We start from the raw sequence: 72,089 nt of genomic DNA on the forward strand, positions 1-72,089 counted from the left end.
GTGGGAGATGAACACTTTGCGGGACAATTTTCTTCTCATGGGAAGATATATTTTTCCCATGGGAATATTAGTTTTTTCTTTTCTTTTTTTTTCAGAATTTGTAAAAGTACTATGAAATATCGAAATGGACTGACAATCATGCACTAGTAACCAATGACTGGAACAATATAACAGGCATTTCAATAAATTAAAAGTATTTCTATCATACTTTTACACTCAAAAGTCTTTTTATATCGTTGAATGATTGATAGAAATTCTACCGTTCAGCGAATGATTTTACAATTTGAATCTTTCACCTTTGTTTTCGGTCAATATCATCGTGCATTTCATGTAATAGTGTTCGCTGAACTGTCACGTATCAGAAACATGCCTTTTGAATTTCAGAATTAAAATTATAATTTTGTTTTAATCTATAATTATACATGGGGAATGACGAATCGTGTTTTTGATTGTTTTCTAATTATAACCTTTTAATTTCGTGAATTTACATCATAATTATTATGAATGTAATTATTCTTTTTCGTCTACGTAACTCGATATGCGTGTTTTTCGCCACTACAAAGATGAGCACGAACTTTTTTTGTTCAAATTTCCTAATCATGCTTATGCAATGTTGTAACTCGTCTACACAAAAATCTGTTATTTCAATTCATTTTTGGTGTTTTCTAGATCTTTTATAACCTCTCAGGTAATTTTCAAAGAAAATCCAGAGTTTTCGGCATTTACAAGGACGCGTACGGATGAGGATTAAATATAATCTTTTTGTGATATATTCACTTGTACTTTACCCGTAGGCTGTCTTCGTGTACTGCAATTTATGGTTTACATGTTTAAAGGAATACGAATACTTTATTTCTCATAAAACTTCAATTATTAGTTGTCAAGAACATACATACACATAACTATAAGGTAAAATTAGTACATGCATGTGTACACGATACAATTAAATTAGCTTAATTGGAGGACTGACTTTCACATTTATAACTTTTACATAGTTTTTCTAATATTACAATATTTGATGAGTTTAACTGTTGATCAGCTTTAAAGATATAAGGGTTTGACTAACAGTAGTTCCTTAAACATTTCCTTCTTTTTCTATAGTTTATATGTTCTACAATTCATAATGTAATGGTACTCATCATCAATGTTGTTTGTGTCACAGAGACGACATATTCTGTCTTCTCTGTGTAAATCCTGAAACCTTCTGGACTCAATCGGCAACTACCACATCTATATCCGCGTAATATATGAATTTAGAAATGTAAAAAGGAGTTTTCTAATTGATAATTCTTTTTGAAAATATGACAGCATTATGTTTTATGCGATTCTGCATAAAAGCAAAGAATTCTTCTTGAAACTGGTCTTTGGGTTTCTGTTTAATACATTTTGACACCCATTTATCACAAACTGTGCACAAGGACGGAAAACAAATATACGTCCTTGCTGTGCACTATAATTCGAAATAGTTGTAAATTGCAATTTTTTTTAATTTCTATTTTTTCCTCACTAGATAGGTGAAAGAATGTATAACATTTATTGTAAATTGCGAAAATGCATTACGAGCATAAATTTATAATTTTAAGTTAGAATTTAGTCTCTCAACTTTTTTCAAAATCTCTGTAATATTACTCATGTATTATTTATGTTTATGTCAAAGGTGTTTGATTGGATAATAGGTAAAGGTAGGCGTGGTTTTTGGTAACTTTCCTCCAATCAACTGCCCCATTCGAGAAATCTGTGTGCGCCGATGCGTGTAAACTGGGTATTGTAACGGTACGTGTCTTACATCAGAACCTATCGTGCGTGACCAATGTTTATTGTATAATTTCTTGTCACGTGGTCAAATTATCTGAAATACAAGTTCTAAAGGTGCACTACAGCAGAATTACAGTTTCAGTTGTTATAATTCAGACACAAATTAATATGGTTATTTTGAAATCTGCTGCATGGTTTATTCCATTGGCAATCATTTTCACGAAAAGTTGTAAATCTTGAATATTCTGTAATATCTTTATGAAGCGTGATTGAGAAGTAGATTCACACAGATACTGCAATCATTGTCATCTTTAAAATTTACTTTGCATGCACTAAATTTCTAATCCATTTGTTTAGAACAATAAAATATGTTTAAACTACTAAATATCTAAATGAGATTACATAGGAATAACTTGTGGTGTTTTCATGTATACTAGTATGTAATAATAATAAAAAGAAACCAACAGCACTATTTGACGAAGACGAAGACGAAATAAAGGATTGAATTTTAACGTTCAGTGACATATATTACAATGATGTCGAAACAGAACTTGAACTTGACAATAGGTTTTCATAGAACCGTCGCTTTTCCAAAGTACGCTTAGTTGCGATTTCACAACTTCGGGTTCGCATTATAGTTATACATGTACAAAATAACTTACAATAAACAAATTTTGATGATTTCTTCAACTGTTCGAGTACTCTCTAGTTGTAATATAAATCTGTGATTTTTCTATATTCGTACTTTCGACGAAGCAAAGCAGTTCGATCTAGATCTGGACATGTATCATCATTAAATATTTACAATATTCAATAGTTGTACATTTTTTTTGGTACATGTAGAACATGTAGAAAAATCCGTCTTTTCGAATAAAATCTTAATTTACGTACCATTGTAAAATTGAGAATGGAAAATGAGGAATGTGTCAAAGAGACAACAACCCGACCAAAGAAAACAACCAACACTGAGCAGAAGGTCACCAACAGGTCTTCAATGTAGCGAGAAATTCCCGCACCCGGAGGCGTCCTTCAGTTGGCCCCTTAACAAATATATACTATATATATATATATATAGTCCAGTGATAATGAACGCCATACTAATTTCCAAATTGTACACAAGAAACCAAAATTAAAATAATACAAGACTAACAAAGGCCAGAGACTCTTGACTTGGAACAGGCGCAAACATGTTTATGATCTCAACCTCCCCCTATACCTCTAGCCAATGTATAAAAGTAAACGTATAACAATACGCACATTAAGATTCAGTTCAAGAGAAGTCTGAGTCTGAAGTCAGAAGATGCATATACGGACCCTGGATTTAAATCAGATATGATCTGGCGGTTTTTGTCTTTTTTTCAAAATACATATTTTTAATTGTGACTATCTTTAGTTTCGAATCTTTCTTTCATTCTAATTAATTTAGTTTAAATGAAAATAAGGAAATTGGAATTAAAACACTGTTGAAGAGAAACTACATATTCGGGTTAAATTCACCTTAGTTTGTTAATTCAAGTTTGACATCTAACATCTTAATCCGTAATCCACATTTACCCGACAACCTTAAATTGTTTATTGAATTTTATCAATCAAATATCCTCACACAGGAAACTAGACAAAATAAGTTATTTGTAATGGTATTTATCAAAACTAAAATGATTGAAAATATCTTTGTAGAATATGAATTTGCCTAATAAGCGAATAATTATAATACATATATTTCAACATCTTCAATAGAGAGATTACTGATAAGATGCCCAAATTATATGTACATGTATACATATTGCGATTAGTGCTATATAGTATGTCAATGATATCGAATGCCCGCTGAGTGTTAAACATGTTTGACACTGCTGGTTTAAATTTTCTGACTCAAGTATAAATATTTTTAGATTCAATATTTTATCATTATTATTATTTTTTAAAGTCTCACCACATACAAACATAAAATGAGAATCACAGAACTAAACAAAACATTTAAACATTTGCATTGTATGCATCAATCTTTAGAAGATAAATGAGAGACGTATAAGACACAATATATAAATATAAACAAATTTTTACTCATTTACATTCAAAATTTACAGTGTCCGTATATAACAAATGAAATGAAACATCTTTTTATTTAAGAACAAGTGAAATAAAATGCCGTTTCTTTTCAATAAAATATTGTTGATGTTTTTGGCATCTATTGCAGCAACATTGTCGTTATTGAATAAATATATAAATTTTTCGCTATTTGATATTTATAAATTGAAATGTTAAGCCTAATGTATTATTATATGTCTATAATGGGCATTTTAAAAGGACAGGAATATAAAAAAGAAGATGTGGTATGATTTCCAATTAGACAACAGTCCACAAGAGACCAAAATGACAGAGACATTAACAAATATAGATCACCGTACGGCCTTCAACAATGAGTAATGCCCATGCCGCATGTTCAGCTATAAAAGGCCCTGATATGACAATGTAAAACAATTCAAACAAGAAAACGAACCGCCTTATTTATATAACAAAAAAAAATGAATGAAAAATAAATATGTAAAACATAAACAAACGACAACTACTGAATTGCAGGCTCCTGACTTGGGACAGGCGCATACATAAATAATGTGGCGAGGTTAAAATTGTTAGCGGGCTCCCTATCCTCACCCTAGTATCGATCAGTGGTATAACAGTACATGTACAACATAATAAAAAAAAAGAGGGTTTGGATGGGGTTCAATGATTAGAGAATAATGCCCTTGAAAAATGAAGATTAGAGAATAATGGGCATAAAAAATAAAGATTAGAGAAATGCGTGGTCTAAACATATAATGAACATTGAATGATCAATAAAAGAAAACGCTAAAAGATACCTGAATTTTATTGAATGATTAATAAAAGAAAATGCTAAACATTATCTGGTAACAGAATTTTCTCTTCTTAAAATTTAAAGAAAATTATCAAAGTTATCATTGTAAAAATATGATAAAAGTGAAAACAAACTTGGTAAACCTTTTTTGGTTTCGTGGTAACAGACTATAGGATTCAGTCAATATGAACTGGTTTCCGATACTTCTACTCGGGCTTTAAATTCAGTGGCGGATCCAGAGGGGGCGTAGAGGGCGTACACCTCCCCTTTTGCTTGGACTTTTTTTTAAAATGATTAATCAGACTAGACTTCGTGAATTAATAGGGAGATGCAGCATCTAAAATGTCCAACCCTTACACCTTACCAGCAACTACAAAATATGCATGCCCCACGCCAGGAACCGTTTAAAAAGTGCATATTTCACTTATTTTATGTTTTAAGTCCTAAAAAGGGGCAAAAAAAAAATTTCGCCTCGCTCCCCTCGTTACAAAACTACAGCCCCTCTTTCAAAAAGCCTGAATCCGCCCCTGTTTATATCTGACTATGCGGTTGGCTTTAGCTCATTGTTGCATGCCGTACAGTGACCTATAGTTGTTAATTTCTGTGTCATTTGGTCTCTTCGAAGAGTTGTCTCATTGGCATCTTCTTATGTGTAGTCAAAATCACTGGAAAGAACTGATGAAAACTTGGACTTGTTACTTCATAGAACTAGCACTTAAATCATGCAGAACAATACACACCAACACGTCATTGATGAGTAACAAATGAAAGCCTTGCTGTTGTTTGGAAATCACCGTTCTCATTCATTTAAAAGAATGATTTTTACTTTTTTTTTTTAAAGATTAAAGAAAACTGGGGGAAAATTAGAGAATAATGCGTAAAAAAATACTTTTAAAGAATAGACTTATTTTTTGAAGATTAGAAAAAAAGGGGTGAAAATTAAATGTTTACAGAAAAACAGCCCCCCCCCCCAACTCAGACCCTCCTATAAGAATCATTTTAAATAGGATGGACAAACAGATGGAGGGGTAGAGTGTAATATTTGTAACTGGGCGTTAAGCAATCATGAATCATTTAATCTATTCTTTATATTTTCATCTCTTTATTCTGTAATTTAAAGTGCTTCTTTATTTCTGTAAACTTTCTTTCATAGCCTCATATATGTACATGTACATGGTATTTGATACAGGAACAATATACCGTCGTATATTACAAAAATTGAGAATGAAAATGAGGAATGTGTAAAAGAGACAAAAACCCGACTATAGAGCAGACAAAAGAGGAAGGCCGAAATTACGGGTCTTTAATGTAGCGAGAAACTTATGCCATTATGCGTATACATACATGCATTATTGTATGCACATGCTTGTTCCAGAGACATATAATACAATTATATGTCTCTGGATAAACATAATTATTTAGAATTAAAAAGTGTATAGTTATCAATAAGTTCATTTTCAAAATCATTTATTTAAAGTGAAAAATCGCGAATTATCCCTTTAAGGCTTGTTGAAGATCTTCATCAAATAACGAATGAATATAAGAAGATGTGGTATGCTTGTCAATAATTTAATTCACCGTACATGTGGAATACCGTATGATAGTTTTTTTGGTCTAAAAAAAATACATCTACTACATGTCTTTGATTTAACAAATGATAAAAGATCTGGCATAAAAACGTGATTCTGAATATAATCTAAAAATTGAAGAGAAAGCCAGATTAAGACGTTATACAATTTAAAGAATCCAAATCTTAAAGTTTTATTACTTAGAGGTATACTGTCCCCTTCTTTTAACCTACAAGAAAACTTCACGAGAGCCGATGATTAAATATCCACCTTGTTTTTCCGTATATATACTGAGCCAAAAAGGTTTAGCAACACTTTTTTTTTTATAATTTTTTTTTGTTGTTTTTGGAAAAAAATATTTAAACATCATTGATATAATCCTTAGTTTTACCTGTAACAGTCGTACTTTTTTCCTGCTGATTGATTTCGCGCCATTTCAGCTTTGCACGTGTCAATGATGTTTTACCTTCTGTACCTGTAATTTTAAAACGATATTAAAAAATTCTTTTTCACTAACGTTCAGAAACACACCATTGGTAAGAAAAACACAAACACCGTTGAAAAATTTGCTTGGGGCGTCAACCAGGCCACCCCGAAAATGACAGTCAGAAAGGTCTTGAAACGGTTGATGCCGGAATGAGGGTTGTTGACATCATGGCTCGATTTAATGTGCACTAGGCAACAGTTCAGAGACTAACAAACAGATATCGACAAATTACAACTGCATAGGATAGGTCGATATCTCGTAGACAAGAAAAAACTATCGTCAAGGGAGGAGCGCTTCCTTCGCTTTACGTCAACACGTGACAAGTTTTTTTCGGCTAAAAAAGTACTGCATTGACTAAGGGAAGTTGCTGGTGTTCCTGTCAATCCTTCATTGGTGCAATAAGGGCATGGCTGAGTAATTGATTTTGAGAAACACTATACTCATTTAAGCATTTTGACCCTCCCGCGCTCTATACAAAGAAAATCCTAATTAATGTGAGTGATAAAAGTTCATGTTGCTTCTGACATATCATAATTCCATTTTTGTGTTATTAAAATTATATGTTTAAATTTTATGATTTTGTAATAAAACAAAATTTCACAATTTTGTTGCTAAACTTTTTTGGCTCAGTATATATATTAAAATAACTTAAGAAGCAATTCAAAGGATATTCAATTTGTTTCAATATTGCCGAAAACTGAGGCTACTATAAATTTTATACATGTAGTCGTCTCAGCCAAAAACAATACATAATATTGATAATATAAGCAAGTGTGACAAACCAAATTGAATCACAAATTTGTTGTTTGGGATTATTCATGGTTCACTAGTATTCCTTTCACGAATTTGGCTATACTTTTGGACCTTTTGGATTATAGCTCTTCGTCTTTTATATTAAATTTGCTTTTGATTTCATATATTTTGGCCTCGAGCATCACTGAAGAGACATGTATTTTCGAAATGCGCATCTAGTACAAGAAAATTGGTACCGTTAATTGTATTCTATATTAACCAGTGACACGTGTCCTAATTTTTAAGAAAAGGGATAGAAAAAGTATGAATCAAAAATATCCGGTTTTTCAAAACTATATTTTCAAAATGCATTGCATAATTTAAACCGATTTAAAGTGTTTCATTTTATTGTATGTTTGTGCGTATACGAAAAAATGATAGAAAGTTAAACTTCAATGTTCATGACTTACAAGTATTATAATATTTCTTGTAAAATTGATAAATGAGCGGTTTTCACAAATACTGAACATTAGAATATATCGTAAACGTCAATTAATGAACAAGCAACCCAACGAGAAAAATATAATTTCAGAGGCATCTACATGTACAAAATGTACATGTATAACTAGTTTTGAGTTAGAGAAATCATTCAACATGTTCATTGCCATATGATTCTATTCAGATTTGTGAGTTTTTTCGATTTACGAATAAGTCTATAAGATACAAAAAATTAATTGAAGCAACAACAAAAAAAGAGACATGAAATAACGAATTAACATAAGTTTACAAATACATACCTAGGTGCATTTACCAAAACAACATTTGAACTTATTAATACATTTTTTCATATTATTGTAATTTTATGTTTATGTACCCGATATGGAGTTCTTCTGAAATTAAAAATCACTTGAATGGGTATTTTTGGTGTATATACATGTATCACACTTGCTATCTACATGTACAATATACGGAAATGACACGGCTGGGTATTTTAAAGTTACTGAAGGTAGATTACTGGCAGGTGTATATCCCCGGGCGAAGAATTTACTGATTTGTCAAAACGGTTAGGTGTAACTTGTCATATTGTAAAGTTTTGAATCGCGCTCATCTCTTTTTTTATTATATGAATTGCGCCAATAAATGAAACTTGACACATTCCCCATTTCCATTCTCAATTTTATTAATTGTGTCATAATTATCTCGAAACTATTAACCTATTTACACGTACATGTAACATTAGAATACCTACTTCAACTGTTGAATAACTTTATGATTACTAAAATTCAAAATTATGTACTTCTCCTTCCGTATGCTATGTTTTTTTGTGTCAATTCTATCTTTCCATCAGGTCCATAGTGCACTTTTTTGTCAGTCTAAGTGCACTAAGGAGGCCCTTTCAGTTTGCGATTTCTGTACCTACATGAAAATACCTAAAAGGACCTCCTCAGTGCACTAAGAAGAAACATTTGAAAAGAAGTCTATAATATTTGCGCAATTAAATGATTGTTTTATTGGCGCTAATGAATGTTGCAGTTTTTATGATAAAGTTATGCAAAAAAAGAATTCGCGTAATTAACTTGTGGTGCAAATTAATTCTTTTTTAGCCAAACTGGATATCGGCCTTCAAAACATTGTGTATACACAAACAAAGCAAGATTTATCTTTTGCGCAGTCTAGCCGGAGAATACAAGTTTTTGCAATTTGTGAAGGATTTAAATTTTAGAATGTAATGAACAAGTAAGAAGATCGTTAAATCGGAAAATGAGCTATGCACGATGAAAGTTTGGTGCGTCGATAAAAATTTCATGGATTCACTTGATAATTGTAAAGTTTCAAGTCTTTAAAAATAACACCCATTTGTAGAACTGATTATTTCGATCCTTCAAATATGCATGTGTAGAATAATAATAAAAAAAAATATATTATTAAGTCTCTTTCATATAGATACTGTAGATTTGTATTGAACATCGATTGCAAACATAACGTTCAGTGAGAAATATTTCATGTATTCGTACAGAAAACAAATCAACTTCTTTCAGAATACAATTGATTGGTTATTGAAGTAAATGATTTGCGACAGAATCAGTGACACTTGGCCAGAAGCTTACCTCTAAAATAAAGAAATATAAAAAAAGGTAGAGTTATTTTTATTTCTGTATTTTACTCATAAAGGACTTAAGCACTTTTTACAGTCAATGCCGAAAATATGAAATACATCGATTTAAATTATGTACACAATAAATAATTTTTGTGTACATAGTTTTCCGTGTCTACATTTGAATACGAGTACAATATAGAAAACCATCATGTTATATATTTAACTATTTTTTTTTCAACAGATTCACAAGTTTTGCATTTTTAAACCGCGTGTGCATATATATTTTAATGTTTTTATTTTAATTCCTTACATATGAACATGATACGTGTATTATTCATTCGTTTCAACGTTTTAAATTGTGAAGCATGTGACTTTAATAAGACTATACGCATTTAAAGTTTGAAACAAAAAACGATAGATACATCGAGGTCGTTTTGCTTGGGTGATTTACCTGTAAAAAGCTCGGGTCTCATCCATGTTTAAAACGAATTAATGCATGTTTGAAATAGTTTAACGGGGGCGTGGCCTATTAGTTTAACGCAACTAACCATCAACTTGATTTCAATTGATTCACCGCATGGAAATCTATTTGACTGGCGTTAAAATGAATTGATATGAATTGATATGAATTAAATATAATTTTTAATTTTTGTCAATCTTTATCAAATAACGATCAATCTCATTTAAATAGCGTTAACACGTTTTTGTCCGTTCAAGTTAAATTCGGGTTACTAGTGCATGCTACTGAAATATCGTGACACCAAATCAACTGCACTGTATCTGGTGCGTTAGACCACACGACCACCTGGGCTTCACAATAATAAAGCTTTCGGTGGCCGGGTGTTACCTTTCCACGTCAGTTTTAATCTAGCGTCGTAATACAGTAAATGATATATAAAGCATGAAGATGTTATTGTTACAGATCAGCTCAATTATCTATTATAAAGGATCCTACAAATTAATGAAAGATACAGTCACAGAAAATAATTATATTCATAAGTACGTCAGAGCCAGTGACAACTCTACAACAGATTTATCCATCGGATCACCAGCAATGATGGTGATGCATGGCTGTGTACATTATGTATATACATCTCGTCTAAACATCAATCCTACAATGTTAGATCTGTAAATTTGTTTTATATATACCCAAGTCTAAATTGAAAACTACGTTCAAACCTATGATTGCGTTGGATAAAAACCGCAGTTTTTATACGTGTGCATGTAAAACAAATGTTGTTGTAGAAGGGTCTAAATGCTGCACAAACAACATTTTCCAAAAGATTAAACAAGTGAAAAAGTGTATTTTAACAAAATACGGGTCTAAATACAGCACAAACATCATTTTCCAAAAGACTAAAAAAGTGAAAAAGTATATTTTAACAAAACGCATTTGACTAACAGGTCGAACAACTAATGTTCTTAAACCCTACTGACTGCCATTGGCGATTGCCAAATAAATTGATCACAAGATGTAACAAAATGGATCTTAAGGTGGTACCTAACACTACAGGGAGATAACTCTGTAAAATTGTCTAAACGTTTTAATTTTGTTGTGTTGTTAAGGGAATATTAAGCTTCTCAATGATCAAAATTAGTTTTTGTCAAACTGCTATATAACCAGTGTAATTTTTCTGATAAATTGATTGGTTCAAATATTTTGAAATTTTTTATTTTTGTCAAAGAGTCAACGGAAATACTTTGTCAAAATTTTATGAAAATTAAACGAGCCAAATTAATTTTAGTGAAAGTGTTGGGTACCACTTTAATATGAATTTTAAACTACACAGAAAAACAATAAACTTGCAGCAAAGATGTTATACCACAAACATGAGGTGCAAATTTTTTTTGTGTACACCAGATCTGGATTTCGACATTAAATGTCTCTTCAGTATTCGGTATTTTGAAGCCATATAATTTATCTCAATTTAAGATACTCTTGAATTATAAATATATATATATACATGTATATATATATATATTACGGATTACAAATGTGTCGAAGTTTCTGATTGGATAACAACACAGAGATGTCAGTATATATTCAGGAAACTGCCGGGGTATATACGACGTTTTTATCCCCAATTGGAACCTCAAAAACGTCATCATAACACCGGTTACTCTGTGACGTAGTCATAAGCTATCAGACTGTCAGAGGTTCACAGAGGGAAAATAATGACGTGCTTCAGTCAATAATACATTGTTGATACCAAATTACGCAATTAACACTTTTAATACTTTAATTTGATGTTAAAAGTGTTATTATAAATTATTACATACACGATAAAATTATGTTCACAGCAAATTAGAAAATCCTTCACGTATGCCGAACATATCAGGTTGGGTTTTTCAATATATATGTGTTGTCAACAAATACCTGCACTGGAAAATAACATTAAGTCAGGGGTAATCCGTAATATATGTGTAATTCAGGTCTCAGAAAGGGTATATACTGTGACATTCCCGGCTTAGGGCTTATATCCCCTTCGCCTTCGGCTCAGGGGATATAAACTCTAAGCCGGGAATGTCACAGTATATACCCTGTCTGAGACCTGAATAACATATAATATATCGGATAGTTGACCTTTCCATGCATAGAAACAAGTGCCTGAAGTCTGTAAGCATCCTACATGTCTGTTACTTTTTTAAAGGTTATGCTTTGAATAGTTTTATAATCATGTGTAAAAATTAAAGTGTAATTTTAAAAATGTTACGCCCCATTTGTGGGCATTATGTTTTCTGGTCTGTGCGTCCTTTTGTCTGTTCGTATGTTTGTCTGTTCATCCGATCGTCCTTGTGTCCCGCGTCATGTTAAAGTTTTCGGTCAAGGTAGTTTAATCTGACATCAGACTCGGACTTGTTTTGAACTAAGTTTTACTGAGGGTATTGTTGTGTGTTTGATTTTTTTCTACCTTGGCTAGAGGTAAAGGGAGAGGGGGTTTGAGATCTCAAAAAAACATGTTTTAGCCCGACGATTTTTGCGCCTGTCCCAATTCAGGATTCTCTGGCCTTTGTTAGTCTTGAGATTTTGGCATCCATGGACTAAAGACACATACAGATTAATTTGAGATAGTAGCATGTACCAGTTTTGTAATGCTATAGAATGATATTGTTATAAATCTGGACGTCTGAAATAGATAATAAAAATAAGATGAATTTCGAAAATTCAACCCTAACGATCATCTACATATGTCTAGAGGGAGGGGGTACTTCAATACTTAATTGATAGGGGGTTCCGCTGTTTTGTGACCTCACCCTATTTAACTTTTTAAAATATACACATTTTTATATATTGCGTAGGAAAAAAAGTTACCTTTTCCCATATTGATTTGGTTTCATGTGGTTTTATGTAAACGAGGAATACTTTACATCAATTCTCTGTATGCATCAACCAACAGCTGGCCACATAAAAAAATAATGTGATAGAAAAACTACCTCTAACATCAAATTTAGTTGTATTATTCATAAAAATCAGTTTAAAATCTTAATCATCCCAGTCAATTTTTTTGTCATTTTTTACAAATTCAAATATGACGTCATTTTGCGTTGAGGTCTAAATTTATTCGGATGTGCTGCATTTCCTCGGGTTATGTAGTGTATTTCGGTTGTTTCCTGTAATTAGTTAATACTTTAGTTTTATCATATGTAAAGTCATTTTATAAAACTTACTGTTTGCAAAAGTATAAATTATTCTAAACATTAGGGATGTTCTGGTACCTAACAAAAAACCCTGGCTGTTTTAGGCACAACTTTTTTGAACTTTTGGTCCTCGATGCTGTTCAACTTTGTACTTGTTTCGGCATTCAAACTTTTGTATCTTGGCGTCACTAGTAAGTCTTGTGTGGACAAAATGCACTTCTGGCGTATTAAATTTTTTAATTTGTTGCCTTTTGTTAGCTATTATTCGTGTGTTTCTTTGTCAATTATATTCTCCCATTTATTTATATTGTAGTCCTGTAATGTTGTGTTGTCATTTTAATGTTACATTTCACATGGCCATAAAAGAGGGAGGTTTGGCATGCCACAAAACCAGAATAAACCACAATTTTTTCCTTTAAAAATGTCCTGTACCAAGTCAGGAATATGGCCATTGTTATATTATAGTTCGTTTCTGTGTGTGTTACATTTTAACGTTGTGTTTCCGTTGTGTCGTTTGTTTTCTCTTATTTGTGAGTGTGAATTCACATTACTATAAGACGTGTCACGGTACTTATCTATCCCAAATTCATGTATTTGGTTTTGATGTTATATTTGTTATTCTCATAGGATTTTGTCTAATGCTTGGTCCGTTTCTGTGTGTGTTACATTGTAGTGTTGTGTCGTTGTTCTCCTCTTATATTAAATGCGTTTCCCTCATTTTTAGTATGTCATCCCAGTTGTGTTTCTTGTCCATGGATTTATGAGTTTTGAACAGCGGTATACTACTGTTGCCTTTATTTATGATTATACTATGTATCCGTGTTTTATGTGTAAGTAATTCAACGCGTTAAGAAGACTTATGTTATGTATATGAACAAACTTTTTAACATTTGAATAACATATAATATAATCCTGGTACCTTTGATAACTATTGTATAGTGTTGTAAATACCAATACCATCATAATTGTTTAAATAGACAGAGAGGACATGTCTAATTCTGAAATATATATTCTTAAACAAACTAAGAAATTACTTAATAACTTTTTCTTCATGTCTTTTTTTATCTGCAGTATACATCAAAGGTTGCAAAATGCCCATAAAAACAACGCTTTTTGAAAATAGATATCCGGCTATGTTTATAGACTAGAAAATAATGGAGGAGAAATAAAAACAAAATTGTCTGAAAAAAAGAATACACAAATGATAACACACTCATAACACACAGATGTTGATACTCCATTAATTATGAGTGTTTGCTCCTGAATGACTTTTAAAATTAATTAGGTTTTATACATCTGAAAACCGATGAATTTTGTTAATATTGAATGTTCATTAGAATGAAGCTGGAAGAGGTCATGTTATGTTCATCGATAACACATATTAGGTATAAAAGCTTCATTAGCCAGATTTGACAATATAGCGATATTTAAGGTCTTTCCTTTTTCTATAAGGAAAGACCTTACTGTATTTCTTCTGATTATTATTTTTATTATTATTATTCTTTCCGCCAAACTTTAACGAAATTTCCCAAAAAAAGTACGCGACATGTTGAAATGATGTTAGGTATCTAGTTTAGAATATGAAGTTCACGCATCCTTCCGAAATTACTGAAAGATTGCAAAACATAGTTATTTATACTTTTTATATAACTACCTATGTGACTGAAACCCGATATGTGTACCTTGTATAAAGGTGCATACAATAATTTTCAATATTTTTCTTCAAAAAAATGCTTTTTGAAAAGCATAAATAAGCATGTCTTGTGAATAATTTCATGAGTTAATGACTTTGTTGTTTTTGGCAAAACCTTCCAGAATTTTGGATCGTCAATTTGTTTAACGTAACCGTAGCATTGCCTACAACAATCATAACCCGACAATTTTTTTACTATTTCAGTCAGTATGTATTAATGTCATATCTAACGCTGCTATATATAGATAATGGGGGAAAACAGATAACGTTAAGTTCTCAGGTAAATAGATATCACACCATATTCACATGATACAGTAATGACAGTGACGTCCATTTATCAAACGAAACGAAAGTTAAAAATTATCATAAACTCAGCAAAGAATAGTAGTTCGTGAATCAAATCGAAGATTTATGTGAACAGATATCAAAACCACGAAGGAGGTATGTAGAATGTTCTGTTTTCTTTAAATTATGAATGTAAAACACAGTTCTAACTGTACTATATGATCCTATTTACATTTGTATTAGGCTTGTAAGAAGGCGACCTTTTTTTTAAATGGGCGTGGCCAATAGAGTTCATGGCATTGAATATTTAATTTCAGCTGTTGCATCGCATAATTTACTTTACCTAAAAACAATTATTTTCAGCATTTTGTATGGCAGAATATCCATTTTCAACTCGTCGCGTCATTATTTTAAGTGCAAACTGGTTTTGAGTGGTTTCTCGTCGGATTGGACTCTTTTTCACGGCTTTTCGATATACAAAATGAATCAATTCAAATACAAGCAAAAATCAAATCATCCATATAATAATTTTGGGGCCCTTTATAGCTTGTTGTTCGGTGTTAGTCAAGGCTCCGTGTTGAAGGCCGAACATTGACCTATAATGAGTTTGACTGTCCCTTTGGTATCTTTCGTCCCTCTTCTATAATGGCTTACTTATATAAATTGTTATATGGATGGAGATTTGTTTCATTGGCACTTATACCACATCTTCCTATATCTATTAACTTCACTTATAACGTTTTTTTGGAGATGCAGATCTTAAATAACTATATACCATTGTTTGTAATAATTCAAATGAAGTAAATGTCAAGAGAAATGTTTTTCCATCTGTGAAAGCTTTACTACAAAAATTTTACATACGATATAGAAAGAAGATCAAGTTTTAAAATTACAACTGACAATAGGGAATTTGTTTGACAGCTCTCTTTATTCGTGTTATTTAGTTCAAACTTTCTTGTGATAAAATTGTCTGTGTGTTCCCACGATCGAAACAATTGAAATACAGATTTTGAAACAAACCCACACTTTTACACGAGTCAGAACAAGGGATATGAAAACCGCGCTGATTTTAAATATCAATACCGATACAAGATTTATGTGTGAACTTTTTCTCAAAATGCAATTGCATTGAAAAATATCCCAGCGTTGTATGGTTTTGCTTTGTGGTTTGAATGATACAACATGAAGCGAGAGGTTAACATCAATTACAAATTGTAATACGTGCATTGACTTTACATAGATATTTATACATTTATTTGTATTTAGTAGTTAAAAACAAATCTTAACAAAAGAAAAAAATATGTATGAGCAGAAGAAGGACAGATTTTAAGGCCACATGTTAAGGCTCAAGGCCAACATTTATATATACATTAAGTTATATGATTAGAATATGTTTGATAGTTTAATAATTTAGTTTGTCTCTCCACAAATATAATAAGCATGTATTCTGTGCCGAGTGTTACAGGGACAAGTAGGTGTGGCTTAAAAAAACACTACTAATCTGAACACATCGTTATCTCTCTCCCTCTCGCTATACATACTAGCTTAATTAAGCGTACATCAATCCAAATCGGATGTAGATGATAAGAAACTTAGGTATTGTTGCGGATAATTTGGCAGCTTTCATTACAAGCAGTGCTTTCATCAGATCCGTTACTAAACAACGGTTGGTTGATTATATAGGGAATCATTGAAGCATGACTGGAGCGGCCCCCCTCCCTTAGGTCAGTCAGCGCCCCCCCCCCCCCTTTTAGGAAAAGTTCTAGTTCCGCCACTGTCTTGTGTTCAATTCATTTGGCAATCGTCAATGGCAGTCAGCAGGGTTTTAGAAAATAAGTTGTTCGACCTATTAGTCAAATACGTTTTGTTAAAATATACTTTTTTTACTTTGTTTGTGCTTTATTTAGACCGCTCTTCAACGAAATTTGTTTTACATGCACACGTATAAAAATGTGGTTTTTATCCAACACAATTGAACGTTGTTTTCAATTCCGACATGTTTATAGATATATATAAATAGTTGACACAAGAAGATACATTTCTGTTTCCTATATAAAGCTTTAAAGAAAAAAATTAAAGAAGCAAAGGCTACAGGCGGACACAAGTGAACACATTGTAATTTATGTATGAAATTAACAGAAACTGGGGGCTACAGGCTGACACAGCTGGACAAAACTTATTGTTATATAAAATTTTAAGAAAATGAGGGAGATAGGTGAATACACAAGGACACGTTATTTCTATATTAAATCATAGAAACTGGTGTGTATAGACTAACACAGGTATACACATTGCTTTTTCTATAATATTCAAAACTTTAAGAAGCAGGGGTCTACAGAAGAGGGACCAAAGAACGACTTGATGGACCCATTCACCAATAACTAAATACCCTCCAATTTAGGCAGCATATGTAGGGTTAATAATAGGCAAAACAATGGGGAAAAAATGCTTGACATATAATATTTCAAGAGGTGAAAATTAATATTTTACTTTATTCTGACCCAAGGATAATATACATAACTTCTCCAAGTAAAAGTATAACTCCACTCACAGCAATATCTCAATTAATCTAAGTATTATTTGTGTTGGTGAAGGAAGCTTTGATAACGAAGCAACCATTTAACTATAATTTCAGAGATGTTTTTAGCTTACATGATGTGTTCATACTTGTTCAATTGTTCGGGGGTCCACCTCTACAGGAAAATCCGGTTTGCTGACAATCTGACAGCCTCTTGTTTTGTGTTATCATCCAGAAAACATTTCTACAAAACTCAGTCAAAGATTAACGCAACAATTTGTATGACCAATTGATTTTTTTTCAACACAATGTGATATAAGTGAAGGTTCTTTTAAGGGTGGCAACATTTTAGTATGTTTGATATATGTTTTCTGCGATTATCTAGATTGTTCATTAATAATTTCAGTTACTTTTCGATTATTGCAGTGGGTTTGTTTGGTAAATATTGTATCTTCTTATAACTCTTATTAAAACTCTGTCTTGTTTTTGTGGTTCTTCGGTGTTTTTGTAGCTTTTTTTTTGTATCTTATCACAACTGTAATGACAAAACTAGCTTGTTTGTGAAGTTCTTTAAATCATATAAGTAAACTTTCTGCTCCGACTCCTTAAATGACAATAAACCTTATATAATCAACACAATTTGATATAGCTGTTCTTTTCTAGGATGGCAACATTATTGGCACATGGATTATCTGATTTGTTACAAAGAATTGCACCACGTGCTGTAAGACGAAGGTTTGACTATGAATTCCATCCAGGACAGCTACAACTATTTCTGAGTAAAAACAGACGTAAGATAGATGAACTCACTTTCAGGAAAAGAGTCATCACACTGACACAGTATGATTTATTATATCCAAGAGGCAAGCTTATATTATTTTATTAGTGATTTAAGCTTCAATATATCCAACAATACCAAAAGAAAAGCATATAATATGGCTTTGACAATTTACAATACTGTTCAGCTAAGAGACAGAGAACAATGACAAACAATCTAGATGATATACATTTCAATATAAAGATACCCCTCTCATAAATCTTATGAGTGCATCTAGTATTCACCTATATACCACTACTAGCACAACCGCTCGCTGTACATATTACTGCACTACTTTGTGTATAAAGTTTACAATAAGAAACATCCTTGAGGTTTTACTGCCTTTTCATTAAAACTAAGTTAGAAAATATGGTAACTTGAAACTCTCATTATGAGCGTAAGACTTATACTTAGAGTTTTTCGTTTGGTGTCTGTAAGAAGTAAATAAGGTGTTTGAAATTGAGCAAGTTAATTTTATTTTAGTGTTTTAGAAAAAATACATATTTCTCCTAACTATTTTGTATGTTTTGTCAGTGGTATTTTGCAAGGCTGAATTTTAGTCGTTTCTCAAATATCTTCACACCGGTGCCACATCTGCTTAACCTCCCGGTTCAGCTTAGACCACTGCAATTTGTCATTGTCTTTTGCTCTGTCTTTAGTTTTCTGGTTGTTTTTTTTTTTCAACTGCTGTTTGTCTATTGTTCTCATCCATTTTTTTAATCTGTTTTTATCTCCCGCATTGCGAGGGACATAGAATTACATGGCGCGTCCGTTCGTCTATGCGTCAGTCCTGTTTCTTTCTTGATATATAGTGATTAAAACAATCGAACTCCGAAACAGCGGTTACGTCCTCTTTACTACGCTACGTTGACTTTAGCAAAGCAACGTCACCACTGTTTCGGAGTTTGTAAAACAATAGCCAGTTAATAAGTTTTCATTCTTTTTATCTTTGTTTTAGGTTCTTCAGAAGTATCATCAGCCAAGTTTGATGTATCATTGATGGTATGTTTACTCAAACATTTTACAGATCTTGACATCCAAGATAATCTACCACTGGAAACGATTCATACTACAGCTGCAGATATTTCAAGGATTCAATTTTACACAAAATACATTGTTCATTTGGACGTTAGCAAAGTAACAGTTAACAAAATTTCAGAAATATTCAACTGTGTGGGTGAGGTAATTATCTTATAAAAGATTACATATATTATCAAAATAGTGATCATTTACTTTATGCCGTAGTTGAGGGGCATTAAGATTTACCATTGTCCGTCTGTACGTTTATAATTGGTTTTCCTTACTTTAGTTTATTTCAATCCAATGTTATGAACTTTATACACAATGCTTACAAACAATAATCACAGATCAAGTTTGAATCTCGATGGCGTCACTTTGACCATTCTGAAGTTATACCAAATTATAAATGAAAAAAATGATCAATAGACACCTTCCAATTTGTTTGGGTTTTTTGTAGTGGTATAGCTTCGTCGTCTTCGTCCGGAGTCATTTCGTTTCTTAACAATAACTTTAAGTGTATTAATCTCTATGGCATTGTACAGCAGGGCTATTTTGTTAATATGTACTACCTTTGATAAGTATTTAGTGTTACGATAACTTTTCTGAATTAGTAATATGAACAACATGTTTTCATTTTGTAAATGAATAAAGTATATTACTGTTCTCTGACAAAATTATTATCATATTTATATTTAATTGTGTACATCATGTCCAATATATCCAAGGTAAGTGTTGTTTTTTGACAATGTTCAACATCCCCCTTTTTATTAATATTGTAATGATATTGTGTCATAGATAAATTATATTGTTCACTTTTTTTTGTTCATATGTCTTTGTGATCGAGTTAAGCTTTTTTAATAGATATTTCATTGTATGTCTTTATGTTATGTTACACTCTTATTTCTGATTAGGGGAAATAATGGTGTCTATTAGAACGTATAAACCCGCTGCATTTGTTTAAACCTGTCCTAAGGTTGTTTTTTTCTGAATTAATTGTTTTACACTAGTCAATGTGTGGCCCTTGATAGCTTGCTGTTTGGTATGAGCCAATGATCAGTTTTGAAAAACGTTCTTTAATCTATAATTGTTTACTCTGTACACCTTATGACCTTGATAGAAGGTTGTTGGGGGACTTTGGGGTTGATGGCCAAAAATCTATAGATGTTTTTGGCGAAAAAGAACCAAAAGTTAAAAAAAATCTGGTTTCCGGACAATGTATATAAGTGTACGAAATTGTATAAAAGTAAAATCACAAAAATACTGAACTCAGAGGAAAACCAAGTCGAAAAGTCCCTAATCATATGGCAAATTCAAATGACAAAACACAAAAAAAACGAATGGACAAGAACTGTCATATTCCTTAGCTTGGTACAATTGCAGGTTCCGTACCAGTATGAAAGACTGGAATGAATTTGGGAATTATGACAGTTTCCGCTAAAAATTAGCAGCCAAAAAGGATCAAAACAAAACCTTATTGTACTTTTATTGTACTGCTTGTTTTATATTTATTTCAGTGGGGTTTAAATAATCTTAAAGTATTGCAGTTATTTAATATGCTAAATATTATTGCGTATCTAGAATTAATTTGATCTTTACATATCTATCAAAAAAATAATCCTGACTAATATTCTATATAACAATCAAAGTCATACATTAAACCAATAAACAATAACAAAAAGTCACCTCCATTAAAAAAATTAATTCAATTGGGTATTGCACTTTAAATAGGCAAAAATATACATCACCAAAGTTGTAAAATTATTAGCATTATCATGCAAACATATGAATCCGATTAACAATACTTTAAACATAAACGTGACCTTTTGATGTTACTTTTCAGAATAGCTATAATCAAAAATTCATCTATCTTACAAATCTTTTAAATCTTTAAATAAAATCCCAACCACTTTCAACTACTATCCCATAAACTACATCACCAATAAAACTGGAAATGGAATCGGGGAATGTGTCAAGGAGACAACAAAATCAAAATAAAGCTGACGGCCAACAAAGGATCTTCAACACAGCGAGAAAACCCCGCGATCAGAGACGGGCTTCAGCTGGCTATGTATCAAGATGCTTACTATTTCAGCGAAAAAGGATGTCACACTAATCTCGATAACAATGAATCATTTAAAAATTCAGAAAAAAGTATTGACGATTAAAAATACACAACAATACGCACTGTAAAACTCAGCTAAGAGACGTCTGCTGCATGTCCAATTTTTTCCTTAATTATCCTTTTCCCATCTTTAAATTTTACATTTTACAAAGTAACACAATGTTTAAAACTCAATCATTACTTGCTGACAAATAAACTTGAACTACCAAACACATTTATATGTACCCAATTGTAGCAATATCCAAACACCCGAACAAATATTTGTCAACTAATATAAGGTTTACTTCCACTTGAAGCTTAGACTAAGGCCGTGTTCACATTGACCTAAACTAGGTGTTTAGTTGTGTTTGTGTAACTAACACATAAACTAAACATAATTACATTTCCATTGATAAAACTCAATGTTGACATGTAGTTTAAATCATGTTTTGTCTACATGCAGTCGATAGTCGATGTAGGCCTTGTGTAGGTTAAGTGTACACAAAACAAGGCATTCAGAACTTTAATTTTCCCATGTATATTTAAAAAAGAAACGATTTTTATATAAAATGAATACTTATAATACTTATTAATAGATTCTTTACAGAAATATTTTTCCAAACTTGATATTTCTAATTGTTATAAAAACACTTTTACGTAGCCTTATTAACTCCTTATCAAGACTCATGATCCATCATCATTGCCGAACACATAATTCCTTTGACAATGTCTTCCCGAATCGACTGGACGTACACACTGATAGAAATATTTGCCGCTGGTCATTACTGAAACAACTATTCACGTATAAATGCATTACTAAAAAAGGATGAGGTTAATTGTTTGTTTGTGTAATATCTCAGATCCGTTAAAATACAATTAGAAAAGAAGGAAAAAAAATTACTCCCTCCCTTTGCTAAATACTCCTTGGAGAAAAATACCATTTGACACAAACAGAAAAGATAGAAATGTAGTGATCCTTTGACTTTCTTAACTGAGCAACCACTTTACCTTAAAAAAGGGGGAGGGGTTGGGTTCTGGGTCAGAATTTTTTCTCGCGAGAAAGTTTATATTTAGTTTTTTTTCGATGGTGCCAATTCCATATTGAACACTATAATGTATGGGGAAACTTTGGTTTTAGAATACTTGTTCATTCTAATCATCTGTATGACCCGATTGTTTTTAATCAAATTATGGAAAAATCCATCCCCCCTCTTTTTTTTTTTTTAAATAAAATGGTTGTTCCCTCACTGCTAAAATAAGATGTTCGAAAATTTGAATTCGATTCTACGTAATGAACATTTGAATGACACATAGTTTACAAGTGTGAACAAATCTTATGTACAGGTAACTAAACAAGGTTTATAGATATGAACAAATTTAAGGTGAAACTAGGGTCCATTACATTAAACAAAATGTAAACATGTTTACTGTACACGGCGTTTGGTGTGAACACGGCCTAAATTCCTTGAAGTAGCATTTAAAAACTTTGCTAATATGGTTCATTAATGAAGACATAAGTGAAATTTTTGCTGTATTTTGATATGCTAAACCTCACAATGTAATTTGATTTTGGGTATAAGACAATAATAGGTAAAAGTTCTATTTCATATTTTTAATTTTCGGATCAGAAACCTACGTTGTGCGCTCCAAATTCATATATCATCAATCTTGCATGTAGTGTCTATACTTGCTCCAAATGTTCATGGTTTGAAGTCTGTGGTTGCATAATGCGGTGCCCCAGTGAGCATTTTATGATATTTTTTCTACTATTTGAAATAGCTACCAAAGTACTGAAATAAGTCGTTTAACAAAATTTTACATAATAAGTATGTATATTGATGAGTTATCCAACTGCCTTCAAGATTAGATTGATGATTCTCTTAAATGAACTTGTGATACCGTCTAGGATCTCATAAAACATGTCTGCGTTTGGTTTGTATGACATTCAATTATTCTGGAAAATGTTAACTGGATTATTATCAAATATAAAGATATCATTATGATGATGCATTTCCAAAATATCTCTAAATCTAAAGACGCTGGTTTTGAAGAACATGATATTTTTTCTTATAATTTTTTATTCCTCAAATTTTGATGTACTGAGCAGATAGTTATTAGAATAGAGATATAAATAAACATAATTTTGACTGGTTTTCTTTGAAGTACTATTCCTTTTCATTTTATAGAAACGCAGTAAAGTTGGTACCTAACACTACAGGGAGTTAACTGTGTAAAATCTTCTAAACGTTTTAATTACGTTGTTTTTCAAGGGAATATTAAGCTTCTCAATAATCAAAATAAGTGTTTGTCAAACTGCTATATAACCAGTGTATTTTTTCTGATAAAACGGTTGGTTCAATATTTTTGAAATTTTTATATTTTTGTCAAAGGGTCAAAGTAAATACTTTGTCAAAATTTTATGAAAATTAAACGAGCCAAATTAATTTTAGTAAAAGTGTTGGGTACCACCTTGAAATGTCAATCAACGTTAATAGAAATTAATTTGGCAGGGTCTCATAATATTTTGTTGTGTTCAAATTTTACTTTGAATTTACAAGTTTCCTTAATCTACAGAATAAATGGGATATTATATTTTTGCTGTCTTCATCGTTTTAGAAATACTGTTTTATTATATTTCATTTCAAACGAATGTACTACTATCTTTTTGTGTTTGCTTTGCTTTAGGTAGCAGTAGTATGTTATTAAGTATAAACTACACTTTCGTTTTGTCTGACAGGCTATACCTAGACTAGCACCAGACTTACAGTCAGAGATGATTGCAGTGATGATTGCATTTAGATTAATTGAAGAAAAAGTTGCTATACAGATTGATTGTAACATGGTTAAAACCAATCAGCATCTGAGTAATGTCGGTCATAAACTGGAGACATTAGTTAATCATAGTTCAAGAGGTATATTCAATCGATTGTGGAATAGATCATTTTGTAACCTCGAATTGTGATTTAAGGAAATCAAATATGTTACAAATGGTATTCACATTGCTTAATAACTTATATTGAATCTTTTTAGTTAATAAATTCAACAGTAGTATACCGCTGTTTGAAAGTCACAAATCGATTGAGAGGAAAAGAAATCCGGGTAAAATGTACGGTAAAACAAGAAGTTGTTATATACAAATCATTGTCTTGCCTTCATGAACTATAATCATTTATAGACATTAAATGCTCAACAGCCGGAGATGGCATATTACTGTTCCGGACCATATGATTATTTGGACCATACGCGTATGGTCATGACCATATGGGTAGATTCTCATATGGTCCGACCATACGCGTATGGTCGGGGAAATTAACGCTCTGTTACACTCTGTTACAGTTTACTTTTTTAACTTATAAACTTTTCATATGGTATGACAGTTCATTAAAAAGACGCTATCATATAGATGATTTTATTAATATATTATAATAAAAATTAGGTACATAAGAATTAGAAGTTTTACATATTAGTTAATTTTCTTTTATTTTACTATGCGAAAACTATGATAAACATATTTTATACCGATGGTCATAACCGATGGTCATTACCAATTTGTTTGTTATGAGTGACTTGAAAAAAATTATTGAACTGTTACACAAGATTTGAGGTCACTGGAAAATAACATAGTTTATTTAATTTGTCTTGTGAATATAGTGTATTGCAGTCATGTTACGATATTTGAGATCTATAACTTTTAGAAACACCGTACACAAATCGGAATGGCCCAATACCACGATGTCAATGTACGCAGCTACAACAAAAGTTAGTTTTTCACTCGCAAACAAAAAGTGTAAATGAAAAGGATTGTTCACAACCAAGACTTGCAAATGCCAAAAAGCTACGATACCGTGTGGATGAAATGTCACCCAAGCCTACATACAAGAATTTAATTAGAGATGAAAACTAACTATAGCATTAATGTTTAATTTTTACGTAGTATTTGAACTATAAAAACAATTCACTGTCATGTAAGTACACCATCATTGTTTTTTTAGATAAAGTTGAAAAAAAGAACTATTCAAACTTTTAAATGTTATTTAAAAAACAATATCTATATGGTAAAATACTCATATGGTCCGGCTCGTAAATAACCAAACGAGTATTATACTCATATGGTCCGACCATACGCGTATGCTCGGACCATTTCAGAATACACATATGTTCATGACCATACGCGTATGGTCCAAATACTCATATGGTCCGGAACATTACCATAAGAGACAAACACACGCCATAAACAACTAATCACAAAGTGAAAAAAGGAAATTTGAAAAAAAGGAAACCTTATTGACACAAAAAATGTAAATTCTAGTCAAATGGAATTTATGATTATGCAATGCACATATCATAGTTGTCGAGGGTAACTTCTTAACATAATGAATAAGAAACATGATGACAGAAAATACACCTTAATACAAAATCGAACCATAGTGGCCTACTTTAAAATGATTGGGACTAGAAAGAACAAGACCGTAATGATAACCGTAAAAGTTATGTAGAGTCAATTTCAGTAATTTTTTCTTCATGCCTCTATTAGAGTAATGTTCAAGTAAAGTGCACACCCCTTATTATAAACTCTGTATTGGTTAAATCTGACTAAAAGAAAATGTCAGTAGACAAAATAGCGTTTTAAGGGTTTTTTTCACAATAATTAAACAAAAACTAATAATTTTATGGTTATTTTTAAAGTATGAGCAAAGGTGCAAAAAAAAAAAAGAAAATGCACGATCTTATTTGTTTAATAAAAAGATTAATCTATCTCAAAAACGTAAATATTCAACACGTGACAAGTTTCATCATTTTTCCATCTACTATACAGTAGGGTCCTTTATCGATTTATTTCTTAATGTTAATTTTGATTGCAATAAAATAATGAGAGGTGAACCAACCGTGTACAGTTAACTCAAAATTTGATATGCTTCCGACCGGCAGATAACGTTTTGCCAAATTGATGACATTTGATTCGATAACTCATGTAAAGAGCTTCCGTAGGCCTGTTGGAAGACAACATTGTTGCCGGATTAATATTTTAAAGATACGTAAAGATAGTCATCAAAGGTACCAGGATTATAATTTAGTACGCCAGACACGCGTTTCGTCTACATAAGACTCATCAGTGACGCTCATATCAAAATATTTATAAAGCCAAACAAGTACTAAGTTGAAGAGTCTTATCTACAATTCAGAAACAAATTTGAAATATAAAGTTATTCTTTTTTGTTTAAAGTATTTATATAAGCGGAATTAGGAAATAATAAGTAAGTGGTTTTGCCCAGTTTTGTCAATATAAGCTCAAAATATCACTGATGTTTTATTTACTTACCAGTCCATAAATCAAGTCAATTTGAACTGTATTCACGTAAGCTTTAACGAAATCAAACCAGATATAGAAAAATCCAATTGCACGTGTTCTCTATCTACTAGTATTAATATTGATGTTTATGGAGATATCGGGCTAAATGACCGGCAATAGTCTTTTTCTTTGATTATAACAGATTTAGTGAAGCACGTATTATATATTATTCTGAGCTTACTACGTAGACAGATTATTTATTATCAATGCGTTAATTTCAATAGAATAGCTTCTTTCGCGATCTTGGCTGCTAAATCAACCATTTGTTTTCCCTTCTTTATTTTATTTTTGGATATTTAATTGTAAAAGTATGATTTAACATTAACGATATCAATTTTACTGCATCAAATGCGCATTACGACAATCAATGTTTCTTATATAATGCTTGAAGCCAATATATTTAAAGATCCTGAATATAATAGAACCATTCAAGAACCGATAAAACCAGACAGAACCAAAGCTATAAATCTGCAATGAATCTCAAATTATCCTTTTAGAAAATCCTGATTTTCTTCCGTATGCTGGCACCTCTGAAGATTTTCACAAACTACTGTCTACTGGAACATATGAATCGTTTGAAAATAAAGTTTTCCTTTGTGGAAGTTGTGCATGTGGAAAATCTACATTAGCAAGTGTTCTTATTGGTTGCCCTATACCGCTTACATGGAAATCAACAGATGGATTAGTTATACACTTTGGACGCAACGGTATCAACTTAGAAACGTATGCGATGGTTCCCTTAAATGAAGGTAATGCAGTTTGAAAAGGATAAGAGGGAATTGAATTAGATTTTAAAGCATTAAAATAAATACCAAAACAAACGAAGTAAAGTAAACACAATACCCCTTATCGAAATTAGCCCGCCATCACTGGATATCACAAAGGTTCCTGAAAAATTTTGACGTCACAATAAAAAAATGTCTCACGCCACAAATGAAAAGTGATTGTTGTTTGTCAGTAGTTCAAATTCTAAGGTCAAGTGTCACAGATTTCCAATTCTTTGATACCATACCTTTTGATTACATTGTTTTTGTAAGGGAAGCACACAAAACGGAAAGAGGGAAAGATTAACCAATCAATATATATATATATGTAACATGCATTTTCTAAATTTATGCATTTTGTAAAATACCTGAATATTTTGGGAATTTTGTAAAAGGCCTCCAAGATTAAGTCATTTTACACAATGTCTCATTTTTTTCTAGGCATTTTACAAAATGCCTGGAAAAATTGAAAGGCATTTTATAAATGCCTGAAATAACATATTGAATAAAATATAAAGACTTAATTAAAAACTCGGAACATCGGAACTGTTTTATTAATGACCAATAACTGAATAACTAAAAGTGTTTTTAAATTAAAGCATAAATGTAACTGAATTATTCGTATTCACACACAAGCTCAGAACACGAAAATTTTTTTTTCAAAATGTGTGGATGACAGAAATTTTACATAATATTTATCCTGATTTTTTTGCAAATACATTGTTTGGGTTGACATCTGGTTCAAGCACTTCATATTTGTAGAAACCTGGACAAATTTACCTCTTTCATTGCCTTTACTGATAAAACACTTAACGTTCGACAACACTTGGTTTCTCGCAATGAGCATACATGCCACACAATAATATCTTCTTCTTCATATATATTAAAAAAACAATCAAAGAACATTATCATGATTAGTTTGAGTTTTATCTTTTGACACAAAGCTTGAACAGACTGAAGCAGATCTGCACATGACGGATGATGCATTTTTAGCAGGAGACCCTTGCCCTGTCAACGAACTGTTATTGGTCTTTTTTGTCTATTTTTCACGATTTTAACCAGTCATCTATTGTCTCATTCATTCCTCCGATTAAAAGACGAAGGAATTCATTTAAGGCAGTAGAGATTAAAGATACATTTTACACAACCAAACATGACCTTGTAGGCGAAACCCATGCTGTAGAGGGAATGTGTTTGGATTTTTATGTATAAAATTAATTTATATTTTTTCTGAATGGGAGCATTAAATATTTTGCCACATGTTAGTAAAGTGCAACACTCTCTGCACGTTAAGTTTCTGTCCCAATTTAAAATACCTTAATTTCAATTGCAAGCGGCAGTCAAAGTTCGTGTTTTTAACAAGGTAAATCCACTGCAGACATAACCCATACGTACTATAATCAAATTGATCACGTTCAAAAATTGCATCACATTTTTGCGACTGCAAGTATTCAATTAAAAACAAACTTCTTTTTCACCACTTCATATGTTACATTTTTTTAAATCTAGGTTTCAACAGCCCAGTAGTCAGTAGTTAGGTGTTGACATGAATATAAACTTTATGGTCATTTTTTGAAATTTCCTGTTGTCAAAACTTTTTTTTTTTTCAACTAAGGATTTTCTCATCTCAGGAATAGATTACCTTAGTCAAATTTGGCCCAACTTTTTGGAATTCTGGGTCCTGAATGCTCTTCAACTTTGTACTTGCTTGGCTTTACAACTAATATGATCTGAGCGTCACTGATGAGTATTATGTAGACGAAACGCGCGTATCTATGATGAGTTTATTTACATGGAATTTAGTTACTTTCCGACAGGTTTTTATTTTCATTATCATGTGTGCAATATTCTTTATAAAGCACAAAGGTGTCAGTATTCACCTCAGAAACTTACAAAACCTTTGAATAGACTTATTAAGAAGGGATATAATTACGATACTGTTGTCAAGTCATTAAAGATTGCATATTTTGGCGTTAATATTGATAAGGTCTTTGCATCGGAACTAAACACATTTATTCTAAAAACAGTTGTTGTCATGACGCGGGTTATGTTCTTCTCATATATGTTATGATGGTATGATACTAAACCCCTAACGGGAAGGATTGTGCCTGATGTTCATATGATGAAATCATAATCTTTCAGTCAGTTTAATTGAAGTCTGGAGCTGGCATGCTAGTAGTCCGTTGTTATTTATGTATTATTGTCATTTCGTTTATTTTCTTTGGTTACATCTTCTGACATCAAACTCGGACTTCTCTTGAACTGAATTTTAATGTGCGTATTGTTATGCGTTTACTTTTCTACATTGGTTAGAGGTATAGGGGGAGGGGGAGATCTCACAAACATGTTTAACCCCGCCGCATTTTTGCGCCTGTCCCAAGTCAGGAGCCTCTGGCCTTTGTTAGTCTTGTATTATTTTAATTTTAGTTTCTTGTGTACAATTTGGAAATTAGTATGGCGTTCATTTTCACTGGACTAGTATATATTTGTTTAGGGGCCAGCTGAAGGACGCCTCCGGGTGCGGGAATTTCTCGCTACATTGAAGACCTGTTGGTGACCCTCTGCTGTTGTTTTTTTATTTGGTCGGGTTGTTGTCTCTTTGACACACTCCCCATTTCCATTCTCAATTTGATACATTGCAAATAAAAGCTTTTTAAAATAGTGTATCTCATTTTGTTTTAGTTTTGATACTTTTTGGTAAATTTTATTCGTAAGTCGTGTATCGTTTTTTGTGTTGTCTAGTATATGATTCTGTATGTAAATATAAAGACTTGAAATAAGATGACAACCTAAGCCCTTATCTTTTTTAATATCTATATAAATGACATTTCTGAAATTTGTGATACTTTGGATTGAAATAAATTAGAAAAAGTATTGGCATATTAATATAGGTAAATGCATAGAGGCTTCTGGTATATTCAATACATCCCATATGGAACCATAAAAAGGCACAAAAGTTATATTCATTATGTTTCAATATTTGAATGATATCGAAAATATACCTATAAATATTCATAAAAAAAACTGAATGCATCTTTTATGAAACCTATCTTAATGTGTAACTCAGAAATTTGGTATATGGACAGTTATGAAAAAATATTAAGATCACAGAGTAAAGCAGTAAATAATAATAGCTTTATTGAAAAGGTAAATTAAACATTTTGCAAACTTATTCTAGGATTTAGTAACGAAAATAACCAGTAATCATTGCATCAAGGGAAGTATCAAATAGATGTGTAGTAGATTAAGCACTAAAAATATGGCAAGGAAATAAAGCACAAAAATATATCCGTTGTTACATAATGCATTCTTGGTATACTTTTGTACAAACTATAATTCATGAAAACAATTTAAAACTATTTGATATTGAAAATATTGATTTAAAAAAGAAAAATTAAAAAGAATACTTACATGAAAGATATACTGTAAGAAAATAATAAAAAGGTGATCTTTAGAAAAAATAATTATTTGTCTATAGTAAATTTAAAAAGAAACATGAATCTGAGCCTTATTTTCTTAAGGAAAATAACTTTGATACAAAGAAAGAAATTCCTAAATTAAGGGTAAATTACCATATTGTGGAAATTGAAAGGGGCAGATACAAAAATATAAAAAGAGAAGAACGTGTATGCTGTCTACATAAAATACATAACGAAGAACATTTTTTTTATTTATATGTACAAAAAATGAAGATTTGAGACTTAAATTTTTACAGAAAGTATAAAAGATACCTACATGTATTCTAATATAGCTAATAAAGTAAATTTTGTTTAAATTAGTTTGACGTTTTTCCTGTCCGTCAATTATGCAGTTTGTTGCTCTTTTTGTTAAAAAGTCATGGTCACTGAGGAGGGAAGATTCAACAACTGCATGATAGATACATATGTATATACTGTTTTATTCTTTCATTGTATTGTATGATGTATATTGTAAACTTATCTTGTTGATTTATGTATGTCTTCAACCCCATTTTGGGTATAGTAATAAAATTAACGGTACCATTTTGGATATAGCTGTGCATTATTCAATTATCATTAACATAAACATATAATACTACAAAATATTCATTGGGGGTAGTAATCCATGTTTGAACTTCTGTTATAGCTCCTTTAGTCTACAAAATATTCCTCAGGTACAACAGTGTAATGTTTAAATAATAAAAACATGTTTCATAAAAAAAATTGCTCGTTATTTCTACATTTTATATTCTCTGAATCTTAAACTGAATCAATAATTATATCAACATGTCTTCTTGTAGAAAATAGAAAACAAAATGTGTTGACCAAGGTATTAATCGGTAAGCCAAGTCATGAGACAAGTACAGGTCAAATTTTACATACCCACCATGACCTTCCAATTGAGCCATCATCTAAGGGGATAACCGTTTCCCAAGATCTACGGAGTATAAATGCAACCACAGTCGAAATGAATGAAGCTACATCAATTAATCTTCCTAAGATGAAACAAATTGAATCCTATGCTGTACGTGACGACATTTTGAAGGAAATAGAGAGTGGTCAATACAAAATAAAGATTGCACCTTCAGATTTAGTTGACTTTGGAGGGCAACGATCGTATGATATGACCCATCAGTTATTCATTCAGCACGGTGGGACATTTGTCGTGATGTTTGATGGTAGTAGAGATTTTCATGAACTACTGAAGGAATATCCTACTGGAAATATATCCAACGAATGTAAGAATAACTGTGTGAATATGCAACTAATTTCATTCTGAAAGAATGTAGAATTATTCAAAACATAACCTTTATTAAAATCATCATTACACAGTTCACCTCTGCAACATGTGCCTTTACACCAGACATACACCAATCATCAGAATTTGTTCACATTTATTTCTACACTCTCTACACTGAAGTAAGGAAACACTAGTTTGTCAATGTCCAAATCTCATACGTCGATGTCAAAGTATCATTTTTCCTAGCATGAGTAAAAATATATTTTCTTTATATAAACTATTAAATGGTAGGTGCTAAGCGGATAAATCTTAAACACCATTTTTTGTTCTTTTCTTTTATGGTAGCAAATTAAACTCAATACTGCATTCTTGCGATTTCACATATCTTGAATCTGTTACCCCAACTAACAGATCGCAGCACGGATCATTTTTTTAATGTGAAGAAGTCTTACAAATAAGAACAATCTGACAATATCAGAGTTTTGATATCCTAATTCAAAATATCCTAAATATTTTATGGTTGTGATTTTATTTCTTCATTTTATTTTAACGTTTTTTGTTTCTCATTATTCGTGACCAACACGCACTTTTGGATTTAATCCTGCAGTCACCATCCTAATTATACCAATACAGGTTAACAGATTTAATGAAATGATAAAAGTAAACGTTTGTGATCTCCTTGTATCCAGCTTCTAATGAAAGAGACCATTTAATTAATGTTAACGTCACAGTTCAGTTTTGGGTCCCCATCGCGGTCGGGATGGTATGCAGTTTTTTGGATTATATCTCTGAAACTAAAGCATTAAGAGCAAATGAGTAGAAATTATAAAGTTATACAGAATGAATAATGTTAAACTAGAATTTTCTATAGATGCAATATACAGAATATTTACCTATGTTGTTGTGTATATTTAAGACGAGTATAATGCCTCGATTGTATTTTTTTATTTTTAGAAAGCCCATTATACGTTGTTTTCTCTACATATTAGTTGATAATGAAACCGAATAATGCTTTCCATGTAATATTTTTACAAAATCTGACAGTTATACCATTTATGAACCGTGCAAAAAGTTGCATGACGCACTTTTTAAAAAACAGCATAATATGAACTACATTTCACATAATAATGACACATACAATTATCTTTAAGTTATTATACCCTCTTTCTAGCTTTAACAGACTTATATCACGATTAATTAAGTATTGGATACATTGTACATGTATTAGATATATTTGTAAGAATGTATTCTAGTGTGACATATAAAAGACCAGTAATAACTCGTTAAGTGTGCTTTTATTATAAAATCCTACTTTGACTTTCGAAACGATGTTTGTGTGTATAAAAAAGAAGAGACGTTAACAACTATAGGTCACCGTACGGTCTTCCAGTTGTAGTTGATTTTTGATATATTATTGAATTGAAAGTTTTACAGTCACTTTTGTCAATGTACAGCCTTCAACAATGAACAAAAGGCATTTGCACAGTAAACTGTAAAATTTAAAAAAAAATACATACGTTTTTCTATGTTTTGTTTGTTTATATCGTACATTGTGTGTGAATTTTCTCAAAATCTTTTTCTTTAAATTATCTCTTAAGTGTAGCTAATCCTCGTAAGTATATAAAACATTTTGAACATTTATCCTTGACGTTACTTTTTGTTGTGTTGACGGACACACAATTCGATATTCTATAAAACATGATTATGTGTACTGTCCAAAGTTATTTAGGTTATTCGTTATTATTTCGAGCTGTACTATTATATTATTTATTTATGTATTTCTTTGCCTTTGGGTGTTGTTGCATTTCTTTGTACTGTGTTCCCATCATGTACTATTGTCATTTTAGCGCTTTATTCAACATTGTCATAAAGCACGGAGATTTGGTTAGCCGAAAAACCAGGTTCAACCCACCATTATTTTCGTAAAATGTTATGTACCAAGTCAGGAGTTTAGCAGTTGTTATCTAATAGTTCGTGTTTATGTACATTACATTGCCGTTTGTTTTTGTTGTGCTTGTTCTGTTGTTTCGTTGATTTCCTCTTATAGTTGATGTGTTTCCCTCGGTTTTAGTTTTTTACCCGGATTTACTTTCTCTCAATCAATTAATGACTTATAAACAGCGGTGTACTACTGTTGTCTTTATTTAGAAAGGTAACTTATTTGAAAGAAGAGGGACGAAAGATACCAAAGGGACAGTCAAACTCATAAATCTAAAACAAACTGACAACGCCATGGCTAAAAATAAAGAAGACAAACAGAAAAACAATAGTACACACGACACAACATAGAAAACTAAAGAATAAACAACACGAACCCCACCAAAAACTAGGGGTGATCTCAGGTGCTCCGGAAGGGTAAGCAGATCCTGCTCCACATGTGGCACCCGTCGTGTTGCTTAAGTGATTACAAATCCGGTAAATAGTCTAATTCGGTAGGTCATATTCATGAAAGGGAAGGGGATTGTAGTTACGACGTAAGGAACATATCCGATATCATTTGTGAAACGGTTATTCCATAACGGTCAACCAACTCGTGATGGCGTCCGTAAAATTTACGAAGGGATGATTTCAACTTCACCATTTGGAACTCTTGGTTTAATAGCTTCCTTGTGAGCAGCAAACCTCTATCAAGAAAATCATGATAGGAAATGCAAGCACGGGAATATCGTATCATTTGGGAGATATATACCCCGTATGCAGGTGCTGCTGGAATGTTGCTACTTAGAAATGGAAAGTTCACAATTGGAAAGCTGAAATCATCTCTTTTGTCGTAAAGTTTTGTTTTCAACCGACCCTCATTGTCAATTTCTAGATGTAAGTCAAGATATGAAGCCGACTGAACTGTATCTGTAGTATCCTTTATCTCTAGTTCGATTGGATGGATGCGTTCCACATAGTCACCAAATTTTGAATTGTTTAGTGAAAGAACATCATCTTTATAGCGGAAAGTAGAGTTAAAGGATATTGCTAACTTCTTATCTTTCTTCCTAAGAAGTTCCTGCATGAAGTCAGCCTCATAATAATAAAGAAACAAGTCGGCGAGTAGAGGGGCACAGTTTGTTCCCATTGGAATGCCGACAGTCTGTTGAAAAACACGTCCTCCGAACGTAACAAATATGTTGTCAATCAAGAAATCAAGCATCTTGATAATATCAGTTTCAGAGAATTTTTTGTTTGAATCAGAGTGATTCTTTACAAAGAAGAATTTATCCCTCCCTAAGACAAGATACTTGTATCTACGTTGGCCATTCTTTTTTATGAAGCAAAGTAATATCAACTCTTTCAATTTGTCTTTTAGTTTGGAATGTGGAATACTTGTGTACAGGGTAGAAAAGTCAAATGTTTTAATACTGTTACAAGATGAAAGAGAGTTAGATTGTATGTACTCTAAAAGATCTTTTGAATTTTTAAGTATCCACATCTGATTCACGCCACCTCTGGAATAGGCAGTTTCACAATAACTTTGAAGCCCGTCTTTGATTGCTGATAAAATAGATGTTAATAATTTAGAAAGAGGTTTCGTGGAGCACTTGGAAGACCCAGCAATATACCGTTGTTTGTAAGGACACTTATGTAGTTTAGGTATCCAATACAGTGATGGAAGATCCAGTTCTTCATCTTTGGTTGAAATTCCAAAGGAACATAGAACAGACCTATGATTATCCAGGATTTCCTCTTTGGTAAGTGTCGTGAGGGTATATGTTGAGTTACCAAGTGAAGGTATGATATGTATTTCATTATTCATATATTTGTTCTAGCTATTGTGAAGCATTGGGTGAATTCAATACTGACCTACTGTGTTGATGATAGTGATGTTATGCCAATGATTGTGTTTGCTGCAACACATAAAGACATTCTGTCAGAGGTAAGCATTTATTTCTTTACATATAGCATCAAATGACATTTATCGAAGAAACCTTTTGCAATTTGTTAAGGTACTCTCCTATTCGAATTTTTCTTTGAAGTTGGTATTTTTTTATATTTTCTTTTTGCAACACCATTCTTGAAGCAGTATACTGTCAGGGTACCATTGAAAATAAATTTTGTGTATGTGCTTATCTTTAAACATAAAAACATACATAACTTTTTAGTATGATAAATTTCCTGTTTGCAAAAGAATGAATTTTTCTAAATACTAAGGTTTTGCATTTCCACGGCATAGATTACCTTAGCCGTTTTTGGCACATTTTTTTTAAATGAATTCTGGGTCCTCAATGCTCTTCCACTTTGTACTTGTTTGGCTTTATAACTATTTTGGTCTGAGCGTCATTGATGATTTTTGTGTAGACGAAACACACATCTGCCGAATTAAATTATAAGTCTGGTACCAATAATAACTATATTCATTTATTATGATCAATCTAACATTGTATTGAGTTAGTTGTTTTGGTGCCCAGGTTTCAAGTTGGTTTAAAAAGGGGTCTCAAATCAAGCCTCGTTGACTTCAACAAAAATTGAATGTATAGGGTTCTGTGATGTGCTGAATCAAACCATTTATGTGGCAAAACTAAAAGCAATCGTTGGTCCTCAATGGTCTCTAACTTCGTATTTAATTTGGACTTTTTAACTTGAAGTGCTGCGAATCTGTCTTTTCATGATGAAAAAGGGACAGAAAATATTACTTAACAAAAATATGTTAAAAGAAACTGAGTTTGTTAATTTTGATGTAGATTAAATCCAGTTTCCACTTCGTTACTTAGGAACCAGTCATTTGCCAACTTATTTGAATCACAACATTCAGATTCTAAATTTCAGGATTAAGATTTCAGTGTTATATAAACATTCAGTTTGTAAAATGACGCAATTAATAAGCACGAGAATTATAACTTTTTTACTTTTTTTCCATAAAGTTTTACTCATAGTGTCCATTGAAAAAACATTTGATTCAATTCTTGATGTACCTTGATATGCTGGAAATGTCAACATCAGGTTCAAAAACTGATAATATGGGATTCTTTGTTAATCTAACTGTTCAGAGTTCGAATTCTGCAGTCGTATCAAGCTGCTCTTGATGAGCATTTTGTTAATTAAAGGTTTTTTATTTTTAATATTTTTAATATATCTTGGTTTCAATTAACTACCAGGACATGCAAAAGAAGATGAAAGTAGAATATGTAAAGAAAGTCACTGAAATGTTTGGTACTCATGAAATGAATAAACACATTGTTTTCGATACGGTTTTCTTCATTAATGGTACAGACAAAGACGATCAAGAAATTCAGCATTTGAAAAACCAACTTGTCACTATTGCAAAGAACCAGCCATCGTGGGGACTACGGCGGCCGATGATTTGGGTTCCCCTTGAGCTTCTGATTGCTAATATGATACAGGACAACATCAATATAATACCAACAACATATTTATCTCAGGCAAATAAGGCGAATAAAGGACTAGCAATATCGGACAAACAACTAGAAGAATTTCTCTTAACTCAACATTCCTTGGGCAAACTCATGTATTTCAAGCAACCAGAACTTAACAATTTCATCATTATTTATCCCCCAGCATTGGTAAATATTTTGAGGTCGTTTGTCGCAGATCCAATGTTTTGGCCACAGGATGAGACTCTTAAAAATATTTTAAGAAGAATGACGGAAACTGGAAAGATACAAAAAAGAGATCTCCTTGAACTATGGCAACAAGAAAAAATCCATGATCTCATACCAAATGATGACATCAAGGAGTTTGTCATTAAGGTTCTCTTACATCTAGATGTTTTGGTGCTGCCGAGACGATATTCAGGCAAGAGTGACATACACGTACATTATTTTTTAGTTCCATGCACAGTCAAACTCATGATGCCGATGTCATTTCTAAATGATGATTCATTTGCAAACAGGACAATTTCTTTGGTATATCGATTTAAGAAGTCAGTCATACCCTCTGCATTGTCCTTTAAACTTATTGGTGCCGTAAGTGCTATTTGGCCTATTAAGGAAGTGAATGAACTTCCATTGTTGTATCATTCGTCAGCCGTGTTATGTGTTGACAGCAAAACTGAGTTTCGAGTTCTGGTAGAAGACAAGCGAGTTGTCGTATATCTCACACATATGAAATCTAAGTATAACATATCTCCAGATATTGCAGCAAGTATTCAAGAATGCTTGACTTATACATTAGATGTTGTTTTGAAATTCTATCACTCAAGCATTGGAAAGAGTCCAAAAAATCTTGATACATCAAATCTGTTTCAAATTGAAGTCGGAGGAGTTTGTGGCAGATCTCCATGTGTGCTATCCATTTCCAAAGCGAAAGAATCTTCTTATTGGGTCTGTGTCAATGGAAATAAGCACCCCTCCAGATATCCCCTACTATGGTTTTTCAACAAGGTACGTGTTATAGAAATCAATAACTTTAATGTTATAAATTCCTTTTTGTTAAAGTATAACACGGTTATTTGTGTTTTTCAGTAAGCCGTGTATATTACGCAGTTGTGTAAAATACGCACCTTTTTCATTCCTCCAAAATCAAGAAAACAAACTTTTTAAAAATATGAAAAAAGAAGATAAAAAATGATAAAATTTAATAGGGACTAATAAGACCCGTTTCTTACCAACAAAATTGAAGGGGGAGAAACAAATGGAAACAATTATAAAGATATAAATGAAATCTAAATCAAAAATATTTTATAAGTAGTTGGGTTTTTTTTAGTCTAGTTAGATGTAAAAAGTCTTCAATAGGTAACAATCAAACCATGTATTTAATCTTCATCTAAATCTATTGAAAGATAAAAATGATAAGATTGATTGTACATTCAAATTATTTAATAGTCACAAACATTTAAATGGACGAGCTTATATCATAAAATTGACTTTTATAAATTATATGAAAGTTTTTAATAATGGATCACTTTTTAAATCAATGTTTGTCTAAGCTTGTCAAAGCTGGTGCTTTGTTTTAATATTATAAAGGAAATTATTAAAATGTTATGGAACAAAAGAAATAAGACCTCAAACATTTTCAAAATTGATTAGCATTAATTGAAATGTGATGACTCCTAAGGCAACATTTGGAATGAACGTAAAATAAGATGCATGATGCAGTAGTGTTCTTACTTTAACACTTCTCATTACAATTGCTTATTTGTGACTTTGTTTGTTTATAATCTGTCCCTATAGTTATATGTTAGAAACTGCTGATATCGTCCGTCCAAAGATGATAAAAGTTTGAGTATGTTCACATGCAAGTTTAAGGATGTTGAAATGAATAGTTATATTCAATACCTGCGTTTCTGTTCAACCATCATGTAATAATAGTATAATGTAACTTTACTTACTTGTAAACTTGAATATGATGAATATTTGTAATCGAAATCGTGTTTTACTATCAAAAGACACAGTGTCAGTTTATTTTCCTGCTTCTTAATACTTATTTGTTTTGTTTCAGAAGCACGAAGAATGTTTATCCTCTTGTCCAGGTAAATAATATCAGCTCTTATAATACTTTCATTGTAAAAAAAAACTTTCTCCTTTTATTTAGGTAGTATGTATCTAATTCATGTTACTGTAAGATGATGCAATAGCCATTTAGTATAAATTATATAATTAAGACAATAGTTTATAATACCTGTATACTCAATGAGGATGAATTTATCTAGCCATTTTTTTTATAAATTGTGAGTAGCTAACAAAATGCAATCAAGTACAATGCATAGAGACATTTTTAGACAGCTGACTAGTGAGATATGGGACGACAAATAACACCTCGAATTCCGCTGACAGATACATAGATTGTTTATTATACGTTCAGTTGTGATAGTTGACCCTACGAGAAATTTATATTTCAAATGATATATTTACTTGCGTAGACTTTGTTTATAACTCTAAAACCAGTTACCTCAGATCAATTATCATAGGTGACAGTAAATCAAAATAGTTCTCTACTTAGCAGACACCGAAGTCAGTTGTTGAAAACAAACGCAAAATTGTCCTCTAGAGGTAAACAGATTACAAATCAATTCATCCTGCATTTGGGTGTCTTTTCATTCATCAACAGCGCAACAGATTAAGGTCAATTATATCATCGTTCAGTCTGTCAGAAGGATGTTATATCAACTCGACTTGGACTCACAGAAAACACCTGATCATGAAGTGAGAAATGATCTCCAAAATCAAAATCACATTTTGTTTTTCATTAAAACAGTTATTGTAATAATTATATAAGCGTGCATATAGCACAACTGTGGGAAGTTCTTCAAACATTTGATATATTCTTAATTTAGGATTAATCTGTATTATTTATGCTACCTTTATTTCCGAAAATTTTCATCTTTAATAAATATGTGTTTGTGTTAATCTTTAATATTATTTAGGCCTTGAGGACACTGTCCTAGAAATGTTACCAAGCGAACAACAACTTTCAAGACTTGCTGAGTTACTTACCATGAATGAATGTAGAAAATTGATGACTTACTTCGGATTACTGAGAGATTGGGAAGATATTGAATACAGCTACACAACAATGCCTCTTATTTCAAAAGTCATGGCGTTACATTCCTGGCAAACACAAAAGATTAAGGGAAAACCTTCAAAAACATTTTCAAATTTGCTTGACGCATTGAAAGAAGTTGGGATTGCAAATCATTTACTTTGCAAGGTTAGACACTTTTTTTTTTAAAGATTTTATATTTTTAAAATAATTAATATTCATGTAACTGCTGAAGCTTAAAGAGTATATGCATGTGATAGGAATAGCAAATGTAATAACAATTAAAAACTATAGACAAACAATTTACAAAACATTTACGAGTGTATTCAAGCGAAGTAATTTTCAAAGTACAAGAGAGGATAATGTGTGTGGGATTGATTAAAAATCAGGCTAAGTGTTCAATTAACCAAGACAAAATGTTGTAATACGATGAAACAAACTTTTAATTTTAATTTTATGTCGTTGGTTTTGTAAATTTGTAAATATAAAAAAGGCAACATTCAAGATGCACCATCTAGTTCGAACCTGGTAGTAAAGAAACTGTTAAAGGCGTGTACTATTTTTTTAGATATACATTAATGTTCATGGTATTGGGGAAATTTGTAAGGTTTTCCCAAAGTTTGCTTATCAGCCAGAAGACTTTTTTTCACTTCATTGAGTTTTTATCTATATCTAAAACATTAACGATAATGTGTGTCCCACAAATGATAATAAATACACAGTAGAATTATCAGTAAAAAAACTCTAAATGGGCGCTTGCTATGTCCATCTTATACAAAAGAATTTATTGTTTTCTTTCACGTCCACAATGTTATTGTTTTTGTTTCACTGAAAAATATAACAAGTTTTAACAATATTGATGTAAACATTTGTTCTTGGTTATTTCACAACCCTTGTCTTGTTACGTAAAGCTTATAACTGCTGAATTTGTATAAACACACTGAATATATAATAAACTTTCTTTCAGGTGTTCCGGGAAGACACAGACTTGTTAGGTAACACCTGTATAAAAGTTTTAGTAGTCAGTTATCATCACCCCTTCGTAAATTTTACGGACGCCATCACGAGTTGGTTGACCGTTATGGAATAACCGTTTCACAAATGATATCGGATATGTTCCTTACATCGTAACTACAATCCCCTCCCCTTTCATGAATGTGACCTACCGAATTAGACCATTTACCGGATTTGTAATCACATAAGCAACACGACGGGTGCGCATGTGGAGCAGGATCTGCTTACCCTTCCGGAGCACATGAGATCACCCCTACTTTTTTGGTGGGATTCGTGTTGCTTATTCTTTAGTTTTCTATGTTGTGTCGTGTGTGTTGTTGTTTGTTTGTCTTTTTCATTTTTAGCCATGGCGTTGTCAGTTTGTTTTAGATTTATGAGTTTGACTGTCCCTTTGGTATCTTTCGTCCCTCTTTTGCATATGATACCAGACTGTTTTATTGTTGAAATTGCAATAACAATATGAGCATGATTTGTGAATAACCCTTTAAATGTTAATATAATTCAACGTATGCTTGGTATGGAACAAAAAAAATGTTTTTTTAATACAATACCCATTTAGCTATACAGTTTAAAAGAGATATCGTCAAATAGTTTTCATATTTTCATTGTTGTAGCGATCAGAAAAAATATCATAAAGGTCATATTGACAACATCTAATTTAGCCCTTATTCCGTTAAGCATGTTAAAACAACCAACTGGTTTCAAAATTAAAAAAAACATATGATAGTTTGACCTACTTTTGTTAACATCGCTGTCGTCAATGACGACCAAAAGGGAACATTCGAAACCATCTACACCAGTAAGAACGTTTTACTCACCATCTGATTTTCGAAATATGGCAATATCATCACTAAACATAACGCATTAGTAAGTTGAAAATAATACTTCAACGTATTCCTATATTTTAAGTAGCAAAGCACAAAACCAACTTCCAAGTTATACTGTTAGAAATTTAGCTTTGATAGGATCTGTTTCGAAAATATGTTTTTCTAACATAGGGTGCCTGCCTACACAATAATGTTCGCTTTATTTTCATTATCGTAAGAAGTAAATTTGCAAATGTATCACCAAGAGTTGAACTGTTTTTACTAAGCGTTCTCTAAATGATATATAACATAACAGGGAGAAAACAATGATATTGAGTTTGTTTTGACTTTTTGTTTTAATATTTTTCCCATATAATTCTGATTGTTTTGGTTTTTTTATACCAAAATGGACATAACCAATGAACAAAAGACATATTGTATAGTATGTCAAAAAAGATCGACTTGACCAAATGTAAACCTTTTTTGGACGAAAAAATATTTTTAGGTCAAAGAAAACAAAGTAACATATGACAAATATCAACCTAGCACAAGCACTGAATTTAAGGCTTCTTTCTTGGTAAAGGAACATTATATGGTGGAATATAACATGTTAGCTAACGATCAAATCTTCTCCTACCTTGATTATGGTACAACACCATATCATTAGGGCTTACAGTATATGTTAGTTGGAAATAGACAACTAACAACTAAGAACAATTACACAAGCAGAATACACAAATTGCCGATTTAATTTTACGCTCAGGTACAGAAAGCTAGTTTTATGATCGCATTCACAAGTATCAACTCACTACCGACATAGTTTTGTAGTCTTCGATCTTTAGACATGATAATAGCCATCGTATATGTAATAGAACCGATTGTGTCCTAATTCACATTCATCTGTTACGCTTACCTTATTACGAACCCGGATTAATCTAGTTTGTGTTTAAACCCTTTGTATTTAGATTTGAATATTAATCAACACATATCAACCAATGGTCAAAGAAACGCTTGATCCTGTTGATCCTGATAGTTATATGTCCACTTTTTAATTTATGCTGTATTGCTTTCTTGCCATTTCTCCACGAAACGCAAATACATTGTTTTATATAACATTTGTATAACAGACAATCTAGTGGTCACAAAATCTCTAACGGCAGCATGAATCTAGATCTTGAACGGTATATTTTCTTGTTCGAATTGTAGAAGGTCTGTATATTATAGTATAAATGGTCTACCGGGATATCTCTGAGGAATTAAAAACTTTTTTTAGAAAACTAAGGAAGAGATTCTGTACCATTATATACCTATATGGAGTTATTTTCTTTCAGAACGACGGGTCATTCTTTTTCAGAATCAACCGCGGACGATACCATGTTTCAATGGAATATGCTCCAAGGCATAAAATAATGACCTGTGTGAGGTCCTTATTTTCCTTGATAAAAATACAATCTATAATTTACTTCAAAATTTTATTCTTCTGATAGTTTTTTGTTGCCGATTTTAAAATTTATTTTTTAAAGTTCAATCGATGATAGGTGTAAAAGAAACCGTCATTGCCCGCATTGTAATTTTAGAAACAAATAACGTGAAGTTTTCTTAATTTATCGCTACAAGAAACAAACATTATCATATATGTGAGATGAATTTTAATGTAGACTTTCATAAAATAAAGACAGATTTAACATGTTCGTGTGTAAGATTTTGAAAATCTTATTGAGTCACACTGAATAGGTTGATTAATTTTTGGTTGTTTGCTTAACGTCCAGTGGCAAATATTTCATGCATGTTCAGGACGATTCAAACTGAATAGGAAATCATACTGTGACCTACATGTATTTATATTCGTCTTCGTGTCAGTTCTTAACTTTTTTTAAATTTATGTATACCTTTAACTTTATCAAATGATCAACAGTTACTAATAAGATAATCTTATATCCTATTGAATAACATTAACGTAACTCACAAAAGGGTCGGGTGCGGAGGGTATATTATTATATCCTAATTATCTGTTAATACAATGTATTGCTGTTCAAAAGACAATCTTTCTGAATTTTTCATTTGCTTCAATTAAAATTGTTCAAAAAATAACCACTTTTCCGCGATAGAAATGACATTACAAATAGAAAAAAAAAACATACACCCCCCTCTTTTTACATAAACTAAGTGGTACATAAAATACTTACAATGTGTCTTGTATTCGTCATACACCTTTATCGGATGGTAACAATACATTTGTGTCTTACTTCATGCAGTTACAGTAATTTTTTTTATTGTGTATGGATAATAATTTTTAAAAGGTTTATATCTAGATTAATTAGTGAGTTTTATTTCACATTCTAAATGAGCCGTAGGGCTTTTTAAAACCTGAACGCATTAGAAAGGAATATCCCACTTTAGTGTTGTCGGTAAAATAGGATACTAAATTTTGCAAATCTTTATAAAAAATAATACTTTTTAGACGGTATATAAGTCAGATAATGCATATTTTACGGTTTCTCATGTCGTAGAACACACCTCGGGGTGTCAGGATTGCTCAAAGAAAGACCTCCCTACGGTCGGTCTTTCATTTGATCAATCCTGACACCCCTAGGCGTGTTCTACGACAAGAAAAACCTTAAAATATGCATTATCTATAACATATTCTTAAGACAGATCCGTTAAAATCGCCGGTGTCTATATTGTTTGGTTCATGACATTATGCTAACTTAAAAATCATAAATTAACAATCATAACACTAGTTTTCAACAACAACAAAAAGTTGAATGTTTTTTTGGGTTATTTAAATATGCAAAGAATATCAAATAGGTTTTAACCTGTATTCTTTAGAACCATTTTGTTGACCCTTTTTGAATACATGAGAACAACATCTGTTAAGCGGTAGATTTAACAATTATTGTCTGTTGATTGTATTTTTCGTCGTGATATGTTCTGTCTTCATTCGAACTATGGTTTTCGATTGACCTTGTTATTAACTTTCTCCAACTTGTAACACTTTAAATTTATAATTACTTGTCAAAATCGAATTATTCTGGTCCCATTGTAAAGCTTGAATTGCTTACACTTACACACATCTGAGTAAAACCTATTTTTTTCTCACCTGGTTAATATTTTGATTGCCTCAAAATATGTGATTGCAATCTATCAAATGACTAACAAATACAATTTAGTGTATACATTCTGACGAGTGCTGTATTATAGTTTTTCAGTCAAAATATTTAAAATGAACCGATATAGATTTTTCTAAATGAATTGTCAAATATATGCAACATAAGTTTAAAACTATAGAATATATATGTTTATATTGACAGATATTGCAGATGTCCGACTACAAGAAGTTCCTGATGATGATGTGTGTAAAGCTCTGCCTAAATACTTAGGTAACTGTGCCATACAACTTGGAATCGAGCTAGGAATAACGTTTAGTTCAATTACGGAAACACGGTTACATCATCATAAGGATATGTATGGTCAAATAGAAGATGTCCTGGGAAAATGGAAATCATCAAGGGAAGTAAAACCTACAATATACAGGTTGATGCTTGCTTTGGAACGTGTAGATACTGGAGGGTTGACGTATTTAAAGGAGATTTATCTGGAAAAATAGTCTGCTTTTGACTTCATTCTTGCAACTGGCCATGAAAAAAAAACGTATGATAAAAATATCAAGAAAACCAAATCCATAGAAAAAAAAACAAGATGAAAATCCTAATATAAATGAGGAACACACAATATATTGTATGAACAGCCTGTTTGAATTGTTTTACCCTTGTCATTATTGTACACTTAAAAGTTTGCTACTGTGGATTTATTATCATTCGTTGGATACCAATTTTCGTGGTTTTCGTGGGTACAGATAAACCACAAATTTAAATGTTCAACGAATGTCAAATTTTGTATCAGGTTGTATTCAGACTATGGCAAAACCACGAAATCAAATATTCACGAAAAGAAAGTTTTTTGCATCCCACGAAAACTGCTACCCACGAAAATAAATGAATCCACAGTATTCGATGTGAGACTAAGCTCCGTGTTAAAGGCCTTAATTTAGCTTATCATTGTTAAACGTTTTTTACATTATGACATGGATTGAGAGATGTCTAATTGGCACTCATACCACCTCTTTTTATTAGCTCATATAGCTTATAAAACCAGTGAGCTTTTCTCATCATTTGGAGTCCGTCATCCGTCGTCGTCGTTCGTCATCTACCGTCGTCGTATGTTACCTTTTACAAAAATCTTCTCCTCTGATAACTGGTCCAAATTGAACCAAACTTGCCCATAATCATCATCGGGGTATCTTGTTTTAAAAATGTGTCCGATGAACATGGTTCAAAATAGAGCATATGAATAAAATGCAGTTTTTGGCTTATATCTCTGAAACTAAAGCATTAAGTCTGACTGAAGTAAAAATATTCATCAGGTAAAGATCCATCTGCCCTTCAATTTTAAGATAAATCAGACAACTCGTTGTTTGGTTACTGCCTCTGAATTAGTAATTTTAAGGAAATTTTACGGTTTTTGGTTATATCTTGAAAATTATTTTAGATAGAGATAAACAGTAAACAGCTAAGACAAATTTAACCAAACTTCGCAACTATCATCATTAGACTATCTAGTTCGATAACTGTTTCCGATGACCCCGCTTATCAATAGATATGGCTGACATGGCTACAAATAGAACATAGGATAAAATTCAGTTTTTGGTTTATATCTCTGAAACTAAAGCATTTAGAGCAAATCTGACATCAAATCAAAATGTTTATCAGGTTTAGATGTATCTGCCCTGAAATTGTCCGACTTAACAGTTAACCCGTTTTTTGGGTTGCTGTCCCTCAATAAGTAAAATTAAGGAAATTTGGAGTTTTTTTGTTTTGTTATTATCTTGAATATTATTATAAATAATGATCAACATCAATAATCTGCAGCAAAGTAAGATCTACAAATAAGTCAAGAGGACCGAAATGTTAAATGACCCCTTACAGAGTTATTGCCCTAAAAAGTCAATGTTTAACTATTTTGTTTTATTTGTATGTCAATATATATTTTCAAAGACTAAACAATTTTTGTTTTAATGATTTGGCATTATGCAGTTCTTTCAACATAAATAAATAAATCTAAATATACACAAAATGAGTACAGTATAAACCAACAGATGAAAATTTTCATTGAAAAATTAAATGCGACGTTTTTTCTTAAAAAATGAATAGTAAGCCTACATTTATGTCAAATTGTTTAACATATAGTAAACAAAATTAACACAAATCATCAGCCATTCTATTTTTAAGCGTGTAAATTGAAGCAAGGATGCAATTTTGGTACTTTAATTCCAAAACTCACGAATAGTTTTGAGGTCTGTTCAATCCAATTTATTCTATGAATCAGAATGGATTCAAAATTAAATTTGTGAAATCATATAGTGAGTTTTGATATATACTTCACATCAATTTATCTGTGTAAATCTGTTTTGATGAGAACTTTCACAATACTTTTTGTGCTTTTTTGTAAATGTTTGTTTGTTTTGAGATTGTAATACGGTGATGACTGCTGTAACCATATTTTGACTGTTTTATCGGTTGTGTCTGTTTTGTTCGCACATCGTTGTGGAGATGACGGAATTTGATGCGACTGTCATACAAGTGAGAGGTTTAGCACTGTGGGACCAGGTTCAATCCAAGAGTTTCATTTTGTGAAGTTGAAATCATCCCTTCGTTCATTTTACGGACGCCATCACGAGTTGGTTCACCGCTATAAAAACCGTTATTCAGATGATATCAGATACGTTTCTCATGTTGTCACTACCATCCCGTTCCCTTCTTCACGAATGTTACCTACCGAATTAGACTATTTACCGGATTTGTAATAACATGAGCAACACGAAGGGTGCCAGATGTTGAACAGGCTCTGCTTATATTTCCGGAGCACTCCCAGATTTTGGTTGAGTTCGTGTTGCTTTTGTACCCCTATTTTGTTTTTGTTTTGTTCACGCATCGTTGTCAATTTAATGGAATTTGGACTGTACAAGTGTGCGGTTTAGCGCTATAAAACCAGGTTCAATCAACCATTTTCTACAGTACCAAGTCAGGAATATGACAGTTGTTGTCAATTCGTTTGATGTGTTTTATCATTTGATTTTACCATTTGAATAGGCACTTAAAAGGCTTTACTCATCAGATGGACAAAAATACAAGTGGACATGGCCGGCTACTTGTACATCCCAACAACAAAAAGACACTAGGAACAAATCTGAGAGTACTCGCAGTTATCTGACAGCTGGTTCAAAGCCACAAAAAACTGATAAAAAAACATGCATCTAAGACCAAATTATAAATCAGTACACAACCAACATCCAATGGATTTAGTGTAAAGACGTCATTAAAAGTCAATGAAATACATGACCTTGTGCAATGTCAATATACAGGTATCGACAGATTGTAGATCCATGAATGTGTATATGTATATAACATACTACTAATATGTAGTTTGCTTTTAATTTACTGATTTTAAACAAAATCAATATTTATACCAATAAAAACAAAATTCAATGATCCTGTTACAGTGTTAAATTGGTAATCATTTAGATTAAGTTTATCTAAAAGAGCGGTTAGTTTACAAGGATCATTTCTAAATGTCCGCACACGTTTAACAACATTTCCGTAAAAAATGAGAATGTGCCATCCCGTTTGAAATAAGTTTTCTACAGGTACAACCAAACTTCAAAACCAAATCTTTGTATCTATGGAAAAATTTAGTAAAGGTTTAAAGTAATTTATGGTAACGATATCCCTGGCTTAATAATTTACCAGTAGTACATAGATTACAGTCGTTAAAATCAAAAACGTCACAACAGACATGGGCATAGCTAAAGAGCTGTAGAATATAAAAACCGTAAGATGGTGCCAAAGGAACATAACCATCTAAAAATTGAAAATTAACAATAGGGAACGAACAATCGTTCCTTTTGTCGTAAATTTTAGTGTGGAGTATCCTGTTTAAAACCAAAATATCTAAATCCAGGAAAGGACAGTTATTACCGTTAAAATTTGGTTTATTTTAAGTAAGTTCCTTTGCGGTAATTTCAGCAGTATATTGAGTCAATTCTTAATTATTAAACGAAAATATTTCATCAAGTGTTGTTGAATAATCAATTAAATGCAATTTCGACTGAGTTTAGTCATAAACTGCGATTCATTACAGTACAAAAACAAGTATGCTATTAAATTATGACGCTTTTGAAAACAAGGGCTAATCAATTTAAATGTCAGCATACTCTTCCATTTTGTGAAAGAGGAGTAGTTTCATAGCTTATGATGATTTGTGGTCTTTTAGGATCGATCTTTCGTTTGCCTGATGTACTTTCGAATGTATTGAAATTTATCTCACCATCTAGATGTCCATAGCAGAACCTCACCTTGACTTTTATTTTAGTCTTCTTAGAATTTTCGGCATTTGATCCGAATCGTTTTGCATTAATTTGGAAGTGAATTTCGCTTAACATGCTTAACTCACGAAAAGTTGATCCCTCATATTCTTTGTCCTGATCTATCTATTTATCATCGCATCTGATGTCCCTGGTGACCGTGGCATCTATTTGAATCAAAAGTTTTAAAGAAGGTAAATACTTTAATTTGTTTGTTTGATGTTTCATCTTCAATGAGACGTATTCAACAAAGTTACGCATGGTTTGGTCAAAGCAATGTTTTAGTATAACAAAGATTTTTATTACGCGTGTGCTGAAATGACCGACCAACTGGAATTATCTGGATAAAAATGTATCATATAAAAAAGTATTTTTTTAGTGTTTAAGAGTTTACTTTCGATTCTTTGTATCGTCTACAATGTTTGCGAACCTCCATTATCGGTTAAAATGTCTTTACAATGAGTTTTGCTACAGTGTAAACCCTTTGTCTGTTTTCTTTCTTCAAAACAGCTTTCTCGAGATGAGCTTTGCTTGGGCGAAATGCATGGTTTTCATATCTAAAAATTGCATAGATAACTCCCTTGTCGTTAGCTAATTTTTCTACATAGTATTGTTTTATCTGCGCTTGGGGAGAGTGTGGCCTTTTCAAAAGGAATCAAAATGGTAACATCGATATCTACTTCAAAGCCGTCTGCGCTACGAAACAAATGGAAGGTCACAGCAGTTTATCTTGTAAAGAAGTTGCAACCCGTCAGCATTATCTTCCAACCCTCATTCAAATTTTCAACCAAAGATGCAAGTAGTAAATCGTGTATTCCTAATCTAATATCATCTGTAAATGCATCTGGGTAACCAAATTTGAAACTTTGGCATATTCACGGATATGCTTATTTTCATCCATGCGATATGGATAAAATATATCTATCTCTGCTAGTTTTGGTAAAATTATAACAAAATCGAATTCATCTGGTCTGCCAACTTTAGTTTTTTTCTCCAATACTGCCAGCAAGATGTAGTTCGCTGTTTTGAAAAACAGAATACGTATCTTGTAGTAACTTTTCAGTGTCTCGGCAGAGTGATTGAATATACATTCTCACATCTGCATGTGTCTCTTTTCTAACATGTTCTTTTAACTGCAATTTTGTCATAAATGTTGTTCTGTTGCTACCATGTGCTTGCAGCATCCGTTTTGATTGTGTTTCAAAGTGGGAAATAAGTCCGTTGATATCTTCTTCATCGCCATCGCTACTTATCTTTCCAACACTTAATTCGTGATCTCCAGGTACGATTTGATATGGCCATTTAAGTAAATTACCATATTTAGCGGAAAACGTAAATCCATTATTGCTAAAATATAAACAATTATCTTTATAGTCATTGTATGTATAATCAAGCTAAAGATAAATTAATTTCAATTAAAGAACATTTCAAATAAAATAATGCAAACACCATACAACATGAGAAAAACTCAATAAATGGCCAGACGTGATAAACCAGGTTAAAACTGTTATGATATATTACAACACAAAACCATTAAACCATTAAACGGCATCAAAAATGAAAGTAAATTAAAAAGGAAATAGCACCAAGTTGACTTGACACTTGCGCTCCATAAGTGTCTTGTATGTGGTTATTTTGTCCAGTTGTTTAACCCCTGTTACACTTCCCTTTATTTCATGTAGAATAGGGAATATTGTTAATCTATTGAAAAATGCATATGAAAAAAGCACAGACGTAAATGTTGATAATAAAGACTAATGATAGATACAAATGATAACTAGAATCAAGACCTGTCATTCGCCTTTCCTGAAGAAAAAAACCGTTGTCTTGCGTATGACAAAAGGAAACAAAATGCAGTTAATCTTTTCTTAACGTTTTGTGATGTATAAAATTTAACAAATGACGATTTTAAGCAGTGCATATATGAAGGAGTCTCGATTCCAGTTCAATGTGAAAATCATTGAATAAAGTTTAAAAAAAAACATATTACGTTTTAAGTTCCTCATCAAAATAATTTCACTTTAAAATCGATCTTTTAAATTTTCTTCTTGATCTTTGTGACACGTCCCCCCTCTGTCCTACATAATCAGATAGATGTGAGAGGCAGTTACTATATCTTATTTTACAACTTACCATTAGAAGAAGACATGTCTTCTCCGTCTATATGAAAAATGGACTATTACCTCGTCACAGGTATTTCCATTTTAGACTTAAAGTTCATTTGTGAAACTTACAATGTATGAATAAGATCGTTATATTTTAAATTACTACTAGTTCCCTTTAACAATATGAAATGAGTAAGTAAAACCTTTCACAAGAAACCAATTATCATTTGAAATTACCCATTACACTATTACACGAATGATTATATAGGTTATTTATAAGTGTGTAAATATTGCTTTTCAATTTGCATGTGTACTGTTTAACTAGTTTTGTATAAGACATAATCTTATTTTTTTTAAATGAAATGTGTGATTTGAACCGACTAGGTCGCTGAATGAATACACATTAATTAGCCAAATATTTAGTACTTTGTTTAATTTGCATGGCGGTCATAATATTTTTTTTCTAAATAGGATCAAATATGTTTTAAACATCTTTATAGGGTCAATTTAAAATAAACCACTGTTGAAAGTTGTATTAGCATTTCAACGGTTAATTTCCATGGAGATTCAGCAGTTTTACACATTTATAATGGTTCATTTACATATATGAACAAATGATACAAATAAAAAATTGTGTTTATGTTAGTTTAAAGGGGGTCTAATTACGATTTGTCAAGGATATTTGGTATGTATGGAATTTGATGCGACTGTCATACAAGTGAGAGTTTTAGCTAGCTCAAAAGCCAGGTTTAATCCACCATTTTCTACATCAAAAATGTATGTACCAAGTTAGGAATATGACAGTTGTTATCCATTCGTTTGATGTGTTTGAGCTTTTGATTTTGCCATCTGATTAGGGACTTTCTTTTTTAATTTTCCTCGGAATCCAGTATTTTTTTTATTTTACTTTTTGCCATATCTTTTTTGAAATTATTTTGTTACTTTTATGTTGTTTCTTCTAAAGCTATCTTCTAGACTTGAACAGTTAAACAATTGTCGCCTAGCTTTTGCCTCGCATATTCAGTCGTGGTTAATCGACTGACTGTTCATATATTGAATAAAATAGAGAACCGAAACGTGGAATTTTTCAAAGATTCAACAAGCCGACAAATGAGGAGAAAACATCCTAGAGCCACCAATGGGTCTGCTACATAGCGAGAAAATCCCCCAACCGGAGGTGGTCTTCGGCAGTTAAATAAAATCGTATACTAGTTCAGCGAAAATAGAAGTCACACTTAACTTCGAAAAATAAGTTTAACAAACATGCAAGACGAAGAAAGACTAGAAGTTCCCCACTTGGGACAGGCGCAAACATCCGGTGAGTTTAAACATGTTTTGTGAGATATCTAGCCTCTTTCTTTACTTTTCCGTATTAGACCTTTTCAACATCTCTCGACACCGACTTATGACACCTACAGTTTACAGGTAAAATGGATGGGTCGTCTCAAAGACAAAAACCATCATGATTATCATTACGAAGCACACTGGATTTGCGGTTATATACTGTTTTGACTATATAGCTTAAGAATATATATCAAGCAAATAAATAGATAAATATATTTATCCTGCAATTGGGTGTACTACTATACAGATACAGCCCTACAGATATCGCTATGCTGTATCTGTATACCATACAGATATGGCTTAAAAGCTCCACCCACTGCCGGACTGAGTATTGTATGAACCTGCGTGACCTCAGAATGTGTATTGCAGTCGCATTCCAATGACGTTGCAATTGCGAATTAACGATTACTTTTATACGTTCTGTTTGTTTTCAAACATTTCTTTAGAGCAATAAGAATCACACCAATTGTCTGATAACATACACACATGAACAGCAGTCTTTTCTACGATGACAACTATCGATTTCAAAACTTGAATGTGTATGATTGTGTAACAAAAACAACCATGTCAATTTCAGCATGCATGTTTAGTGAATGTCGAGTCTGAAGCGTAGGACAACTCGTACACTCCTGTTTCAAATTGGAAAATGTTTTGTTATTGGTTTTTACTGTTGAAATTAGTTGGTATGTTAAAATAGATAATTATTCACCTTCAGCGATGTATTATTGTTGACCATTCGAGATTCCTTTTTTGCGAACCCGTCTTCAGCTGAATGTGTGATTACTGTGTCGTATTACTATACGGGCCTCAAGTGATTTCAAATCGAATATAAGTGCAAAACATGTGTTTTTTTGTGTCTTTCAAAACACAAATAATATACAGAATTAATTGCAGGATAAAGACAATAACTGTTTAGTGTCTTTAAATATCTGTTGTATTTGTACTCGGCTCGAAACAGGTGTAATAGGTCTGTAAAAGCTCAGATACACCTTGTTTCCTAGCCTCGTACAAATACAGCTGATATTTAAAGACACTAAACAGTTATTGTCTATGTCTCTGTCATATAATATTCTAATTTCGTATGTATTTGTACGACATTTCATATTGAATTGATTAAAAAATACTGCAATCATTCTGCATCCTAACCCACTTACTCTTTAATTTTATGATTATGTGAGTCTTTCACTAAATATTTGCCGCATGCAAATAACGAGTAATTTGTTGGTGTAAAAGCTTTGATGAAATTTTTCAAAATTAAGGGAAAATGATAACTGGACTTTCCGTCCGTATCACACTTGTGAACACGACCAACTTGGTGTTTTTACACCGATCTTCACCTTAGTTGATGTACATATTCAATTTCTGGAGGGATAATCACATATTGATTTTGAAGGTCAAAGGAAAATATCACATCGTTTTTTTGGGTTTTTTTTTTTATCAACGACGGACTTCTCCGCTGCAAGATATCTTGTTAGAGTTGATGTTTTTTCTAAAAATATAATTGACCCCTCGTTTCAATGTTACAACATTTAAGCAGTGATTGGTGAATATATATTTAAGTGGAACACCAAATTGGTGAATTTAAAGATACAAAGTATTGAGTACATTATGGAGGCACCAAGGCCAAAACTAGCAGACATTGTAGAAACACGTGCCGCCCTTGTCAACATCATAATTAATCATTGTTTAATCAAATATCAACTAAAATAAAACATATTTTTTATTTTTCGTTTTTTTTCCAAATTCCACCAAGACAACTAGAAGCTTAACGTCTAAAAAGATGAAATGTGACTTAAAGTCAATCATTTTCCTTATAATAAATTGAAAAATCCATGTTATTTGGACTCTGTAGGAAAGTTGTATTATTGTCAATGAAAACAATAAAACCAATAATGATCTAAAAAAACTGTTTTTGAGACGATCCTGCACATTTCACCTGTCGTAGGCGTTCTCAACTGTAGGTGCCGAGAGTTGTTGAAAAGGTCTATTAGAACAAATATATCTAAATTACTTGCTAAATCAAGATTCTATAAATTATTATAATTTGCTCAAACAAAATTAAATTGTCAGTTTAAAAATCAAAATTTTCAAATGTACAAAAAATCTGGCGGTTAATTTGACTGTTTAATGAATTTATTTTGTCACAATTACTAAGTTTGATATTACAAGTACTTAGGTGATGAAAACCATATCTTACTTAAACATGGGAAAATAAATATTAAGGTGAATATAAAATATATATCCAACTCAATAATGTACTAAAACATGACAACGGAAATTAGACAAATCAATCGCTACGATTAACGATAAATTATAAAACATTTATTTAAGAAAATGACAAGCCCATGGTAAAAATAACCGAATGAGAACGATGCAACAAACTTCGTAACAAAACACTGCATTATATTAAGGTGTCTTATGGTCCAATAGTTAAATACGCAAATACAATTTACAACCTTCATCCTTGAACTGAGATATCTACTTATTAGTGGTTAAAAATTCCAGAACTATATAAAACAAAAACAAACATCAGGTCACAAACACCATATGCACAGAATATCAGAAATATTATTAGGATTAAGCAGCGTCACCAGGAAAAAGAGCGAAAACAAAAATATAAAAAATAAAATAAGGCAGAGAAACACATACCAACTTTAACTATTTTTGAATGCAGGTATAGTTATAACGATTTATTGATTTCTCAACAATGATTTAAAGTTTCTTAAAAACAAAACAATGCTTTTGAACGCTTTAAAATTCTTAATATCAAATATGATTTGTAAATGCTATCAACATAATTTATTGATGAACAATACGTTATCTTGTATCCAAATTTTGAAATCAGTGTGAATAAAGCTAATACTTGAGTCTGGAAGTTACATTTCTTAACCAAAAGTAGCCAATAATCTCCCCTTTTACAGGCACAAGTATGTAACAACAAATATTTGTAGTATCAGTTTGAGACTGGATGTGACATTATCTTTACTGAAAAATGGATATTATATCCCTCATTTCAAGAAAAACCATATAAGAAACTAAATATTTATCGCATCATTTGGACGAAACTTATGATTGGACACCAAAAGTAACTTTGAGTTGTTAACCGGAAGTTCTAGCCTTTCTTAGTCTTGCATGTTTGTTAATCTAGGCTCCTTATCAGTTACTTATTGGAATGATCTGTTAGTGTTCTCTGAAAACTAGTTATGATAGTTGAGATGCAACTTACTTAAAATCTAGTCAATCTAAGTTGTTTTATGTTTAAAGTTTGATTATTGTTTTATAATGATACATGATATGTCTCAGGGTTTTTAAAAAAATAAATGTTGCTATAAACTGAACAGTGGAAGTTCAGGATTGAGAATGGGCTGTGTAACGATTTTCATTTATTTCAATGCAGTGTTTTAGAAAACAGATTTTCAAACGTTTAATAATTTGAAACTATTACGGAACGGTTATGGAAATTTGTTCATGCATCGAACGAGTAGTTCCCACATCTTGAGTTTGGAGAGCAATTGCCGAAATTTACAAACTTGAAGCGGAGAGTTTGGCTAGCTATTAAACCATTGCTATCTCTCTTTACATATATAGCAGAGCTCAGAAAGGGTGACAAAAAAAAATCCAATGCTGTATACTTTAAATAAAGGCAACAGAAGTATACCGTTGTTCAAAACTCGTAAATCAATGGACAAAAAACAAAATCGGGGTAACAAACTAAAACTGAGGGAAATGCATAAAATATAAGAGGAGAACAACGACACAACATAAACATGTAAGACACACACAGAAACAGATTAAGCATTAGACAAAATCTGATGAGAATAACAAATATAACATCAAACCCAAATACACGAATTTGGGATAGACAAGTACCGTGACACGTCTTTAAGCCATTGTAACTCTACTTTTAACGAGACTCTTTCACGTTTGAGGATTTACTTATATAATATTGAAATAACGTAAAAAGTACGTGCATGCTTTTCTAGTGAAATCTACCCACTCCTCACCCCGCAAAATTTACCATAATCAGGAACGTTGGGACCTGATCTGTTGAAGTGAAAGCGATCTTTATAAGGTATGACTTCTGCTGAGAAGTGCGGTTTGTAACAATCAAAATGTAGTTACCCTTTAAGTTCGTGAAAGTTCCAACGAGCAGATTTTAAAATACATACAAGAATAACATTGGCATTTCTCGAAACACAACTGTTTGAATAGCTTTCATGTTTTGATAGGAAAGTGGCTTGATAATGAGGTATTGGATGTATCAACCTATCGAGTATATTTAATGCCTCTACCATTCAAAACTTTATACCTTCCTATTTAATAACACAGAACCTACTATCATTTTATATACATATAACAACAAAAAATCAACAGAAGTTTAATTTTTAATTATACGTCAGTAACATCGGAAGTCAGTGTGGAAAATTATACTTCTCTCACTTGACACTGTAAATCATCTAATTGGAAAAATGATCCCTATGGCCATCTTATTACAACCGTCAAGGTCGAAAGATTAAAAACGGTTTTAAAATAAGACAAAAATATCAGCTTCAATTAAAACAAATTGAAAACAGAGTCGTCAGATCACCAGAGACGTTCTTTCATCGTTTTGTAATAACAAGTGTGAACGGGAAAATCTGATAAATAAAATATCTCATGATTCTTACTTTAATAAATGCATGAATGGTGGGGATATTCTAATATCACTTTTTGCAAATAATTTCGAAATGGATAAAAGAGTACACAAAACGTCTATATCAAAAATAAGAAACAAACTTTTAGTATTTGCACAGAGGTTTGTGATTGTATCGGCTGAAACACCACCCAACACTGTCGTGGTGGTATGCTTTAAATACTACACAGACGTTGTAAAGTATGAAATTTTAAATTCTTCTACATTCAAGTCCGTGCGCTTCACAGAAGGTTATATATCATAGCCACAGCAAAGCTTAAAAAAGACGTATTCTGAAAATTGAAGGTCCTTTCTATGTATTAGTTGTATATAAACTATCCTAAAATAAACAATTGGCCCTCTTGCAAGTGTTTTACAATTTTTCTTTCAGAGATGACTACTGTCTAGAAACTTATCATAAAATTTTGAAATGAAACATGTGAAAATAGTGGAATTAACCATTTTCAGAGTGTATAACATTCTTTCGGTACATGTCGTGCCTTGGATGGTCCGTTTAATTCGGTTGACAGTTTTTACTTTAAAACTTTTTCCACTCTACAAAACCTTACCATGCAAACGTTTTCCTATTAACTTAAATGGTCGTTTGGTTAATATGAATAGACATAAGAAGATGTGGTATGAGTGCCAATGAGACAACTCTCCACCCAAGTCACAATTCGTAAAAGAATAAACAATATAGGTTAAAGATCGGTCTGTATATATATTTGCTGCCTCGTATTTAAAGCCTTTTGTTCTAAAGCGAAAAGTAAATATGCTAAATACACTTACTGGAGGTGTAAACTGTTAATTTTCTCTTTGATAGTATGTATAATAAGGCCAAAAGTAGTTTACCGCGAAAGACATCAGTTATAATACACTGCAACAAAAACAACCACCAACACCAACATACATAGATGAATGTACATCTCGACAATTAATATAAAGAAGGCATATACGGTTGTTTATCGACAGGCAGTAGGTATACCTATGACACAATTTGCGCTCTTTTGATAGCAGACTTGTTTTATACTGTTATGAATCACAGTGTATGGCCAAACTCAGAAAAGACCCGTCTCCATTTTATTTAATTGATAAATTCAACAGCCCTGATCGTAATCTATTGATATTTTTTCGTTAATCAATATTTCATAAATATACTGCTGACATTTGCCCAGATGAAAGTACTTTCAATAAACCAAAAATAAACCGAAGTAATTGTCCTTTCCTAGATTAAGATATTTCAGTCTTACACGGAAAACTCTACACTTAAATGTATTACAAAAGGGGACGATTTTTCGTTCCCTAATGTTAATTTTCCATTTTTGGAAGGCGATATTCTTTTGGCACAATTTTAAGGAAATTACATAAACTAATAGTAAATAATTAAATTAAAAATTTCGTTATCACAATTAACTTAAGATCTTTCTTAAATTTTACAGAAGAAAGAGAAAAAGATTTGGTTTGACTATTATGGTGTACATGATGAAAATATATTTCAACGGGATAGCACGGTATAGCACATTCCAATTTCAACAGAGATGTTGTTTACCGAGCCCGATAATTTACAAACGATCCGGTTATTTTTATCGATCCTTTAAATTAGCATATTCTGAAAGGTTACAAATTCAACACTATATAATAAGATCTTTAAATGTAGTTTCTATTATTCTATTATTATTATTATAGATATTGCTTTCAGTGAATTGAAATCAAACTAAATATCATTTTTTTATAAACATGCACATCTAACCTGTTAGAGGAAGCTTGGTGCGCATTTTAACTAGTTAACCCCTGCCGCAATGTTTACGTCACGAGTCCGTAATTAAGTGGTTGTATCTTGTTGGTGTATACTATATTTGTTTTTCTTTTTCTTTTTTAAACATAACCCAGACCATTAGTTTTCTCGTTTGAATTGTTTTGTTTGTCATTTCGGAGCCATCTATAGCTAACTGTTATATATTGGTTGTACTCATATTTGAAGACTGTTCATTGACTTGTAGTTGTTAATATCTGTTTCATTTGGTTTGTTGTGAAGAGTTGTCCCGTTGGCAATCATACCACATCTTCTTATTTTTATATTATTTGATAGTTTACTAAGTCGAGCCGCGATTTAGTGATTAAAGGCAAGAGTTCGATGTTTTACTGTATAACATACAGTGTAACATATTTGTTGATGATTAACACTTAAAAAATTGTTTGATAAACAATGACAAAAAATTCAATTACTCTTCAAGTAATGTGATCATTTTATCAACATTTCAGAAAAAGGTTACTCCTCTTTTTTTTCTTCTCAAACAAATATTTGTATAACTATAGAATTAAACAACACTCTTTGTTCTCGCATAAAAGCAACTGAACTAATCTGGTAATGACTTCCTTAAAATCCCAAGATTCGTCTTGCAGAAAACAAAAGTACTTATCCACTTCTCCTCGGACGAAAGCATCGCCGATTATATCATATAATTCTTCCTTGGATGGCAGGAAACACGAAAGAGGAGGAGTTGCAAAGTTGTGGATAATTTGTGGTCTTTTGGGATCGATCTTTCGTTTGCCTGGTGTACTTTTAAATGGATCAAAATCTATTTCTTCTTCATGATGATCATAGTAAAACCTCACTTTGTGTTTTAAGCCTGTTCTCTTGTAAACATCCTCGTTTGGTCCAAATCGTTTTGCATTCATTTGGAAGTGTATTTCGCTCAACTCACGAAATGTTGACCCCTCATGTTCTTTGTCAATCTCTATCCATTTATCATCATGTCTGATATCCTTAGTTACTGTGACTTCTTTTGGAATCAAAAGTTTTAAAGAAGGTGAATACCTAAATTTGTTTTCTAGATGTGTCATTTTCATTGAGACGTATTCAACAGTTACACATGGTTTGACCATAACAATGTTTTAGTATAACGAAGACTTCTATCACGCGTGTGCTGAAATGGTTGTCTGACCAACACCAATCATTTGGATATGCATGTATCATATACAAAAGTATATTTTTTAATGTGTGCGAGCCCACGATCGATTCCTTGCATCGTCTACAATGTTCCCGGAACTCCATTGTCGGTAAAAAGGATTTTACAATGAGTTTTGCTACAGTGTATACCCTTTGTCTGCTTTCTTTTCTCAAAAGAGCTTTCTCAAGATGAGCCTTGCTCGGTCGAAATTCATGGTTTTCATATCTGAAAATTGCACAGATAACTCCATTGTTGTAAGCCAACTTATCTATATAGTATTGTTTTATATTCAAGTCATCTGCGTGTAAGGAGAGTATTGCCTTTTCAAAAGGAATCAAAATAGTAACATCGATATCTACTTCAAAGCCGTCTGCGTTACGAACCAAATGGAAGGTTACAGCAGTATTTCTGGTAAAGCAATTGCAACCTGTTAGCATTATCTTCCAACCATCATTCAAATTTTCAACTAAAGATGCAAGTAGTAAATCGTGTATTCCTAATCTAATATCATCTGTAAATGCGTTCGGGTAACCGAAATTGAAATCTTTGGCATACTCACGGATATGCTTATTTTTATTCATTCGGTATGGATAAAATATGTCTATCTCTGATAGTTGTGGTAAAACGATAACGAAATCGAATTCATCTGGTGTGCAAATTTTGGTTTGTTCTCCTATACTGTCAGCTAGATGCACTTCGCTCTTTCGGAAAACAGAATAAGTTTCTTGTAGTAATTTTACAGTGTTGTCGAAAAGGGATTGTATATACACTTTTACATCTTTATGTTTACGTTTTCTATCATTTTCGTTCATTAACAATTTTGTTAAAAACGAGGACCTATTGTTACCATGTGTTTGCATCCTCTGTCCTGTATTTGTTTCTAAGTTGGAAATAAGTTGGTAGATACCTTCTTCGTCCGAGTCACTGCTCACGCTTTCAATAGAGTTTATGCTTTCAAAACTAAGTGCGTGGCCTCCCAATATGATTTGGTATGGCCATTTTTGTAAATTGCCGTGTGACGCTGGAATTAAAATAATTTTGTTTGTAGTTATGGTATGTAAAATCAAACTATTGTTATTGAAATGAATAATGTAAGACTACTTCACAGAAGGTAACAATACAAGGCAAAGCGAACACGATACTGGGGAAATGTTATTCAGGAAATGACAAAGAATGGTCAGTTCTGTTGAACAATGTTATTTTTTTTATTACATATTACAAAACGTTACAACATACAACACCAAAAAAGAATCAAAATGAATGTTAGTAAACAAGAAATAGCATCAACCTGACTAAACACAAGCACTCCTTAAGTGAAATAGTAATATGGTATATTGACACCCAAGATTGTGTCAAGTTGTTTAAGATTTTCACTTTCTTTTAGGTACAACATGGAATATTGTTATCCTTAATATTAGGCAGATATCAAATAATATTAGAAACATGAATTTTGTTAATCTAATGGGTTTTTTTATACCTCGATTTGTATCTTTCTACATTAGGCGTAGCCGAGGGCAATAGTTTCCATGAACATCCATTCAGAAAGTGTTTCATTATTCCGAAAGAGACAGACATAATTGTGTTTGACATTTATTTCCATCTATGAGCCAAGATCCTGCCCTCTCTGTTGTGACCCGGTGTGTGTTGGAACGACACCCGAATCGACGTTAAAAATAGAGATGAATTCTGATAGTCCTGAATATAATGTTAAATACGCGTTAGCCATTACCGTAGCTGCAATTGAAATTACACATTCTAATATAACTTTCTTCTTTCGCTTTGTAAAAATTACCGTGATAAAATTATCGATATATCTATACTTATTGGATGAATTTCAAGGTCATAAACCAAAGACCTCAAATCAAAAGACCAGAGGTCTTAATTATATTTGGTTAATGAGTTATATCACCATACGTGTATTTTTAAATACAAGAGGGGAGAAAACTCCATTTTACGTTTAACGTACCCTTGCAATCAAAATTTACGTGTTACAACATGTCGCAACTAACAATTTAGTAAAAATAATTTGTTGATATCTTATACGGTTCTTGTAAATAAGTGAAAATAAGCCAAATTCAAAAATTAGAATATGACTTTGACCTTTGACCTTTTTGATAAAAATTTTTATTTTTAGACCAAGGACCTCAAATCAAAAGATCCTAGGTCTCTGTCACTTATGGTTTACAAGATAGAAATGCATATCACTTATATCAAATGCATAAGGGGAAATAACTCTCATATGGAGCGTTCATATTACTTTGGTAAAAATAGGACAAATCATGCGAAGGATATAACGAGCAATTTTATAAAATAAATTTGTCGTAAACTTTTACGGTTGCGAAGGAGTCGTGGACACAAGCATAGTGTTGAGGGCGATAACTCCTACAAAGAAAAGTATTCGGTTAAGTAGGGTTAATTTCAAAAGCGCATAAACTATTCGATATCATATACCAAATATTTAGGCGTAAGAAAAAACAAATAATCCGAAGAAGAAAAACAATAGGTCTTTCCTATGGTGTAAAGACCTTAAAAGACTACAGAACTTTTTACCTTATTCGGATACATAACAAAAAGAATTATTGCACAGATGCTATGCGAAATCTACAAAATCAAAATGAAATAAAATACCAAGAAAGTTCAATAATGCTTTTATCGCATTTCAATCCTTTCAAAACATGACTTCGTACAAATGAAAACGCTAAAGCTGAAGGATTTTCCGTTACGTAAACCATCGAAATTGGTATTTAATTCCATTCAAATGCATTTGTGAGGTAGGTATTGTTTTGTGTTCTATTCTGTTTCATTATGTTATTCGCATATTTACTGATTTCAGCAAGGCAACATGGTGGCTCCTTAGTTACGAAATGTCAACGTTGGATTTGACGATTTGAAACGTTTGAAAATTTAAAGAATTAAAGGCAATTTTTCTAGCTGATATTTACGAAATAATTGATGCAGCCTAGAGATTTATTAGAATGTTGTACCTTTAACTAGCAGGGAGTAAACATGAACAGCTCCACATACGGGGCTTACCCACTCTCGCCTCAGTTTTTAATTACCATATCTTTTATTAGAATCGAAATAATTCGTGGAAGTCATATATTTGTTGGAAATTGACACACGACCTAGGCCATGTGTAAATTTACAATAAATATATATGGCTTCCATAAATTATTTTTTAAATAAAAAGGCGCTGGAGGTCAAATACGTTCATCGAGGGAGTATGGTTGCAAACTATGGGCCGGTCAAATAGTTCAACCCTGGCTATTTACAAAATTTTGAAAATATAACATACTTATTTTTTTAGTATTATTATTGTATTATTTTAAAACTTACCATCGGAAACGGACATATCTTCCCCGACTATTTAAAAAAAACGGTCACAGGAATTTACACTTGAAATTTCTTTGTCACGGCATAACGTATATATAAGGTCGTTAATATTTAAAACTACTTGTTCCCTTAAGAAATAAGACATCATTTATTAGAACCTTTCAAATGAAAGCAATTATCACTTTCAATAACCAAACACACTGTAACACGAAAGGCTAATATATATATATTTCTCTTAGGTGATTTTACTTATTTAGTCGCTTGAATGAATTTCTGATGGCATTTTGTGCATTGAACTGGCCAAATATTCATAACTTTAATTTGCATGGCGGTTATACTATTTTTTTTTCTAAAGAGGATCAAACATGCCTGTTAATTTAATACCCTCAATCCTAGTATAGTCAATGATGAGTTTATTGTCAAGTAACCGCGTTAAACATTGCCATCTTGGGTTGAATAAAGACAAACCTTAATGGTTAGTCAATGATATTTTGTATGAAAATGTATAATTATTTGCATGCACATCCACGGTATAGTCTATTGACTTTGACACTTTTGCTAGATATACGTTGGTGATTAGGTCAATTTTAAATGAACCACTGCTGATAGTTGTATTAGCAAGTTAGTGTAAGGGGGACTAATTACGATTTGTCAAAGATATTTGGTATGCATTACCAAATGTTCTTTCTGATGAAATTATTTTTATACTTGTATGTTGTTTCTTCTTAAGCTACTTACTAGATTTCAACAGGTATAACCATTATTGCCTAAATTATGCCCTGCACATTTAGTGGTGGTTAATCAACCGTATGTTCATATATTGAATAAAATTGAAAATAGAAACAAAGAATGTGTCAAAGATACAAGCCGAGAAATAAGGAGAAAACAGGCCAAGGCCACCAATATGTCTTCAACACAGCCATAAATGTTACACCTAAAAAGAAATGTATACTCGTTCAGCGAAAATGGACGTCATACCGAACTTCGAAACATTAAAATGAACACAATTAAAAAAATATATATACAAGACTAACAAAGGCCAAAGGTTCCTGACTTTGGACAGGCGCAAAAATGCGGAGGGGTTAAACATGTTTTGTGATATACCAAACCTCCTTTCATGTCTCGAGCTAATAACAGTAACACTCAGTTTAAAAGAATTATGAGTTCGATCTCAGAATAGGTAATAGAAGGACCTAATCGAAATGACAATGATTAATATGAACTAGCAAATGACTACTAGCTGTTACTGACATGCCAGCTCCAGACCTACCTTCCGGAGCACCTGAGATCACCCCTAGTTTGAACGCTCAGTAACACACAGTTTAGAAGAATCATCAGTTCGATCTCAGAAAAGTAACAGAAGGACCTACTAGCTGTTACTGACATAGAAGCTCAAGACATAAAATTAACTGGTTGAAAGATTGGAGCATCAGTATCTTAATTGCAACATATGCATTATATTGTAAAAATGTTATGCAGATATTACATATCTCTGTGCCAGTGGTTCCTGTATACTTCTGCGTATTAGAACAACTCTATCTGAATTACTTGCTAAGTCATGGTTCTATAGATTAAATAAAATTTGTTCATAGAGAGCTTTTTTTTTAGATTTTAAATTTGAATTTGAACCTTATTCAAGCCAATTTGATTGATATATAACTATTGTAAAATGTCACAGATTTTCAAAATAGTACACTAGTCTTGTAAGGATAAAAAAGTACATAATTTAATTTTTAAAGTTAAAATGAAAAGATCATCGTAAAGTTGCATAGATTGAAAGACAAAGAGAAGCATAATTCATGTTAGTTCGTACCTCTGAAAATTGTGATTTAAAATTTTTTAAATATTAAAATCCTATCTAAAATAGTTTTTACTAAAGGTAAATTTTTCAAGTAGCCCATTTAAACATACAAAAACTATAACATCCAATTATTTGTTTAAATGTAAATAGTATAGATTTTTTATAGATATTTGTGTGTTGATATGATCTTAATTATAGTTTTTAATGTTGTCATAATCCACACCACAGCTTTTGATTTTGCCCTTTGATAAGGAACTTTCATTCATTTCCTCGGAGTTCAGTATTTTTCGTGATTTACTTTCAATGTTTTTTTTTTGTATTTATATATGCAACATGATATGTACTATATGTGCAGCAGAATCTTCTTACACTTCCAGAGGACCTGAGATCACCTCTATGATTATCTTGGGTTCGTGTTGCTCCGTTTGTACTTTTTGTTGTTATGTTTTGTGTACTACTGCTTGACTGTCGGTCCAATGAAGTCTTTTGTCATGGCAAAATCAGTATTATTTCGACGTATATATACATGTTGGGGTATTCACGCGGTATCTTTCGACTCTTTTTTAAAAAATCATATCACAATGTATGAAGAACAGTATATACTTTAACTTAATCTGATTAAGACATCAATTGCAGTATCTACAAAAATAGATTGTCATTTGTGGGTGGCTTAAATTAGGCAGGTTTATGTAATGTAAATCATGACACCATTAGGTTTCAAAAATATTTTAATAAAAAAAAATAAGAAAACAGGTGAGACATGATTGCAATTGCGTTATCAGTTCATTTTTAACTTCATGAGTTCGAATGTCCATGTTGGTATCTTTAAACACTCGTATACTGCTGTAACGATTCCGTTCTTAACCTCAACAGGCCAATTGATTGGAAAATGTACTATATAGATATAAAAAAAAAATAAAAAAATGTGGTATGAGTGCCAATGAGACAACTTTCCATCCAAGTCATAATTGGTAAAAGTAAACCATTATAGGTCAAAACGGTCTTCAACACGGAACCTTAGCTCACACCGAACAGCTAGCTATAAAGGGCCATAAAATAACTAGTGTCAAACCATTCAAATGAAAAAAAAATTCTGTATTTATTAACAGGAATGTTTAAATTTGATAAACATAACTATTGTTAAATAGATTTGAAATGTTAATAAGCAAAGTGCTCAAATTAATGCAAGTTCTGTACCAAAAATATATCCTCGTAAGCATTGTATATATAATTCAAGTGAATAAAAAGTAAAGATTACATATTTCTTGTACAATTATCCATTATTTTTAAGCCTTTTTTTAAACAAAATTCATGTCGATGTACACATGCAAATTGAGAATCAACAATGTCACGCACATGTACATGATTTAATCCTTGTAGTATAAAATGTAACGTATTTGGTGTCATTTTAAAAAATTCCGAACAAAGATACCTTTATAACAATGAACTAGTAGTTTAAATAATAGAGATAATATTCGTATATCATATCGGAGGACAAAATAATTTAAGTCAAAAAATGGAAATACCTGTGACAAAGTAAACGTCCATTATTTTTCTGATCATAAAGGACGACATGTCGTCTTCAAATGGTAAGTCATAATATATAAAATCAAATAACTTCCTCTCACAAAAGTTATGAGAATGTAGGGTCTTTGAGCATGAATTTGTTAAATTTTTTATTGTTAAGGTGATATCAAACACTTCAATTTGGGTTGTTTAATTTTTCATAAATTTTTGACAAAATATTGTTATTGATCTTTTGTCAAAAATATGAAAATTTCGATAACAATAAACCGCACACCTATCGGAAAAAATTATTGGATATGTAGCAGTTTGACAAACAGTTATTTTGATCATTGCGAAATTGATCTTTCCTTACCATTTAAACGTGATATAAATGTTCAGTGTATTTTTACATAGTTATCTCCCTGTAGCGTTATGTACCACCTTAAATGATTTTAAAGTGAAATTCTTTTGATGAAAATATTTAAATCATGCACGCAAAAGGAGAGTTCGGGCTATATTTAACTTGACTAGTATGTATAATTTTTCATAACTTGCAGTCGATATTTACGTTAAAAAAAATGGTTTTGATATTTAAATCAAGAACATTTCAAATATGCACAGTGTGAAAATCGTATTTTGTTCAATTTTGAAAGTCACAAAATTATCATAAATTTACCCCTTTTTTACCCGTAGTGTGTTACGTTTCAATTTTAAAAAGATAACGTTTGATTTGCAGTACATTATTTCGCGTCTGACAAAAAATTTACTTTTAGTGGACAATATTTCTTTAGGTTGCATTTCTGTAAATATTGACAATGCAATTTCCCATAGGAACCCCTTTTACACTAATTTTCTTAACTACCCCTACCTCGAATGAAAGGTTACCACAGATTTCAATGTAAACAATATGCACGTGTTTATTTACTGGTAACATTCCCAAGTTCTGTCTCTGTGATATGGAACACAGAGAGCATAACTGGGAACCAGTATGTAAACAAAATTAATTTTCTATGAATATTCAATTACTCCCCAAAAGAGGCGTGTTTTGAGAAACAGCTGTATTTACAAAGTGCAACCTATACAGACATTTATTCAAATAGAAAACTCTCTAAAATCAGTTTTTCTCACATTAATACTCATTTATCAGAATTAGAGTCTTAAAGAAATCACTGTGTATACTCTAAGTTTTTCTTTACTATACATTTTATACCCCCTCCCCTGTTTCAATTTTTGTAGGAATTTGAAAACAAGACTTTAATTATTGCCAGCTTACCCTATTTGCATATTTTCTGATAAAAAATGCCTAGAACCTGTTAAAATCTGTGTTGATAACATATTGAAAGCATATCAGAATATCATAAATGTAATGTTTAGCAGTCAATCATTACAACAGTCAAGATTATATAAAGTATCCAATCCAGCCTCTATCTCCAGTCCACATCTTACTGTATGCCTATTTGTCAATTAAAGAACACATTTTCTGCCTCAAATGGTCAATTTAGAATTCTTGTCACAACAGTATCATCTGTAACCATATATCTGACATAATTTAGCTACTATATATACTAGAAGTGTTCAAACAAAGCCATATTTGCAATAGTTGTATGTATGCAGAGACCAGCCTGAGATATAAATTCACTTAAAATGTTGTAGAGATGACTGCTTACATCTGATTTGTGCATAACTTCCAAGCATACTTATTGTTTTCTATATCAAGAACTTTAAAATCATAAATCATAACATTTACAAGTTAAATTATTTGTTTTATGACCCAGGGGGTAGGCAATTTTCTATGCTTTTTGCCCCTGGGGCCTCATATTTCCTAAATCATTCCGCTGTTTCTAGCAATTTGGAATATTTAGTGCATATTCAGGATAGAACACACTATTGTAAGCTTTCTTGAGATATTTTTGTTTTTCTAGCTTGTATGTATTATGCCGTGGTGACAAAAAAGCAGATTTAGGTGTTGCGGCTTACTTTTGGGTTATCGAAAGGACACAAATACCCCATAAATAATATTCAGGAAGGGTCTATGAGTTTCAATGACTGCGAAGAGTAAATATAAGCACTTCTTAACAATTTAACTTACAAATATGCAAATATTATGATTTAATTTTGTATCCAGGACTTTAAGTAAACTATGCCTACTGTAAACTGTGAATTTATGCTGAGTCATCATTTTTAAGGCCCAGGATTCTATCCATCTTCATTAAATATTTATAAAACTTCTTATTTGAGTTAATTTCTTTAAAATCTGTGAAATAAAGCAAATTTGGTTAAATTCTGAATGTTCCCCTTTTTCACCCTATATAAAAAACGAATTATCTCAGTAAAAGATGGAATGATTGTATGATAATTAGATGTAGACAAATGTTTTACATGTATACGTTAACAATATTCCCGTTGGTAATGAAATAACCTGCTTTTGAAAACAAAACGGAAGTTAAAGATTGCTTCGCTAAAGGAGTGCTTGGGTCAAGTGATGTTAGTCCAACTAAATGTCTTCTCAGATATATATTGACAGTGTACTAGTTTTGTTATTCTAGTAATATTTTATTATTATTATTGCAATAATAACATAATGCGGTATAACATATTTGACCATTATTCTTATTTTCCATTAGGTATTGTATTATACAGTTAATATCTACATTGCCAGGCTTTGTTGCATTTTGATATTAAAATATTTATTCAAAATATTTAAAATCATAGATAGAATCAAACTTTTTATTAGACATGTTATATACGAGGTATATTCTCGACGCTGATGTTGACAAATTAGACTTTAAATTTGGGGACGGTGTCAAAACATTGATTATAAATTTTGATAGGTAAAATTTAAATCCTGTGCGTCTTGGTAAATTCTAATCACATTAATCTAGAACATCATAATGTAATATCCTATATGACAATTGCTTTTGTGATATCATTGCTGGTTATCATAAGAGATGACAGGTGTACATGTGCAGGAGTTGGTGAGCTAGAATTAGGGGGGGGGCTTAGAGTTATACAAGTTCATTCGATTCTAGATTGATAATATATACATAGAAAGCCAATTAGATATTAGTTTTATTGTTGTATTACAGTTCCTGAAAAAGTTCAATCTGTCGCTCCACTAATCCCGCACAAAGCTCTGCGGTCTGATTGATTTTTTTGTCTCGGGTGTCTCCATAAGTTTGCAATGACTCTGGAAGTTTTTAAGCGCCTTATAGCGTGTTCGACATATATAAACTCATCATAGATACCAGGACTAAATTTAGTAAATACGCCAGACGAGCGTTTCGTCTACAAAAGACTCATCAATGACAACGCGCGCTTCGTTCACAAAAGACCCACCAGTGACGCTCGAATCCAAAAAAGTTTAAAAGGCCAAATAAAGTACGAATGCCCGACATTCTGATATACGCAAATTCATTTTTTTTTAAATTTTCTTCTTTCTACTCGTGGTCAGGCTCTTAGTTGATGGCGTCTGTAGGGAATAACCATTTACGAAGAACAAATATGACAGACAGTAGCTAATGATCACCACTGACCTACAGACCCCTGACTTAAGACAGGCTAATGAAAAGTATTGCGGGCTTAAATATTTTTGTAATATATTTCTTGCTTTTTTATCGCCCTATTCTGTCAGGACTTTTTTATTAGTTTATTCTGCCTTTCTTTTTATATGCATTGTCATCTTGCCTTTTTTTTTTTTTTGTGAAGTTGCTAATTCAGCCTTTCTTAAAACTCAAAACTCCTGACCTGCCTTTTTTTCAAATTTAATCCTAGCCCCTCTCCCCCTCCCCCCTAAAAAAAGGAAAACTGGTACCTCCGTAGCGTAGTAATAGCCACTAGTAACCCGAATTTAGCTTGAACGGACAAAAACGTGTTAACGCTATTTAAATGAGATTGATTGTCATTTGATAAAGATTGACAAAAATTAAAAAATAATTTCAATTCATTTCAATTCATTACAATTCATTTTAACGCCAGTCAAATAGTTTTCTTTGCGGTGAATCAATTGAAATCAAGTTAGTGGTAATGTACGTCAAACTAATAGGCCACGCCCCCGTTAAACTATTTCAAACTGGCATCAATTCGTTTTAAACATCGTTAAGACCAGAGCTTTGTATAGGTAAATCACTCAAGCAAAACAACTTTGATTGATGTCGTTTATTTTTTTCAAATTTTATCGAATTTAGTTAAATGCGTATATTATAAGTAAAGTCGCATGTTTCACAATTTTTAACAAATGAATGAACAAAACACGTGACATTTAAAAAATTTATATAAAACATTAAAATATTGATGCACGGTTTAAGAAATGTGAAGCTGTTGAAAATAAA

General features: G+C 31.9%; 1 protein-coding gene across 1 annotated transcript; it reads left to right on the top strand.

The window, feature by feature from the left end:
* Positions 1–15,068: 15,068 nt before the first annotated feature.
* On the top strand, positions 15,069–46,356 carry LOC139499592 (uncharacterized). Its single transcript, XM_071288344.1, has 12 exons — positions 15,069–15,270; positions 18,296–18,495; positions 19,408–19,631; positions 24,308–24,482; positions 27,418–27,669; positions 31,943–32,380; positions 36,141–36,247; positions 37,467–38,711; positions 39,769–39,799; positions 40,694–40,977; positions 41,777–41,804; positions 45,941–46,356. The coding sequence occupies exons 2-12, from the start codon at positions 18,297–18,299 to the stop codon at positions 46,234–46,236; spliced, it is 3,279 nt and encodes a 1,092-aa protein (XP_071144445.1). The 5' UTR covers positions 15,069–15,270; position 18,296; the 3' UTR covers positions 46,237–46,356.
* The last annotated feature ends 25,733 nt before the right edge of the window (positions 46,357–72,089 follow it).

Source organism: Mytilus edulis, chromosome 12 (genome assembly GCF_963676685.1).
Source record: "Mytilus edulis chromosome 12, xbMytEdul2.2, whole genome shotgun sequence".
NCBI lineage: Eukaryota > Metazoa > Mollusca > Bivalvia > Mytilida > Mytilidae > Mytilus > Mytilus edulis.

Excerpts from the sequence above, each read along its gene's own strand:
- LOC139499592 (XM_071288344.1), top strand. The coding sequence starts at position 18,297 with ATGGCAACATTATTGGCACATGGATTATCTGATTTGTTACAAAGAATT. Across the intron at positions 24,483-27,417 it reads AGTTAATCATAGTTCAAGAG|AAAATCCTGATTTTCTTCCG; the intron begins GTATATTCAATC and ends TTATCCTTTTAG. Across the intron at positions 27,670-31,942 it reads GATGGTTCCCTTAAATGAAG|AAAATAGAAAACAAAATGTG; the intron begins GTAATGCAGTTT and ends GTCTTCTTGTAG.